Consider the following 51,844-nt stretch of genomic DNA (forward strand, 5'->3'; position numbering starts at 1 on the left):
CTCATAGTCCATCGATGCCCACATGGCCAGAGGTTATATAATATTGTCAAAACAAAGATGATATGAGATTGGACAATTCCAAAATAAATTTATTGGATTATAACATTAAGAGATATGGACGGGAGAACTGTTTTGTGATTCGCTGTACCCAAAGTCTACCACCCAGCCACCCATCCTCTCTCCACGCAAGCAGACATCTGGTTCAACAGGACATATGTAGTGTTTCACCACGAAAAGTGAAAGACAACAACTTAAAATGGTATACGACCTCTCTTGACTATACTAACATAACTTAAAAATACTACCGTGCTTCCTTTCCAACAACAAATTTAACTATTAACTTAAATTAATTTATGTGATGGACAGATTTAAGTATCTATGCACATCTAATACTTTCTGGAATTGTCTAGTTTGGTTTGAGTACTGGCGACAAAATTTAAGTTGATCAAAATGGATGGATCAGAATTGTCGAGCTCCCCGAAAACTACGTATTCCGATTTTTTAATTTGCATAATATGTAAAAATCACTGAGCTAATTTCTGAAGGGTTTAATACTGAAATTTCTCTATGATTGTAATCATATTATTTTTGATGGAAGTCATCATAACATAGTTTAATCGGGTTCAGAATTTATATACAATAAGCATAGTAATGTGCTACAATGCCCCTGTCTGTCCGGACGGATTAGTCGTTCGGATGGGACGAAAAACCGAGGTACCGTGTACACATTGGCGTGCACGTAAAAGATCCCTTGACAGTTGGAATTCGATATGAGAGTAGGCCGTAGTGCCGCTGTCCGGGCAAAATTTCCCTCATAGTCATAGCACACTGTATGGCGTATGCCCGTCTTCATTAGCCCATTTCGGAGCAGAACAGTAGGACGTTAAACCCCATTTCATTTCATTTCTGTCCGGACGGACGTCCACATTTTGTTTGTGCACAGTCTACAGGTCACAATTTTTATTCAATTTGGACGAAACTTAAAATATACATTAGGTCTATCTCCCAAAGATCTCGGTTCCTTACGATATTGACATATATCGGACCATAACCTCCTGGATTATGGCCCCTGATTGTACGAAAAATCACGTTTTTAGCTTGTGGACACTCTAGAGGTCACAATTTTCATCTGATTTTGATGAAACTTGAAATGCATGTTGATAACCCAAAGATCTTGGTTTCTGTCGATATTTGCATATATATCGGATCGTAACTTCCTGAATTATGACCCTGATTGTACGAAAAATCGCGTTTTTAGCATGTGGTTCCTCTAGAAGTCACAATTATCCGATTTAAAAAAAAGTTTGAAAATATCACCGTTACACTGTGTATTTGACGCTTGAGTTCGAATTTCGTGAAAATCGGACCAAAACTGCCGGACAAAACTGACGTACGTAAATAATGTAAAAATATGGTTTATCAAGGTTGTGGACCCTCTAGAGGCCACAATTTTGATCCGATTTTGATAAAACTTAAAATACATATTTATAACACAAAGACCGTGGTTCCCTTTGATATTCGCGCATATCGGATCATAACTTCCTGAATTATGGCTCTTGATTTTACGTAAAATCGCGTTTTTAGCTTGTGGTCCCTCTAGAGGTCACAATTATTATCCGATTTAAAAAAAAAACACATTTGTTTAGCTTGTTCTCCATCCATCTCTTGGAAAATGTGGCCGTGCTGGGACACTTGTCCATGGGGCCAGAGGTATGCCGAATAAGGATTATAATCGGATTCTTTTACTTCACTTTTTTGAAATAAAATGGTGAATCAAACAGTATAAGCCATCTGCTCGGGCCTTGAGGCCGCTGCCCGTCCTGTCCCGTTTGAGGTCCTCGTCACCGCCAAAGAATCCTGACCCCCTTTCGACTGAATCCAGTTCAACATGATTTTGGGTAGTTCACGCAATGAAAAAAATCATTTTCATATATTGGCGTCTGATGATCACGGTTCTTGTTTTTCCATTTGTTTGCTTGCTTAAAATTTCCTGTCAAAATCGTGTATATAATTTTTTTTATTATATATATTTGGTATGCCATAAGTTGTGTTAAATCTCAGTTTCTATGCTTTAGCAAAGTGACCTCCAGTTACTCCAGACATACTCCAAAATGACGCTAGAGGAGGCATGTATCTTTCAAAACATTTTCGAGCCAGAAGGGAGACCCCCCCCCCCCTTGCCGAGTTGCTCGTGGGCCCTTGAAAAGATAGCATAAGCACAATTATATGTGTGTATTTTATGTATATGAATATGTATAAACATGTATTATAAGTTCCATAGTATGAGCAGGTAAAAAAAGAACAATTTGGGGACCTTTTCTTACGATTTTTCCGAGAAAACACCAACGACAATGTGGACTAAAACGTGAAGTTTGTAACATGTAACATTTAAACAATTTGTGTTTCTCTGAATATTGTTCGTAGCGTAGTTTTGGTTTCTTGCCAATATGTGGAAACCCCTATAATGTAATATATATCTCAACTGGTCAAGCAAAAGTAGTATACAAGCACATTTAAACTTCTTTAAAGCACTGTATGTTTATTTCTGTAGAGGATCCGCCGAGCCGAACGATGCGAAAAAATTTTCTGAAAATAATAGTTACATTTTAATTTTTCAAAATGAACGCCCCTTACACCTTTTTCAGTCGTAGAGAGAGAGAGAAAGAAATGGGGTTTAACGTCCACTCGACACAAACTAGGTCAACTCGGGACTAAAATATGGTTTAATTTTATTTACATAATTCGCTTGCGCGTAGGGGTCTTTATCAGTGGGAGGAAACCGGAGGACCCGGAGAAAACGCACGAGGTTGGACAGGCGACCCTGCTCCTTGCCACGTACAACCGGGGATTCGAAACCACGCCAGTCGACTCAATGACAGACTTTATGATACAGCGCGCGCACGCTAACCATTCAGCCACCCAACCCCCCATTTTTCAGTCGTACTTAGAATCCCCCAAACCCGAAACGAAAACCAAGCCCTACTGATCCGACAGCCCAGAATAGTTGGTATGTCGAAAACCCTAAAAAGGATAAATAAATGAAGAATATATGGGATATTACAAGTTTATAGAGAATTGCCAATAAAATTATGAGGTTAATATCGTAAAACAGTGTTGACTCCAAGAATCATTTTTATTATAATGAAGCCATATTTTAAAAAAAAAGAATTGCCAATAAAAAGACTGGAGGGGGCGGAGGGGGGGGGGCATAATATAACATGGTTAACAATCACTATGTTATATACACAGGACGTTTCGACGAGTTTTCACTGGTCGTTATTAAGCATAGGCTAAAAAATAACAAATTTGTAAATGTGTATACCTGATAATGAAATCTTGTGGAAACGCCGTGTGCATATAATATAGTGATTGTTATCCACAGAACTGGGTTGTGTTATATAAATATTAATTAGTATTTTCTTTTTCACCTCGCTCCAATTGAGGTATAACTAGAAAGGTTCATCGCTGCAAGTGCTTCCTGTCAAAATTACAGCGCAACTCAAGATGCCACCACAGTCTCAACTGTAGCAAGTAATAAACGTACACCTCTGACCAAACGAGGTTTCATGAAATTATTAAAATGTTCAGAGCTTTCACAAAATCCCAAGTTTCACAACCTTAATCTAACATACAATGTACATTCGATCTTTTTCGTACCATACATTTTATAACATATTGATTTTCTTGTAGTTGACATTGTTCAACCATTAATGAAAGATGGAAAAAAAAGAATCGATCAAAATCTAACGAAAAACGATCTTAACCCAATAAAAGCTGTTGTCCCCATTGGACAAGCTCGTACCAAATTACGAAATCTTGCAAATAGAATGAAAGTATACTGTAAATGGAAAGAAACACATACATGCGGTACAATAATTATGTTCTATCTGGTACTGTTTCTGAAACCTCAGCGCTGTCTAAACGCTGAAAATTTTGAGTTGAAATTTGAATAAGTTTAGTAGCTTTCTATATAAAAGTCCTCAAAATTCATAAGGTACGCTTTAAACTGACTCTGAACTTTCATTGGTACCTCATAGTCCATCGATGCCCACATGGCCAGAGGTTATATAATATTGTCAAAACAAAGATGATATGAGATTGGACAATTCCAAAATAAATTTATTGGATTATAACATTAAGAGATATGGACGGGAGAACTGTTTTGTGATTCGCTGTACCCAAAGTCTACCACCCAGCCACCCATCCTCTCTCCACGCAAGCAGACATCTGGTTCAACAGGACATATGTAGTGTTTCACCACGAAAAGTGAAAGACAACAACTTAAAATGGTATACGACCTCTCTTGACTATACTAACATAACTTAAAAATACTACCGTGCTTCCTTTCCAACAACAAATTTAACTATTAACTTAAATTAATTTATGTGATGGACAGATTTAAGTATCTATGCACATCTAATACTTTCTGGAATTGTCTAGTTTGGTTTGAGTACTGGCGACAAAATTTAAGTTGATCAAAATGGATGGATCAGAATTGTCGAGCTCCCCGAAAACTACGTATTCCGATTTTTTAATTTGCATAATATGTAAAAATCACTGAGCTAATTTCTGAAGGGTTTAATACTGAAATTTCTCTATGATTGTAATCATATTATTTTTGATGGAAGTCATCATAACATAGTTTAATCGGGTTCAGAATTTATATACAATAAGCATAGTAATGTGCTACAATGCCTCTATGTTATTATAGTATGACTAAATAGCTTTTTCTAACATAAAATAATTCTTAAGAATGCATTAGTTTTCGTCGCCTTTCTGGCGCAAAGCTCCCGCTTAGAGGTGACAGCTCCGCCATATAGTCACGCCTTGTCTCTGTTTATCCTTTTAAATCTATTTTCCTTGCGATGTTTCATTGTATTCCAGTGATAGGCATATTACGTTTAGTCAAAAGGCGCGTTATATTCGTAAATACCTTTCTTAACTCCCCGTAAAATATGTGCTCTTCGTGGAAAATTACTTGACATTCTGCAAAGACCTTGCGAATTTAAGACACTACGCTCATTGTTGATATATTATTCACAATCCAATAGAGCTTCAGTATTTATATAAATTTCATTTCATGAGCATTTCGATATTAACTCGATTCTTTACACCAGGCGAATCATCTTAATTGCGGGTTCATTGATAAAAAACCGAAAAATAAAATGGCATGCTGTGACGCCGCACTAGAGTTTCTAAAGTCAGTTATATCCTTCCCAAGATCACAACTCGCTTCATGTTGACTCTTATTGTAAAAGTGGCACCGTGCTGAGACCGATTTTCCTTGGAATTAAGAAAGCGTAAACCGTTTTCAATTGGTATAAAGGGTGTTTCATTATTCTGAACAGATTAAATTTGAGGAGATCTTAACAACGATATATGAGCAATCTCTTTTTCTTTTCCATTATAATAAAGCGATGTGCTACGAATGAGGTAATTTGATTATAATTTAGATAAATCAAATTATAACAAAAATATGGAAATCTGTTCAAAATGTGTTCAACTTTTCGAAAGCAGAAGAAAAGGAGACATACTAGACTTGCTATTCACACGCTTTAACATTATAGCCTACACTTTTAGTATCAGTTAATTTTTAAAAATATATTTTTTATTCCTAAATAATAGACCGGTCGTTATAATTTGTCAAGTGCATGCTATGATAGTCTTCACGATATTTATCAACATAACTTTCAAGGTTTTAATACATGAAGAGCGAGAGGCGTAACGACGACTAATTCAATCAAATATGGTGTCAAAACGCGTGAATTGCATTTGTTGTAGCCTTAAGTGTTATAAAATTATGGAATTAATTCGACCATAGATAATCCATTAACTATATTCATAGCTTCCACTGAAGCGGATCACACATTTTTTTCAAATTGTTGATGAATCCAGTTAAAGATTGTACTACCTAAACACGTGACTTTAACACTCATCCAATCGCTCGGTTGGAAACCAATGGAGTTTTTACCGAAAAGAAAATTGACATTATGGCCAGCTAAATTTACTTATAAAGTTAAAGAATAAGCAAGTGTTCATGGTTGAAGAATATATCTTTACGTGAGGTGAAAGTAGAGCGAAAATGTTGAGTTCAATTTTACCATTCCCACTGTCAGAATTTGGATTATTGCATCCTATGCCATTAGAAGGTATTTTACATCATTATGATCTTAGATAGATTTCGCTAATGTTAACTTTGTTAAAGCTTTGAGTTGTAACTTCGATCTAAGAATTATTGCTTAACCCATCGTAATTGTTAACAGTGTTTAAAATGATTTGAGAACATGTATTTTAATATTTAAAAGATACTTAACCTGTGACATAAGCTTACACATAAATTTGAATTTGTATAAAATTGATAAAGTCTTTGGAACTTTGTCGCATCAACGATGTAGTACCAAAACCGAATTTAATGATGTTTTGAATATTGCATATAATTAATGACATGCACGTATAAACTATTGGTCTGGTTATCGTCTTTATTTTCAAACTACACAAAAAGCATAGGTTTGGAACGAGAACCCTGTGACACACCATATAATTAGAATTACGGCGAACTTACATGCACAACAAAACAAACAAGTGAAATAGAAGAAATGTCCTCTTTTATTTGCGATATGATGTTTGTTTAGTATTCATTTTCAACGGTGTTTAAATTTAATCACCGTAACTTCCGATGTGGTACCTAATTTAAGGGTGTTTTGAATATTGCATACTAATAATCAGTACTATGAAAGTGCATAATTTTGTGGTCTGGCTATAGTCATTGTTTAGTTGAATAAATCTATTTCACAAACTATCTTAAAAGCATTGGTTTGAAACGAGAATCCTATGCCGCACCTAAATTACAAATACATGTATACGGCGAACGCACACAACAAACATAAACACATTCAATACATGTCCTCTTTTGCTTCTAAAAATATGAGAGTTTTCCTTTGTATTCATATTAGATTAAAAATCATAAACAGGGTGACCTTTCTAGTAGTATAATAAGACTTAGTTAAATTTTGAAATGTGTTTAATTTTAATCACTGTAACTGTCATTCAAAATAAATTGAAAGCTTCATTAATGCAATTCTAAAACTTATGCTCTTAAGCGCAAATGTATACGTGTATAGATATCTCTAAGCGTGAGGCGAATGATTTAAATAAAAAGATAAGACATGTTCAAGTCATTATAAAGGTCGAAAGATGCCTTAACTCCATCCATTGCCTCACATCTTTTATCTACCTTTTATAATTCAAATTATGTTCTGTGAATAATTAATGTCACGCGCCTATTATTAAATCCTTTACGTTCGGTGTAAAATAAATTCATTTTAAAGGAAGCCTACTATTTTATGAGAAGACTGTATATGCATGGAGGGTGTAATGAAAGGTGTGTAGAGAATAGTAGCTCTAATATATAATAGTTGGTTTAATATTTATAACATGCATTAGTTTTCATTTTAGATCCTGTTTAGTCACTTTTTCAGAAACTTGAATTTAATTTATTTTATTATAATCAGATCCTTGGAAATGATATTTAACAAAAGTAAATTTCAGACCGGTTTTAAGATTAGTTGAATTAGACTAAATTAATGTTCTAGTCTCTCCTGATATAGATTAAAGATTTTGGATATTACACAAAACTTAAAAGCTTGTTGCGTGCAAAGCTTAGGGATGACATGCTATAGAATGTCGGTAAGTTATTTTTGGTAAAAATATGAACCGTTCTTTTCGACAAAATAAAATAGAGAAGTCGGCAGAGATATAAACTAGTCGGCCCATATCTTGGAGAAAAAGAATGGTGTCGTAATTTATGGAAATATCGCGCTACTGGTATAATATTCAGTGTTAGATATTTTGATGATAAAGAAATGATGTTTAAAATAAACGATGTCTTGAGCCAAAGACAAGTTCTTATAAAAGTTTCGCGAGTTAATTTTCTTGTTAAAAGTACCGTTTTTTTTTTATCTTTGTTAAATCACAGATGGTTTATAAAAATCCCCAAACTATAAATATAAAAAGGGACTTTTTTAAATCTAGCGACAGTCTAAATTTAAATAACACGTTTAAAAATCATAAAATAATTATAATAAAGAAATATTCAATGGATTTATTGAACGGAAAACATAGTATATTTGCTGTATTTATAATATTATACATAATGTTGGTGATGTAAAGCAAGAGAAAATCTAGTAAACTTCAACCGATCATAAGTTTTAAGTTGATCTTAAACTCTGTATTTGCGTTTATTCTAGCTTCTTGCAATTTCAAAGCTGAGTTATAATATGAATACGTTCGTGTTTTATTTTCTTTTGGGTGATAATTATTTATTTATCTATTCTGTTACCAGGACAAGGCAGAATAAATCAGTTGGGTGGTGTCTTCATCAATGGACGCCCACTTCCAAGTCACATACGACTCAAGATTGTGGAACTTGCGGCTCAAGGCGTGCGTCCATGCGTTATCAGTCGGCAACTTCGAGTATCGCATGGTTGTGTTTCCAAAATTCTGCAGCGGTACCAAGAAACTGGCACAATCCAACCTGGAATGATTGGAGGCAGTAAACCTAGGATAGCACCGTCGGATATAGAGCAGCGAATAGAAGAACTGAAGAGAGAAAATCCCAATATCTTTAGTTGGGAAATCAGAGATAAACTTTTAGAAGAACGGTTATGTGACAAACGAACTGTACCGACTGTTAGTTCCATTAGCCGTGTCGTACGAGCTAAACTACAAACTTCAGATTCAAGTGAACAGCAGCATGTATTTGTCGATGATAATGATGATGATGGTGATAATGATGAAGATGACGACGATAAGGATGGATATAATATGGGAAATTCTTCAGATAGAAATAACTTCAACACCCATCAAGGTAAATGTTTTATTATATATTATTATGTTTTTGTTAGTTATTTTAATGCAATCAGGATACGGACCATAAGATTATGTATTAAAATAGCCGATGCTGGTGGGCAGAATAAACAGGAGCCAAAAACCAACAACAGCAACAGTCCAGTAGTTGTTAAATACAAAAGTAAATAAGTTAACTAATTGAATTATAATAGAAAGTGGCATCGGGTGTTCTAGAAAGAGTAAAACTAACAGAATAAAAATGGAAAACATTGTAATATGTTGTTGTATCAAGAACCAGACTGAAAGTTATATTCGTAGGCACTAAATTACTATCAGCTTTTAATGGCGTCAATTGCCAAATTTCATTTTTTAAAACTATATGATTAATTTTATTTTCCAATGTTTTAAAACACACTATGAGTACCTATAACTGTCGTGAAGAGGTCCATTTCATGCTGTACTATCCTCATATCAACGTAATATTTTAGTTCTATGTTACACATCGGAAGGTTGAAAAAATGAAATGAAATGGGGGTTTAACGTCCTACTGTTCTGCTCCTAACCTGGGTTAATGAAGACGGATCGGAAGGTTGAAGTGATTTAAAATTTTAGCAATAGTTAGACAAAAAAAAAAAAAAGATAAAAAGAGAAAATTGAGGTTCCTTTGAATATATGTAAAATTGCTTGATCTTTCTTTTCTAAATTATCAAGCAGACAAGATATTTAGCTTTTTGTAATTAATAACGATTACTGTATTTTTGAAAAATTAGTTTGACTAATTCTTTTCAAAAATAAATTAAAAATATTGAAATAAAACTTAACTCACACATAGATTGAAACACCAATTAAGAAAATCCGTCATAGATATCATGTTAAAATTTAAAAAAAATAGAAACCTTTATTTTTAAAGGAGCTAAATCCGTATTCTTTGGCACCTAGAAATGGACACAAATGGGTCGCAATGCTTATAATAATGTAATATGAATGTATATAAACTGATTTACATTCAATCGTTTTTGTGTTTACTGTAATTGCTAATCAGTTATGTTCGGCGAAATACGCGAAGAGTCCAAATTGAATGACAGTTTTTGGCGTCTGGTTAGTCTACAGTCTACACTGGTAGTATTCTCTTGTGCGGTATAATATGCTTAGCCTCGTTCATCGAGTCGCTTCATTACAAATGACGCTCGAAATCATTCTGGCTCGCGATTCGTGTGCCCATTTTAAGATTTTCATTGTGTCTTAAATATTGGATATCAGAAGCCAATCTTTTCACGGTAAGATAACAACATCAATGTTGATTTAAATTGACCTATAAGTCTTGTTTGCAATGCCGAAGACTGGATGATATTGAGTTAAAGACTTGCCTCCCTTCAACTAGGGCTTAATAAGATTTATGCAAATCCCTATTTACTTTTGTTTATATTATATCTTCAGTTAGGGCGACATATTTAAAACCCCCATAATTTAATTGCAATTTAAAAAGGAACAAAAAAAAATAACTATTGATTTAATCCCTATTTTTTTCATCTGAAATATGCCATACGTGAAGTATATTTAGAGTATAGGCGCTTTCAACAAAATATCTAATAGCAATTTGTTTCGCATTTTGTTTTATTATAACAGATTCAACAAACACGACTACTACGGCAATATTACAGATAAAACGTAAAATGCGACGTAGTAGAACAACGTTTTCTGGACAACAATTAGAAGAATTGGAAAAAACTTTTGAAAAAACACACTATCCAGATATTTATACCCGGGAAGAACTTGCGCAAAGAACAAAACTAACAGAAGCTCGAGTTCAAGTGTGGTTCAGTAACCGACGTGCAAGATGGCGGAAACAAATAGGCAGCAACCAGATAATGGGTGTTAATTCTCTGAATATTGACACTAACCCTTCATATTCCTTACTGGATACTTGTGGTAAATATTTCTAAGATTATTAACAAATTATATACATATAAGTGATAGTTATCTCTAATTATGCCAGCAGCTTTTCAATATACATAATCGGGGCTATAGACTAACCATAAAACACGAAAGAGATGGTAAAGGTAAATCGATTATCCAGACACCGGATATCTCATAACGTCAACTTTTGTGTCCACCACAAATTACTTTGTTAAATGTAGCTGTACTGTCTGGCAATATTTATTTTAAAAAAAGAATCAATATACATACTATCGCAGAGTTATCTTATCTAAGATTGGTGCTAACCATTTGTTTTTTAGAAGCTTTGGTAAAACAACGCCAACACCTGGATTCATGTCTTCGTCAACAACCAATTTATTCTGGTTTAATGGGCACACATGTACCACAATCTTATCAGGTAAACACCTCTATACAACATTCTTATCAGGTAAAACAACCATATACCACAATCTTATCAGGTAAAACACCCATATACCACATTCATATCAGCTAAACACACATATATCACAATCGGATCCGGTAAAACACCCATATAAAACAATCTTATCAGGTAAAACATCCATATACCACAATCTTATCAGGTAAAAACACCCATATACTACAATCTCATAAGGTAAAACGCCCATCCCATACACCACATTCATACCAGGTAAACACCCATATACCACAATTGGATCAGGTAAAACACCCATATAAAACAATCTTATCAGGTAAAACACCAATATACCACAAACATACACCACAATCTTATCGGGTAAAACACCCATATACCACAATCTTATCAGGTAAAATACCCATATACTACAATCTTATCAGGTAAAAACACCCATATACCACAATCTTATCAGGTAAACACAGATATATACCACATTCTTATAAGGTAAAACACCCATATACCACTTTGATCAGGTAAACACACATATACCACCTTCTTATAAGGTAAAACACCCATGTACCAGAATCTTATCAGGTAAATCACTCATACACCATGGTGTTATCGTTTAAAACTTTCATATCACGCTTAAAACATTTACATCACGCTTAAAACCAATCTGATTAAAATACAGGGGCCCGTTTCACGAAATTTTAACTAAGATAAAATCCAAATTTTAACTAAGATAAAACCCAAATTTTAACTAAGATAAAACCCAAATTTTAACTAAGATAAAATCCAAATTTTAACTAAGATAAAATCCAAATTTTAGTAATTCGATTGGATAATATATATTAGATTGATTTTAGTGCTTAGCCAATCAAAATTGAAGTATCTACTAAAACTTGGATTTTATCTTTAGTTAAGATTTCGAGAAACAGGGCCTAGATCTATATTTCGTTTTGTTTTTTTATACTTTCGATGGCCTACACTACATGAGGACCTGATAAGTTGTACTGGGAGGTCACGTCAGGGGTCATACGAACGGCTTTTGACCCTATGACGCCAGAAATTGATTAATCAATCAACGTTGACATTTCTAGGGGTTTATCCACAGTTCCGTGCAGAGTACGCCAAGAACTCGCCGTAACAAACCGTTTCATTGGCTAATTCCTCACATGAGTAGAACGCCTGTTATATAACAACTCTTCTAGATCCTAGCCGTGTTGTGAAGACAATTAAAACGAAACGAAATAGGGGATGTCGTGTTTTAATTAGACTGAGTTAAAACACTCATATGCCACAGCAACGTACGGATACGCCACATTCGTATCTGGCAATAAAACACTTCTCATAGTTTTGTTGGGTAAACCACTAATATACCACAGTCTTATCTGGTAAACTACTCATTTTCCACAGTTTTATCAGCCAAACTACTCACCCGGCACAATATTGTCGACTAAACCACTAATTCATCCTTAATTGGCAATTATTAAGCCAGGAAAGGAGTATACATACAATACATATTATGGCAATTTAAACAGCATATAGACAAGTGCAAACATACCAATACAATATATTAGTGCAATCACTAAACACTATGGAACGGAATGCAAGATAAATACATATTATATCGTAAATTGACAATATCGCGACAGTATCGTGATGTCGGCTTATGAATAGGTCGAGATTTTACATGACCCCTAGTAGTCACAATATATAATACAAGACCGCTATTGTAAAATACATCTTTAAAGAGAAATATTTGTTACCTTTTAATTTTGTCTTTTTTATCCTGTCAAAATGTTTACGACTAAACAACTAGACTACAATCTAGTAATTTTGGAAACAGAACAAAATACAAATTACAATTACGATATGTAAGTAAGAAGTTACATGCATTGAAGTAAGCATATTTACACTACTAGATGAAGAGCTAGAGTTATGTCGTGCATTCCGCTCCATAAAAAACACAATCGAATATGTAAGATACTAAATGTCCTGATCCTCATCACCTGTAGCTACGAGTCCAGTACTGGTCACAATTTCAAATACACGTTTTCAAAGTGTGGTTGTTTTCTTTATTATTATAATTATGGATCTTCACGCCAATGGAAAATTTGTTCATTACAGGTTATCTCCCTTTAATAGTATTTCGCGAGCTAATTTATTTTCTGATGATGCTTGCAGTCGTCAGACGCCGACTATCTAGTTAATTACGAAAAGACTGCCTTAAATGCATGTTAATGGTCAACCTGTCTCTTTAAACTAATTCATTTTATTGCCAGCCCAAAATGGCGAATCCCGTATACACATGAAAATTTGGGCTATAATGATGTCCGAATACAGTCTGTGTGGGAAGTTCCTGCCCATTCATCGAATATTAAAACTGTGAGAGGTGTATCTTGCTTTGATAACATCTTTGAATTTATTGAGTGTTTTAGTTTATTCAGTTTTTGTACTGTTAATTTGATTTGTTTAAATGTAATATTGTCTTTCTGTTTTCATGTATCAGATGGTAATTAAAACACTGCAATGTGCCTCATTTTCATACATTTCTTTTTTTTTACTCTAGAGTCCTTTAAGAGGATTAAATATGAATGGTGTAATACCAGTTAGTACTGTAATGGCATCACAGATTAGTTCCAGACCTACCACTGTTAATTCTTTTCATCATCCTAATTTCCTACCATTGCCTACAAACTCTCTATTACCATCTAAATATTGGAATTATTCGTAAAATATCTAATTGTTCAATAAATATATATATTTTCGTTAAATCATAACTTGAGTTTGATTTGAAGAATAGGCATGAATACTGACGCTGTAATGCGGTAAAAGACTTCAAAGACAGAACATAGTTATGTATCCACGATAAGAAAATCTCCCCTGTACTCCAGCCCCTTCAGCTCAATAACATACAGAAGCTTAGATCAATAAAGTTTCTGAATTTCTTTTTAAAGACGCGTTTTGGTATAAAAACTGAACCGGTCGCAGAGGCGTGCTGGGGGCTCCGAAGGAGGGTAGGCAGATCAAACTTAGGGCACTTAAGGAAGCGGAGAGGCAGTGTCAGTAAAGTTTTGGTTCTGTGGCAGAATTGATTTGACATATTTCTGAGCCAGGACATACCATACACTGACAATTGGTTGAAGAATTAGTCCTGGAGATCTGAACATGAACATTGTTAGCAACAATCAGTATGTACTTAAGATCTGAACATGAACTTCCCCTTGTCAGTGGTGCAGAGCGGAGGGCTTGACAAGGACAGCTGTCTAGTCCTTCGGATGATACGAACAACCGAGGACCTGTGTATACATTGGAATGCACGCAAAAGATCCCTTGGCAGTTGGAATTCGATATAAGAGTAGGCGATAGTGCCGCTGTCCGGGCAAAATTTTCCTCATAGCACACTGTATGGCGTATGCCCGTCTTCATTAGCACAGTATAGGAGGCGGTGGTTGTTTTTGAGGGATCGATGCTTTATGGATGACAAACGTTATTTTATAAAGGACATGGGCTGTTTTATGAATGGCTGGGCACTTTGATGTGAGAAGTGATCGATGGTGCATGTAAGTACATTGAGCGCGATTGTTTTTTATTAGTGTCCCAGTATCTTGTTGGAACACGGGAAGGGCAGCAGGAAAAGAGGGCACAATATCGACATAAGGACAATTGGAATAGGATGACATTGACGTGGGCATTTCCATGAGTATTTGAGGTATCTCTAATTTTGAGGGTACTTTTTCAGAATGGAGGATACTATTTCAGAAGGTAGGGCACTATTTCAGAAGAGAGGGCACTTTTTAATAGGGGGTGGGGGGCACTTTTTCGGAAGGGAGGGCATACAGTCACCCCACCTCCTATATTCTGGTTGGAAATCACATTGGATTCGGGTTTCTATCAATTATCAAGCATTTGCGGTTACTTTTGTATCTTGCATTTAAGAGGTCTGTCGGTCTGCCGCATGTACGTGGTAAAGCTTTGTGTTGGGGTGCCTACTGTGTTCTTTCATTTTATTTTTACAGACTAACATACGCCCGCATTTAAATCTGATCGTATGTTGTAGCCAACCCTTGCCTGCCCAACTTCCTATGAGACCTGTATATCGAAACGCCGTCAGAGATACCTAATAATCTTTCACTGAACTCGTACACCAGTTATAAACAGATTAATATACAAGTCAGTATTTTGAGATAGAGATTAATTGTTCGCCTTTAGTTATAAGAATACATATGATGGAATTGATTTTGCGAAGCTTTTCCACACTTTATCGTGTGCGTAAGATTTTTAAAACATTGTATCTTGGTCCGGTACATCTAGGTGAAGCTCTGTGATTAATTTGGATTTCCACATTTTCATCAACGTTTACACCGTTGTCGTCTTCGCAACTTTAACTTGCTGTACTGTACTCCCTATACTTCTTATATCATAAACATTTATGATCTAATAAAACTTTGAATTTAAAAACTCGCCAAAATATATCTAAAACACAGTCGTGTGATTGTCACCATTTAAATCACTAAAAAATAATCAATATCTCTTACACTGAAAGATGGAATCTCTGTGTTTCTTTAAGTGTTATTAGAGTGAGAGGCCAAAGCATGGGATCGTGGTCAGGACGCCATGTTTACGTGACGGACACTTGGTGATATCGACAATAAGTGATCAGTTAAACCACCTGGCAAATAAACTTAATTCGAATATCTTCCAGGTAACATGTAATGGCTTCCGTAGATTAAACTACGACTGAGCCGAAAACAAATAATCATTCACTGCAATGTTTGTTCTCTTTACGCCGAGCTTTCGCTACGGTTTGTTTGACGATATCGACCGCAGTAATACAGTGACAGAAAGTTTCGTACTTTTAGCATGACGATACACCTGGAGGAAGCAATATGGCTTTATCTATTTTGTGGATATTATTAACAGTGTTCCTTTTAAATAATGACAATGGCATCGTTTGTGAGGATGTTTTAGGAGAAATTACTGATGATTTTGATTTCGATGGAATTCCCGGTGCGACACACGAATTTAAAGTCGAGATATTCAGTGGAGCAGAGGATTGCTTCTATCTAAAAATAGCAAGCGGGGCTAAACTACATGTGTCTTTTGAGGTATGTCATTCTAATATACTTTACACCAAACCCCCCAAAAAAACCCCCAAAAAACAAAACAAATCCAAACAATGTTCAAAACATTTAGACGAACATTGCCTTGTAAACCAGATTTATTTAGTTTGTCAAACAAGCAATGCAGCGTAACTGCTAAACCCAACACGCAACAAGCTATACATGAACACAAAACAACAAACAACTGATGGGGAATCAGGCCGGTAGTTGGGTAAAACTGCGTCTTCTCTATTCCGTGGAAGACCTGCATTTTTAGGACTCTGAAGCTTGAACTGTTATGGGGACACCTTTGTAACAACAGGGGAACATACATTCTGACGAGCTCAACGCGCCATACAGCTGCAGTTTCGAACGCTACAAGCTCCCAAGAAAGTTTTGAAATTTGATCAATTCCAGGGACATTTTAAGGAGATTAGGGGCCAAAGCTTCATTAGTTTCATAGTACACTGAAAAAAAACTTGTGTTGAAACAACACAAACTTGTGTTGTTTTCAACACAAGTTAGGTGTCTCTATTTAACAACACAAACTTGTGTTGAAACAACACAAACTTGTGTTAAATGTTGAAACAACACAAAACTTGTGTTAAATTGGATCAAATAACACAAGCTTGTGTTGAAACTTGTGTGAAAATCTACACATTACTTGTGTTGAAATTTCTGAAACTTGTGTTGAAATTTTTGAAACTTGTGTTGAAATTTTTGAAACTTGTGTTGAAATTTTTGAAACTTGTGTTGAAACTTGTGTGAAAATCTACACATTACTTGTGTTAAAATTTCTGAAACTTGTGTTTCATATAAACTTGTATTACGAACCAACAAATTTCCCCATGTAATAGCAACCCTCCTTTTGTTCTGTTCAGCTGTAATGTTTGATAAATAACATAATATATTTTTTTTTGGTTAAATTATGATTTATTCAAAAAAATATAGAAAAACCAATACAATGCCAATTCAATACTAAATATACTTAACTGCACTAAATATACGAAGTTTAATCAAAAAAGTAAAATACTTATATAATTTTATTGTACAATGACAACCGGCTCCCCCCCCCCCCCCCCGCCAATCATAAAATTAAAATAAAAATAAAACATATATAATAAGCACTGACAAGACTGAAATGCACAAATAAAGCACTAATAAGATAACTAATTATGAATTCAATTGAAATATGTTTGAAAAATAAAAAACAAACATGGAATATAATAGAATTTACAAAATATTTACAGAGTTTTAAGAAGTTATATATTGATATAGGACCCTCTCCAAATTCAAAAACAAATACAAAATGAAACTTATACATGAAAAGAGCACCCATAGAATAACAAATAAGTACAAGGATTAAAGGTTATTAAAAAAATAAATGAAACATAAATAAGGTAGAAAATTGCTAATATTTACATACAGGTCACACAACCTGTGGGACAGAGGACCTGGTAAGGCACAAGTAATCATTTACATAGAACGGAAAACCAAGGTCCTGTATACACACTGACATGCACTTAAAAGTAAAAGAATCTTTAACAATTGATACAAGAGTAGACAACAGCATTGCTGTTTGGGCAAAACTACTCTCATAGCAAACTGCATGTTAATGCCCATCTTCAATACCCCAGTTGGAGTATAAAAGTATTACGTAGATACCAATTTCATTTCAAAAGCAAGGTAAAGTCGCTCAATATTTTCCATAATGTACAAAATTAAAAAAATGAATTAGAATTCAATATTGGTCAATTTGAATCAATATCGATGTTGTTATGTTGAGGTGAAAATATAGGAATCTAATATCCAATATTTAAGACACAATTTATATTTCATAATGGTGATATTTTGTAATGAACAAGTAAAACAGATTATACATGACAATGTCGTAATAATTAGTAAAGGCGGATTCACAAACAACAAAATAATAATAAAAAAAGCATGAAGAATGGATTAAGCTTGCATAAACAAGTGCCGTTCAATTTAAACAGTTCATATATTTCATGAACATAATTAGAAAGTACAATAAGTTTTTCAAAAATTTAAGTCATATATTCATATTATATTATTAATTGTGCTTTTAAAACTATTTTCTTTTTTTTCAATATTCGAAATGAAGCTCAAGGTTTAAATTTGATCTACCGGTAAATGCGTGTTTAATATTTTACAATTTCGGACCAAATTCTGAGTGCTTTCGAGGTAACAGTGCAGTCAATGGTGTACATAAAATTCTGTATAGAATTAAAAGCTACTTGTGTTTGTGGAGGGTACTTAACATTAAAAACAAAAAAAGATTTAAATAAAAGGTCAAAAGCCACAGATAAAAATTTAGAATTCACAATGACAGCATTTTTTTCCATAATTATAAAAAAGTTTGAAGGTTTAATATTAAGTATATATGGCTGGGTTCGCTGATTGTTATCTGAACTTAAATATTCTTCTAATGATGTTCCTATCTGAAAAATAAAAAAAATAAACTTTCTATAATGCACAATGTTTAAATAAACAAACATTTTGCCATATATTGAGTGTTTATGTGGTTTCAATTCTGCATAACATTTTTGCTCAATTAGGTCAGAACCAGAACAAAAGTCTTGAAATTTGGGACTAAAAAAGAAATTTTTATTATGGTTGCGTAGGAATCTTTAACATTTACCACCGATTTGTACAAAAATGAAATTAGCTATAGGGAAGTACTGTTCAGCTCCGACTGGGCTAATGAAGCCATACAGCTAGCCAGCGTCCTACCATGTCCCCCCCCCCCCCCGCCCACACACACACCTATTTGTACACCATATTGCAACAGCAAACACCATCTTACCAACTAGTGGTTCAAACACTATTAAACAGACCAACTACCATTTGCATATAAGTCAGCCATAGCTTATGTTTTTGTCATTTCGATTAGAATACAGGCTTTTCATATTCGTGAATCAATGATCTTAATATGGATATTAAGCAATTCTTACCGGCACTTCTTCAATAATGCATTTCATTGCATCTGATGTTGACACTCTGTATCGTCCCATAGTTGGTAACAGAGTTACTATACATCGTATCATTTTCAGTGTTGCTTGGTCTGAAAGTTGAGATAAAGTATTAATGATTCATTTCCTAGTTTTATGAGTGCATAAATTTCACAATTCTCATGTCAGCATTAAGAAGTGATAGTCAAAATATTATGTCCCTATTTGAAGGCAAATGATCATCAAATATACTGTTCTGTTCTGACTGGGCTAATGAAGACAGACATACACCATACAGTGTGCTATGAGGGAAATGTTGCCCGGACAGCGGCACTAAGGCATACCCTTAAATCGAATTCCAAATGCCAAAGGATATTTTATGTGCACACCCAAGGCTCTACACAGCATTGTGCAAACATAAGTAAATTTTCAAAACCACTAGCCAAACAAAATTTTCAGTTGCCAAGTCTGAAGATTAGAATAATTTGTCGTATGATATAGCTAAATTATATTGTGAACATACATAACTCGTCGTCCTATAATAATAATAAAAAAAGATGTTTTAAACATTTTTTTCCGACTGGGACTCACTGCGAGACTAAGAGGGCGGTCAGCGAAGCTTGTAATTTTGCTTGTTTGGGTGGTGTAGCGTCAGTAGCATGACTATCATCATTTTTCCCCAACTGAGACTCACTGCGAGACGAAGTTACTTTACTAGTAAAGTAAGACGATATAGGTTTGATTCGTCTGCTAGCCATGCTGTCAGCTGTCTCGCAAACTTCTGATAAATACAGCGCATTCGCAATGAGAATTTCCTCGCAGAGGACAATGAGATTGACCCAATTTCAAACCAGGAAAGTAACAAGAGTGACATTTGACTGGGATCATTGCCGATTACGTTATCTTTACGGAGTAAAGTTCAGATAGCTATAGTGTTAATTGGGGACTTCAAGATATATGTTCACTCGCCAGAAACCTAGCATTTATAAATATCTGGTCGCCATTGTCAAAATTCACAGGACCTTGGTTTTTCATCCCAGCCAAAGAACTAGACTGCTGTCGTTGTCAGGCCCTCCGTCATGCACCACTGACAAGCAAAAATCATGCCAAAAAGTCACTATGAACTTTGTCTGCCAACACCGGGAGCTCACAACAAATAGCTACTCTTAATCATAAGAAAAATGCATGAAAATAGGTCATCTACTCACTTGGATCATATTGTGTCTCCAAATCAAGATTGCCTACTACATCAGGGCAGCGTCCATTTGTTTGGCAATATGTTATTATTTTTTTGGCCCATTCATTTTCAATTTCTACAGAAGTCTGACAGCAATCAGGATACAATCTTTTAAAATCTATTGAAATCTGAAAAAAATTTGAAAGGTAAAAATATTTCCATCATACTCCTAATTTACTGTAAAAATACACACATAAATGTATTTTGTTGTTCCCCGTCCATTTGAAGAAAGCAGGGGACTATTAAAATGGGTTCGTCCGCCTGTCTGTCGGTCCGTCACAAAATAACTATCTAATTGAGCTAGAGTGTTTATTAGGTCAATGCCTTGATGGAGTTCAAAGATGAGCATTTTCTGCTTAGGGTAAGTAGAGATAAGCAATTTGATTGGTTGATGATTTGGGACACGATAACTTTTAGTTCTAATTAAGTGAGAGTGAAGAAACTTGGTGTATAGCTTTATTACACCAATACCTTGACTAAGTTCGATAATGAACGTTTTTTGCTCAGGGTAAGCAGAGCGATAAGCAATTTGATTGGTCGAGACTTGTTGGCTTGTTTTCTTACAAGCAATGACATTAATCTTATTTATCTCATAAATCCTTTGTTTCATTTTAATTTCATATGCCTAGTGACTTGTATTGAACTTTCTTGACTATCCAAATACTTACCAAATCTGGTGTATCAACATATCTGGGATAATCGGAAAGAATCTCTCTCAGAGACGGAGAGCCTTTCTTAATCCATTTCTGTCGGTTATTAAACGTCGCTGCCATGGCATCAGCGATTTCCTTGAAATTTCTTTCCGTTGAAACGGTATGACTTGCTTTAACTTTTAAACGTTGTACCTCATCATCATTAATGTCATCTTCTTGATCTTCTGTAATAACTAGAAAATAACTTTTTTTTTATGACACTTGTTCTCAGTGTATGGAATTGATCAATGTAAATGTTAATTTATGAATACTTATTATAGTCGGCACATTAACAATACCATTATATCAGCCAAATGTAGGGTAAAATTGATGTAGTCATAACTTAATCAAGCCAGTAGTATATTTTAGTTAATACAGGTAAAAACACATACCAAGTGTTCTGGCTTTGTATTTTTTCTGGCTTTTATCATATCGTCTGTAAATTTCTCTCATCCGGTTAGTAATGAAGCCTTTCCCTGCCCCAGGACAATAATATAATTCCTGAAAAAAGGACAACACTAATTGAAAATCTAATTATTTGCAATTGTGAATACGGTATAGAAAACTGTTTTGTAATATGATGTTATTTATACTTGCCACTTTTGGGGCCTTTAATATTTGAACAAGTAAAGCGATCTATATGAACAGGTAATCACCAACTACATGAACAGGAAACGTCATTGCATCTATGCAAATGCGATGTCGTAATATATAAATACTAAAATAAAATCAAATGTGATTGTCTAAAAAAACAGCATGCTAAGTTTCATGAAAATCATACTTGAATTGGCAGACCTGGGCATTGCCCCATGAAGAGGAAGAAGAACAAGATTACTAAGTGTATAGAACCAGTTCCTTATTCAAAAAGAAATATACAGATAGTACTTACATAGCCTTTGCCTGATTGACAAGCTCTGTGAGGGAAAGTTTCGACAATGTCTATTGCCATTTCCAACTGTCTCTTAGGAGGTGGGTAACTGAATAAAATATTATATGTATTAATTGGCTAAAATTGACTAGACAGTTTTGATTGGGTTAAAATAATGTTAATTTAATAAATTTACTTTAAATGTTTGATGTATTGGTTTGCTTTGTCACAGATGAGCAGTCATATCTAGCCACACCTAGACAAAAGTAAGATTCCGTCAGTGCCCATTCAGGTACAGTATTACTATAGTAATCAGAATTTTAGACTCCAAAATACCTTAACAATAGAGAGGTTTTGCAACTAAACAGTTACACTAACATTTAGATAAGTGTAAATGGAAACTGTACATTATGACGTTTGGTAAATTCACTCTTACAGTTACACGTAGTAGGTGGCGACACAAACTTGGTCCACGATCTCGATAAGCCTTCATCACAGATACATTGTCTCGGCCTTTTCTTATTTTGTCTACATGAAGGTCTTCTCTGTGGATTTAGTTCTTGAAAACCACGATTCAGAGAAAAGTTATGGACTGGATTATATAAATTAAACAAGGTATAGGCTGCTATCCATCGGAAACACTTTCATGATGTGCGCCTCACGTCATATGTCACTAAAACTGATTACATTTAACCGTGTAAGTGTAAATGTAAAGTTGCGAAACCTCTCTGATAATCTTTTCCAGTGGAATTGAACACTTACCTTCCAAAATTGTCTATCAGAAAGCTACAAGCTGCTCTTATCATTAATTTTTCTGCTCTTTCATCTTCCAGTTTTTCTTTATTCATTTCTTTTATAATATGTTCTTTTTCTGGGTGGTTTTTTATGGCATCCAATACTGAAACTGAAAAAATAAACACATGATATGTATTTAACAATATATACAAACTTTGTGATATGAAATGAAGTTTGTTTCAAATCCTCTATAAAGATTAAAATCCCAAGGTACTACCCCAAGCAGTAAAAATCTAAAGCATCCTTGTTTGTCATTTGATTTGTCTATCAGCAAATACAGTAAGGTTATTATCTTACATGTAAGTAAATTATTGGATCATTTTTTTGTTCGCTTGTTTCTACGAAGAGTAAGCTGCAAATATTACTGTTGCCACATGCAATCAACAATACCAATTGATCACTGTGGGTGCTACATGTACATCCCTTCAGCAGACAACACGCTGACAGTCTGTCAGTTTGTGATATGCTTATATTTTTGTTCTGTAGTAATATGGAGTGTCTATTTATTTATTTATATATGCAAAATAGGACATACTTTTATTGGATAACTACCCTATAAATACTCTTCGTGGGACTATATCTTTACATACAGTAATAATAGAACATTGTTCCAAACAATTAAAAAAAGATGAAATTGTTACCAGTTTTTCTGTGTGGCGTACTGGGTAAATTCCGTGATAACGGTCTTAAAACATCATCATCTTCGGACCTGCATGGCTTGCTTATAACCGGAAGAGCCATATGTACATCATTTACTGAAAAAAATAACTTAACTTTAGAGAGAGAAATTTCTGCAAATCAGTACCAGAACAGAAATATTATTTTGTCCAGTTTAATTTAATTTATCTTTTCCTTTATATGTAGTCTGGCCTACATGTATTCTGTATATCTCAACAGGTAATGATAATCCATCAAATATAGATACAGACTTTTTCTGTTCTTGTTGAAACTTACCCAAGTCTGAGTTTTCTGCTTCACACTTGAGCAAGTGTATGAGCTTTCTTCTCTTTATTGGTGGTAGAATGGTAATATCCTTCTCAACATCTAAATGTAACAGGGTCATATTTTGGGACTCTGTCAATTAATGTTGGTGAAGAATGTCCTGATCAGTGTCTTGATTGTTGGAAGTTTTTAATAAGTGAGTTTATAGTTTTGGTTGTGAGATAATGTAAATTCATTAAAATGTTTTGGGGGATGGATTTTCAGTTGTATGGGTCTGGAATTGTATTGTCCGGATTATGGTGTTTTATTTTAGTGGTTGAAATGTCTTAGTTCTTATATGGGTTTACTTTTAATATTTTTTTGGTATAGTTGAAAGGATAACTCGTTGGACTCTTTATAGTTCTGAAGGTGGTCTCTTTCTGAAATATTGTTTATCAGGTGATTAGTAATTCTTTGTCCTGGTTGGTTATTCAGAAGTTTAGCTGGGATAAAACTAAATTACACGCATGCATCAGTACCACATGTTACAGATTTAGTGAAGGTCAATACCGGCTCTTTTCCACAAATGGGTAAGCTATTTAATTTAACTTTCTTGTAATAGATGACTGCAAGTGGACTGTGAGTTTCATGAGTGTTTGATATATAATTATATATGTAATTCAAATACTGTAAGGTAAAAATTGTAGGATGTGTAGCCAATAGAACTGTTGGTTACGAATATATGGATAATGGCAACTATTGTATTTTCAGGGCCAACTTGTCGAGCATAAATGTATTTTGTGTTATAGTTATGTGTAGTACCAACAGAAATGGTGTTTAATGGTTATGGTGAATTGAAATACATCTAGATCGACCAACATCGACTACGCGCTTACGCGTTTCATTTAATTGTTTTAAACTGTATCATGTGTCGTTTGTGGATTATATAAACTTATTTAAACCTTATCGTGTTGTCAATCAAGAAATCTATTTTCCCGAACTAAGCAGGTTCAATCTATCAACTTTACCACACCATTGCAGGTGATGGAAAGGGTAGGTCTGCAATAATGGAGCCCCCAGGGAGGAGTAGATTTTCTTGGTTGTACCAGTAACAAGTTGAACTGTTTAGTTTTCAATTAACTTATCGTTAGACTTTAAAGTGAATCCGATGGCGTTTAATTACTGACATTCAAATTTATATGCACATTATCATCAAGCTTGAATTCTCGTGACTTTGTGACAGTGTTTAACCACTGGAACTGAAATTATAACAGATTCTGGATGAAGATTGGAACTGTGTAACAGTGAATATTGAACATTAATATTATGAACTATTGATTAATTTAGTGTTAATTTGATTAATTTAGTGTTAATTTGTTTGTTTTCATTTATTTTTAGTGTCGGTAAACCTGGTATGTATGGTTGTAAGTATGGATGTTGACAGCACTAATAAATAAATAGGTCAAGTTTAAATAAGTTAGGGCATAAAATTCCGTAACTATTGATAATCTTAGAACATCATTCAATACACATTGCATTATACTAAAATATATAACAGTTATCCCAGTAACACTATAACTTGTATTGTCTTTATTTTATCAACAGTGGAGTTTTTTTTATGTAGAGTTTAGAGTAGTTTGGTCAGTTGATTGGTTTGAATATGTCGGAGGAAGAAGTTGTGGTCTTGGGTAACACACTAAGAAAGTTGGGTCTTTTTCCAAAGCGTATAGGTAAGACTGAAGATGACGTTGCTGAGTGGATGGAAGATGTTTTGAAATCTAAAGGTAAGTGGCCGGTTAAATCGGATGATGAAACAGAGTCGTCTACTAAATCAAGACCACCAGTTAATCCGATGCCGAAGTTGTCAATGTTTTATGGTGAACCAGGAAAAGGTGAAGTTAGTTACGACCTTTGGAGATACGAAGTAGATTGTTTAATTTCAGAAGGTGTATATGATAACCATGTAATACTGTTGGCTATTCGCCGATCACTTAAAGGGGAGGCCGGTAAGGTTATAATGCGGTTAGGTCCGCATGTTGATGTTAAAACTGTCTTAGCCAAATTGCATAGTGTTTACGGTACATGTGAAGAAGCAGAATCTTTAATCGGACTCTTTTACAGTGCTAAACAATATCCATCTGAAACGGTTACAGATTGGGCATGCCGGTTAGAAGATATACTCGCAAGAGTAACTCGAGAGGGTAGTCCAGATCCTAAAGAATCCGATGAGACATTAAGGAATGTATTTTGGCGTGGATTGTTGCCACACTTACGTGATTTGTCTGCTCACAAATATGATAAATCAACAAGTTTCGACACACTACGTGTTCAACTTCGCCGTATAGAGCATGATGTTAACCAACGAAACTTATCAGCGAGTACCGCTACTTCGAAGCCAAATCCTTTTAACATGATACATACAAAGTCTTCTAATTCTGAATTTCAGGAACTTAAAGGGATAGTTCACAGTATTTCTTCACAAGTTAGTGGATTGAAGGATCAAGTTTCGCAATTAGCTTATAAAGTTGACAGACCTAAGGTTCCACGATGGCAGTCACAAGGAAATGATTCAAGAGGTGAGATGTCAAATAATTTTAGTAGTAATAACCGGGATAATCGGCGTAGTAGTCAAGGACCGGGACCCAAGTGTTGGGCTTGTGGTCAGTACGGTCATATTAGGTTGGGTTGCAGAGCAGCATTTAACCAGAATCGTTCTTTAAACGTTCACAACCTCAGGCCAAGGGAAGCGCCCTGGGGTACTCCACGCAGAGACTTCCCAGAGCGACGTTGAAATCGAATTTTGTAGTTGGTGAACCTAATGAAGCCAATGTTAAAGTTGAGGGAAATTGTTGTACTGCACTTTTAGATACTGGATCAACTGTGTCTACTGTAAGTGAAGAGTTATATAATTCTAAATTAAAACATTTACCTTTACAACCGCTTAAAACTATGTTGGATATAGAATGTGCTGATGGTAAACCATTGCCGTATAAAGGATATATTGAAGCAGATTTACAGTTTTCAGAATTGACAGATGAAACAATAACTTGTATTTTATTAGTAGTTCCGGTGAGTAGATATAATTCATTGGTTCCGGTTTTACTTGGAACAAATGTATTGACTCTTCTGATGAAACAATGTAAAGATGAACATGGGAAATCTTTTCTCCAAAAAGCGAAATTAACCACTTCTTGGTATTTATCTTTTCGTAGTATGGATTTATCAGAAAAAGAATTAGTCAAACGAGATTTCAGTTTAGGAATAGTGAAAAGTGCCTCAGTCAATAGGATACTAGTTCGTCCAAATTCTCGTATAACGTTACCATGTTATGTTGATAAAAAGTTACGATACCCGAAGGTGTCGGTGATGGTACACCCATGTCAACGTTCCAGTATTTCATCTGATTTAGATGTTTCTCCATCCATAATGATGTATGATTACAATAATACAGATTATATTTCAGTTAACGTTTCAAATGTGTCTACAAATACTATTGTTATTTCACCCAAAGCTATTGTGTGTGAACTACAGCCGGTAAATATTGAAGATAACGAAGTTACTTCAGATGGATCCAATGCCTCGGTCTTAAATAAAGTAGAAATTGACGAAAGCGATTTATCAGAGGAAGAGATAATTCAAGGTAAGAACCTGTTGTTAAGTTTTGACGATATTTTCGCACATAATGATCTGGACTTGGGACATACATCCAGAGTACAACACAGAATTGAACTTATAGATGAACAACCGTTTAAGCAACGGCACCGCCGTATACCTCCATCGATGTTTACTGAAGTAAAAGATCATTTAAAGCAGTTGTTAGCATGTGGTGTTATAAGAAATTCACATAGTCCATGGGCATCAAACGTGGTACTTTGTCGTAGAAAGAACGGTAAATTACGCATGTGCACTGATTTCAGACAATTGAATAATAGAACGATCAAGGATTCGTACGCTCTTCCCAGAATTGATGAGTTATTGGATCATTTAGCAGGTAACAAATTTTATTCAAAGTTAGATATGAAGTCCGGATATTACCAGGTCGAAGTTGCCGAAGAACATAAGGAGCGTACCGCTTTCACAATTGGTCCGCTTGGTTTTTATGAGTATAACAGACTTCCTTTTGGTCTTTGTAATTCTCCCGCGACGTTTCAGAGGCTTTTAGAAGATTGCTTAGGAGATCTTCATTTGACGATATGTGTAGTGTATATTGATGATTTGATTATTTTTGCAGATTCATTCGAGGAGCATCTACAGCGCTTAAATAAGGTTTTAGAGCGTTTACGTCAGTGTAATTTAAAATTAGCACCTGATAAATGTAGTTTCTTTAAAAGACGTGTAAACTATGTTGGACATGTTATCTCCGAAGCGGGTATTGAACCAGATCCAGAGAAAATTGAGGTGATCCAAAAATGGCCACGCCCATTGAATTCTGTCGAGGTAAGAAAATTTCTTGGATTTGCTGGTTATTATCGTCGTTTTGTGAAAGATTTTTCGAAAATATCAAAACCTTTATCTATTTTGATGCCCACAACGGGTAAGAAAAATAAAAGTAATGTTTCCGTCAAGTGGAAGTGGGATATTGAGCAGGAAAATGCATTCTGTGAATTAAAGGATCATTTGTGTAGTTCTCCAATTCTTACAAGCTGTGACTATACGTTACCATTCGTTTTACATATTGACGCTTGTCAAACTGGTCTGGGTGCAGTTCTTTATCAGAAACGAGATAATTTATTGAAAGTTGTGGCTTACGCGAGCAGAAGTGTGAATAAATCGGAACAAAATTATTCTGCTCATAAATTGGAATTTTTAGGGTTAAAATGGGCCGTTACAGAAAAGTTTCATGATTATTTGTATGGGAACAAGTTTGTGGTGTATACCGACAATAATCCATTAACCTATATTTTGACTTCCGCTAAATTAGATGCAACAGGTCATAGATGGCTCGCCGCTCTTTCTGCGTATGATTTTGAAATAAAATACAGACCCGGGAAAAATAATTTGGACGCCGATTTATTGTCAAGATTACATAAAGAATCGGAATATATTTCACATGAACAGGTACATGTAATTTGTAATTCTATTCAGCCGAGTAATTATGCCGAATGTTTAAGTATATCACCAGAATTAGTGCCGGAGGTAAATTTAGGTCTAAATGGTATGACACCACGTGATTGGAGAAAGGAACAAGCAAAAGATGCCTCTATATTGTCTATTCTTAAATATTTAAGGTCGGGAATAAAGCCATTTGACAAGGAGTTCAACAAAGAGGTCCAAGTATTATGTCGTCGTTTAGAACACTTAAAGCTGAAACAGGGAGTTTTATATCGATCTGTGGAACATGAAGGGGAGATAATTGAACAACTCGTACTTCCAGGTCATTATAGGAAATTAGCATTTCAGGCTCTTCACGATGATCTTGGTCACATGGGTAGAGATAGAACTATGGTATTAATGAGGGAACGATTTTATTGGCCTGGTATGGCAAGTGATGTTGAACTTTGGATCAAGAATTGTGAACGTTGTTTGAGACGAAAATCTCCTACAAATATGCGAGCCCCTTTGGTGAATATAGAAACTACTCACCCCCTTGAAGTTGTTGCGATGGATTTTCTAACACTAGAACCATCTAAAGGTAATTATCAGTATATTCTAGTTATTACAGATCTGTTCACAAAATATGCTCAAGCAATACCTACACGGAATATGACAGCTCGCACAACGGCTGAAGTATTTTTCAATAATTTTATAGTTCATTATGGTTTACCAAGTCGGATACATTCTGATCAAGGAGCTAATTTTGAGAGTAAAATTATTAAAGAATTATGTAGTTTAGTAGGTATGGATAAATCCCGCACCACAGCTTATCACCCGATGGGTAATGGGCAGTGTGAAAGATTTAATCGGACACTTTTGAATATGCTGGGTACACTTACGCCGGAGAAGAAAAATGATTGGAAAATACAAGTAGCACCTCTTGTACATGCATATAATTGCACACGACATGAAACCACTGGATTTTCACCTTTCTATTTAATGTTTGGACGCCACCCTCGTCTTCCAATAGATTTAGCGTTTGGAGTGAGTCGAGAAGTGTCTAATGTGTCATTACATTCGTATGTAAAAGCGTTAAAGGAACGGTTACAACGTTCTTATGAATTAGCGATTAAATCATCAGAGAATTGTAAAGAAAAACAGAAGACAAAATATGATCGGAAAGTTAAAGGTATTCGTCTTGATATTGGTGATCGTGTTTTAGTACGTACTTTAGCGTTTCAGGGAAAACACAAATTAGCTGATCGATGGGAACCTGGCGTTTACATTGTTGAGGATCAACCTAATTTGGAAATTCCTGTTTTTGTGGTCAGACCAGAGTCTGGGCGTGGACGATCGCGTACTTTACATCGAAATAATTTGTTATCAATCAATAGCGTTGAACCCGTGTATTTTCCGACTCCAAAACCGAGAAAGCGAAAAATAGTAATTGAGTCTAAAGTAGCTGCGGAAAAATGTGTTGAATTAGATTCAAGTTCTGATGAAGAATTTAGTTATGTGGAAGCCAATGATCCTGTAAATGAGAATTACCCGGAGGTTATTCTTACGGGAGGAGGGGAAGGTGATCATGAAATTATCGAGGATATTGTTGAGGGGGATCACAATACCGAGATATTTCATGGGGCATCTAATGACGCATCTGTAAGTAATGAAAATACTGAGGTAAAATCAATTGAAGTTAATGTTTCAGGTGACGCCGTAGATAATAATCCAAGTCCTCTACCGGCAGATGTATCTATTGAAACAAGACCTCGCCGAACATGTAACCAACCTCAATGGATGCAGAGTGGTGATTTTGTTATGGCTCAAATTAATAATCCGTCAGATTGGTATGAGAAAGCTAACTATATTCATTCATTACATCTTTCAGGTTCTTTAAGCAAAATGGCTCCAGAGGTTAGTACGGCATTGTTGTCGTTAATTACTGGTAAGTAAATGACGGGACGTCATTTTTACGGTGGGGGGAAGTATGTAACAGGGTCATATTTTGGGACTCTGTCAATTAATGTTGGTGAAGAATGTCCTGATCAGTGTCTTGATTGTTGGAAGTTTTTAATAAGTGAGTTTATAGTTTTGGTTGTGAGATAATGTAAATTCATTAAAATGTTTTGGGGGATGGATTTTCAGTTGTATGGGTCTGGAATTGTATTGTCCGGATTATGGTGTTTTATTTTAGTGGTTGAAATGTCTTAGTTCTTATATGGGTTTACTTTTAATATTTTTTTGGTATAGTTGAAAGGATAACTCGTTGGACTCTTTATAGTTCTGAAGGTGGTCTCTTTCTGAAATATTGTTTATCAGGTGATTAGTAATTCTTTGTCCTGGTTGGTTATTCAGAAGTTTAGCTGGGATAAAACTAAATTACACGCATGCATCAGTACCACATGTTACAGATTTAGTGAAGGTCAATACCGGCTCTTTTCCACAAATGGGTAAGCTATTTAATTTAACTTTCTTGTAATAGATGACTGCAAGTGGACTGTGAGTTTCATGAGTGTTTGATATATAATTATATATGTAATTCAAATACTGTAAGGTAAAAATTGTAGGATGTGTAGCCAATAGAACTGTTGGTTACGAATATATGGATAATGGCAACTATTGTATTTTCAGGGCCAACTTGTCGAGCATAAATGTATTTTGTGTTATAGTTATGTGTAGTACCAACAGAAATGGTGTTTAATGGTTATGGTGAATTGAAATACATCTAGATCGACCAACATCGACTACGCGCTTACGCGTTTCATTTAATTGTTTTAAACTGTATCATGTGTCGTTTGTGGATTATATAAACTTATTTAAACCTTATCGTGTTGTCAATCAAGAAATCTATTTTCCCGAACTAAGCAGGTTCAATCTATCAACTTTACCACACCATTGCAGGTGATGGAAAGGGTAGGTCTGCAATATAAATACTTGAGATCATCAACAGTTTCTGCACCAAGATCTAAAATGTGCTTGATGACTGGATCTTCTTCAGGGACATTCAATTTTCTCTTTAAAAAACTAGCAATATTCTCATCCTGAAAATAATTTAATTGAAGAATATTAACAATTTTTGTCTACAAATACATAGGTCATACAGCTACAAAAATTGATAAATTATTTCCATACATTGAACATGAAATGTTTTATTGAATTTTATTTTCAGTCAGTGCTTTTCATTAGGGACTTTACGAGTAGCAATTTACCTGAAATTTAATGGTCTATGTATGTACATGTGTGTAGTAGTAAAGAAATAGGCATCAAAACAAGAATTCAAGTGTATTAATTACAAAGTTAGAGCATAAGTCCTTATGTATACTCAGAGATAAAAATGAATACTAAGATAAGAAGCAATCGGAAAAATATCACTGGCCTAGGCTGCGGTTGTCTGTTAATGACATTACGTAAAGGTGGTAGTTTGCCACTAGATGTATGTATATTTAATGGAAATTAGAGTTACGCAGTTTCATAATTAATATCCTACAGTCCTACATGTACATCAATTTTTACTGTTTTAGATTATATTGCATGTTTTAGCATTACAAGGATATTTACATAGAGCTAAATGTATGCAATCCAGATATCAGGGATTGCAACTGAACATGCACTCAACATTTTATGCATGATACAAACAGTCTACATGTATGTACATGTACTTACGTCAATAACAACTATCCAATAATGCATACTTCATGACAATATAAGTTTTTTCACAATTATCTTCAAATGATGAGTGCAATCCAAGTGGATGACAATCATGTAATTTGCATGGTTCTGCAATGGTGTATTCATCTTTAAAAGTAACTTCATATGAGTGATAGTGGTTATTAAATTGGTAGGTATGTAGCATTTGAATGATAAGTCGAGCTACATTTTCCACTATTAATATATTTTTCACTTGTCCTAATTGAGGTTCGCCATTATTCATGCCCAATACAACTATCATATTTGGCTTGTATTTCACGCCATTGTAATTTAAATAATTTGCCATAAAGACTTCTTCATTGGGAGAAATGCTGTGCTCATTGAGTAACCCTGTTGGGATTTTGAGCGATACTGGTAAAATAACTTGACCTGTTCCTACATCAACTGTTAGTTTTACTTTGGGTGTAATCCAGTCAACAGCTAAACGTATTTGCTCTTTCCACGCCACACTTTTGCATATATTTTTGAAGCATCTAATAATGTGGCACAAGTCCTTTGATGGGGCATGTTTAGCTTCGTATCTCATACACCAGTACTGAGAAGCTGGACCAAGTTGACGCAGCTTAGAAGGGTAATGTACAAGAAAATGTTGTTTCGGTATAATAGTGTCATCAGGGAAAAGCGTCTTAAAAAGACAGTGATGGCGATATATAATTTCTTCTAAATAGACGGTAATTTCAACAGTTATAGCTGGAGCCAAAATAATATCGGTTATTTCCATTAGAAGCTGAAGTAGAAGTAAATGTTTATCATCTGTTGGTATAAGGTCTCCAATTAGTAAAAAAATGTATCTTCCCAGACACCAGGACTGTGATGCATTCAAACCCAGCTTTTTATCTTTCGATGCCAATTTCTCTGGTTTAATCTGTGTTGGCTTATTTTTACAATCAACTAAGAAATCAAACATCTGTAGTCTTGCATTTAGTCCTTGTACACTGAAAAGTTTGAGATTTACAAAATGTTTTAAAACACGCTTTATTTCATACTGCAAGCACCCTTCTAAAATGTCATGCATTGGATCTGGACATATATTGTTTGGTATTGAAAAGTACTTTAGCTGACTAAGGCAGCAACGTGAATAAACTCCAGATATTTTACTCGTATTGGGATCATTTTCAACATCCTGAACATCAATTTCATGTTGTTCTTCTGATCTTAGTCTGAAGTCACTCTCTCTAAATCTATGTTGGAAATCATCTTTAGAACCATAACAAAAATGGCACGGAAGGTTGGAATTGAAACTCTGGCTAAATCCAAAAAGTTGGTGAATTCCCAAATTGTCACCAGACCACATTGTTAAAGCCCCCACAATAAACTTAACTTCTCCATTTATTTTAACATCTAAACCAGACTCCAATAACTTGAGGTCATACAAAAGAGGTTCGAGTATCTTAGTAAATCCATACTTCTTTACATCTTCAGCAAAACAATAAGCAACCGGGAATATATGGTTTAATTTTGAATTATATTGTTGTGGGATGTTGTGGATTGTCATATATAACGCACCGACTTTATGCACACTTGTTTTCGATCCTAGTGGGTTTACCGATTCAAATTCATCAAAGTACATATGTAATTGAATTGCTTCTGGATGCTGTTTGAAAAATGGTTCCTTTATATATATTTCCCCATCCGAATACTCCCGTAATGTATGGCGCCCAAACTCTTCATCAAAAGCCACTTGTTCTACTTTGTCATGTTGATCTTCATAATTAATGAAATTGTTGGTGTCTGACATGACCTTCGTAATCGTCTCTATGATCGGTACATATTGCATGCTATCATTTACATATTTCATAACAGATTCACCATCTGACGTTGACTCGGTTCTGTTTCCTATAGCTATCTCTACTGGCTGAACCATTCCTTTTTCTTCTATGAGGTACTTTTTTTGAAGATAGTCTGATCTTATTTCTTCAGCATTTTCTACAAGGTCTTCGATTTCTGACAGCATTTGAAGTATGTCCGTCAGTTGTCCATTAAAACCATCTGGAATGCTTGATGATATAACTTGTACTACAGCCTTAAGTATGCTATCAACACTCTTCAGTGTGTAGTCAATAACTGTTTGGTTTATTTTTTTTACACGAAGTTGGAGAATAAAGTCAATAATATGATCTTTTATGAACGACACGGGCAGTGGAGCAAATTCATTAGAAATATCTTCAGTGGAATGATTTAGTTCATCATCACTGGAAAAGTCCATATCTTCGTTTATCTGAAGATCACCATCTGGGTATCCATAATTTCTTTCAATTTGTTGTAAAGTTTCTGGTGGGTGACATCTCTTCAAATGCATCCTCAAAGAATTCACTGTGTCAAAAGTTCTGCAACAATTCCCTTGTTGACACTGTAAGGAAGACTTTTGAATACCTGTACTACACAGGCCATGTCGAGAATAAAGATGAACCATGTACTTTGAAACAGTAGTTGCATTTCCAATCACACGGTCACAAATATAACAATTATAACCCATGTCACTTCAAAGTTCAAATCACTTATAGTAAAAAATATTGCACAGAAACTTCAATCCATCGTGATAATCTGATAAATAAAAGAATTACACTGTAAGTACATGGTCAGCCAATTCATACATGTACATGGAGATAGAAGTGTGATAACTGACACAATACTTCACTTAAATTATATAACATACTTTTACAAAGAAGCAGCTGACTAGCATTATTAGGGCGTATCGGTGATATAGTTGAAAAGTTTTTTAAAATCTGATAAAAATTGTGACGTCGAGTAGAGGGACCACTAGCTAAAACATGTTTTTTCGTACAATCAGGGGCCCTAATCCAGGAAGCTACTGTTCAGTGTCAATAAATATAGTGTGAACAGGTAACAACATTACACATCTACATGAAAATATCTGTGTATAAAAATTGTGTAATTTTGCGGCTGAATCAACTCATTGATATTGAATTAATTGAACCTTACATGTACATTAGTTGTATTTTGTAGAATTTGGTTAGAAAGTTAAAGTTTTGATAATATTCAGATTCTCAATATGTGCAAGTTTTTGCTATACTGGTAAAGTACCATGTTGATGAACATCAATATAAATGATAGAAATGGTTAACCGCATTCCAAACATAATCTTATCACACAACTGGGGGTTTAATGCCATACTGTGCTACTTGTACTTGGACAGGGCTAATGAAAATAGAGAATATATACAGAGAAATGAAATGAAATGGAGTTTAACGTCCTACTGTTCTGCTCCTAACCTGGCCTAATGAAGACGGGCATACGCCATACAGTGTGCTATGAGGGAAATTTTGCCCGGACAGCGGCACTACGGCCTACTCTTATATCGAATTCCAACTACCAATGTGTACACGGGACCTCGGTTTTTCGTCCCATCCGAACGACTAGACAGCTTTCCTTGTCAGCCCCTCCGTCCTGCATCACTGACAAGGGAGAACCACGCCGGAAAATCTGGATGAACTTTCTCGGCCAATGCAGGGATCGAACACCCGACCTCCAGGCTAGCGAGCTAGCGTCTTACCCACTTAGCCACGTGATCCCCAATATATACAGAGACTTCAAGAATTGGAAAGATGCAAAAAGGAGAAACCTGATTTATTCTTATTGACTGATAATCCAGTTGAATCAAAATGCACTATTCCAAAAAAAAAGAAAATCGACTGTCATGAGAAAGAAAGAAAGTCTTTGCATTACTTTTTTTGATTATTTATCTACTTCAATTTTTAAGTGATAATTTATTTCATTAGTTCTAAAAATATAGTCATACATGTACTTTTATTACTTTATCTAAAAAGTTTCTACCTTCTCCGTCCTAAGGATCACAAATTAAGCATCTGTTTTTAATGATTTCTATCCATGAACTTTGAATAATATTAATAGTCAGTTGAGAAAGGAATAAATGCAGTACCGGACACTGGTATTTTATAAATAGAGATTGTCTAAATCTTGCGGTTTAAGAGCACAGGCATAATTGCAATTTGTCATCCAGTGTGGAGATAGAAGTAACTGTCAAAAAAAATATAAAAATAATATGTAAGTAGAGAGTTTCTCCGATCTTTTTGACAGTCAATTTTTTTTTATGAATAGTTTGTTTCAACTGATATCCTCTCATAATTTTGTATAAAAACTCTTCCTTATTACAGAATTACAACATTTGCAAACATGTCTTTGAAGTACATTCAGAATGTACATGTATTTAACCAGTTCTTTCACATAAAATGTATGTACTACTGATGGACACCAACAATTTCAGTAAATAATTTATATAGGCCTACTCAGGTAGTATGTTATAAGTTCATGTTCATTTTAGTAAGAAATGAAAATAATCATGGTTAACGTACTGGAAAATGCTTCAATTTATGTAGGCCTATTATCTCTTTAATCATACTCAGAAAGTATATAAGTTTTATTCCAATTAACATGTAACATTAGCAATGAAAAAGCTCGGTAGGGGCGCACTGATACTATTTTTATCAGAATTAAAAAATTTGACCGTAAAACTAGCTATTTTTGTTCCACGACTTATGAATGAATACAAACATCGCAAAGGGGAGAAATTGGAGTTTGTGTCAATGATGGTTTGGACATCTAGAAGGTATTTACGACTTATCTTTTACTTTTTGAAAAATTAAAATTATCAGGAAAAGGTAAAAACGGCCCTCGTCACTGAAAGTAAATGTATTTTCGGGTGCATGCTGTTTCGTAACCTGGCTGTTCCATACTTAGTGCATTCGTACCTCACTTCGTACCTCAAATTGATTCGTACATTTTCCTATGTTGTTGAAATCAGTTGGATTTGGTCAAATCGTTTAATATGTTTCATCTTTATTTCAATTTCTTTAAAACACATTTAGGAAAACAAACTAAACAATTTGAGGTACAAATCTCGTGCATATTCTAATTATGGCTCGACAGCCACTTTTATAAATTTGATCAAATTGTTTCACCTTTATTTCAATTTCTTGTAACTGATTTCAACAACATAGGAAAAGGTACGAATCAATTTGAGGTACGAAGTGAAGTACGAAATGGCTCATGTGAGGTACGAATGAACTAAGTACAAAACAGCCAGGTTAAGAAAGACCCTATATCAAAACAAATTATGTAGCCCAAATTTAAAACTTCCAATAGATAGTCAATGTCGGAAGGATATTTCCTGAAAATTTGATGCAAATATCTTCAATAGTTTCTGAGAAATGGTCTTCAGTCACTTTTTGGCAAATTTTTAAAAAGGTGTATAATCATAATGACATTTATCAATTTTTTGGGGTTTTAAAAGTGCAATAACTTACTTATTTCTTAATTAATTTTGATTTGTTGGGGGGGGGGGGGGTGTCTTAAATTGGAGGGGGGTGGAATGCTAGTAAGTTTTAGTCAGTTTCAAAATTTTAAAAAAGTTTTTGCATTGCTAGTGACATGTTTTGCCATTGATCTGAAGCAAACTTTTGATAGATAATTTAGTTTGGATTTTATGTTTGAATACATCATCAAATCACAGTTTGTACACGGGAAGGCACCTTTAAACATAACAAATTGCCAATATAAAACAACAATAACACACAAATAGATCTACGATAAGTATCGTATAATAAATTTGTGGTAGCTTTACGTCTAAGCAGTCTAACAAGGCCTGTGGCAGTGTGGCTGAAGTAATTTTTTTGTTACGGTACACATTGTAATTGTTCGTACAATAGATCTACGTACATGGCATTATCGTGCTTATCTTTTTTTTTTTTTGTTAACAGAATTCAGATTTCAACCGATCAACTAACACAAAAATGCAAGTAGTTATTATCTGGTCCGTACTGGGTTTTCTATTTTTGCCAGAATGTCAAAAAAAAATTACTAAGAAAGATGGCGACCATGTTTATAGTATTTATACCGAGCTGTAGATCTAGGCTTTCTGGTAATTCTAAGTACCGTATAAGAACAACTAATGAGAATAACGCACAATTTCAAACAAAAAATAAATTGATCCATAAGATTTTTGAATTATCGTAAGGCTTTTGTAACCTCCATTAAAATAACATTAACATACCGTATATATTTCTTGTTACCCGCCATTAAAAAAAATAACCACCACACTCCCACTTCCGGTGAAACCGGATTGGGTTAACTGAGGCTAGCCTACTTTTTTTTAAACGGAACGAATTATTAATGAATCATTAATACATAGAATCAATATCGATGCTAAATAAATGTTACAAATACATGGCATGAATTATGTAAATATTTACAAACCTGCGGTCTTACATTCTCTGTTTCCATTTTATTTTTCAAAGTCGGCCTGTCACTGTCGGGACGCTGTTGATACTAGGTTAATTCACTCCCAATAATAAAGCAGTCTCGCCGTTTCAGGGTATCTGACTGAACGTTGCTAATACGATAATACAATAATGCCACACAGTTAAAATATCCTAAGCTTAAAAAACAATATAAGGTTTCCGAACAAATAAATCGATTATGAGACACGCTTAATAATGTTTTCCAATTTATGTAAGATTAATTAAATTTGATTGGTTTTTTCAGTTAACCAATAATGTACGATTTCGATTTTACAACCAATTAAATTAAATAAGAGTTTAACTAATTTGTTTCCCACGCACATTGAGTCAACTTTTAAAAACACCCATGTGCTAAAATTCACATGTACATTATGTATTTCTTTGATCTACCAGATTATTGGGCCAATAAAAGTCAGAAACTTCCAGACATTGTATAAACTGCAGACATCTTAACAACAATTAACATGCTAATCTGTCTGGTTATTTGTCTCAGAAAAGCAGTGGATATTGCCATAATAATATTTTGTTAAGTAACTAAAACATTTATTAATTGAAAAAAAAAAGAAGTAATAATTAACTACGTTGTCAATTCGACATTTTCTTTTCAGTTTACTGTTATAATGCGGTACTTTTCAGTCGAAAATCTAACGGTAGATTATGCTTTATTATAAAATGAACATGAATCTGTAAGTTTGCTATGCATACAAACAATACCTACCAAATGCATGTTTATACTTGTTGAAGACGTGTATCCTTTGGTGGGTGCCCGAATTGTCAAGTTAAAGGTCCTACTTTTGCCTAATTTGCTTACAGGACCACAAAGTAATTGTGTAATATATTACTTACATAAAGTATGGAAATAAATTAAGAATTTATTTAAGGAGCAATAATTTGGATTTTTAAATTTAAAACATGGAAATAATGCTGTACGTTGTTTTTATTTATGCAAGATACTCACCCTTTATATAAAATAATATGCATGTTATTTTAATGACAAAACGATTCAAACTGATAAAGTAATGATTTAATCGATTAAATGCCCCCTCTCCTTTGTTTAAACCATTTTAATGACTGGGATTACTGTTTCTCTTAAATTAACGTCCTACTTTTCTGCACCGACTGGGTTAATGAAGACGGGCATATATACGCCATAGGGTATATGAGGAAAATTTTATCTGGATTAATGGATTAAACATACATATGAAATTCATAACGGAATAATTTGTGTCGTAAATAGCTTTATTTGAACGTTCGCTTCCAGCGAAGTGATATCGCAGACAAGTGGGATAATGTGTGTGTGTGAGTTAGTTGTATTTTACGTCCGCTTCCACCGAGGTGATATCGCAGACAATAACATGTTATGTGTACATGGTGTAATATTTTACAATGTGATTAGCGAAAAAAAGGGATTAAAGAATTAGTTATTTATATATATTTACAGCGGACAATAAAATGGACGAAACGTTTCATGACAAGTGCAAAATGAGATGAGTGCTAGTGGGGAAAGACATACAAAACGAATATCGGACAAAACAGAGATGAACGTGGAGGGATAATGTTTAGTCTACCTTGATTTATTGGGCATGGATACGGTTTCAAGGCTTCTATTATTTAACATGTTGTATAAGCTGATCATGAATTCTTGTGTTTGTGGCTTAATTAACCAGTTGATTAATTAGTACTCAAACCCGTCTTGTAAAGAATTTAACAGCATGTAATTTAGCTTTTCAATTCATTGTTTTGATTAATTGAAACCAAATCAAATGATTATTAGTCACTTGATATTTTATCAAATGATAAACACCTCAGTTATAAAAAAAAGTCAATGTGTTATAAAAATGTATATAACATATAATTTTGCAATTATTAATATTTTTGGCCGTGTTGACAAAACTATGATCTATATAGGTTCTTAAACATGTGGACTCCTGAATTCAGAACAAAAAAAAAACAAAAACAAAAAATTCTTGACGATACACATTACTTGTGTTAATTATATGAAAAAAACACAAGATTTTATCTATCTACACAAGTTTGTGTTAAAACAATGCAAAACAACACAAGTTATGTGTTGAATAATTTTAACACAAGTCCTTGTGTTGAGATCCAACACAAGTTTTTTTTCAGTGTAGACCCATCATTGACTCTCTTAACGTTGAGTCAAGTATAAAATTTTTACATTAATTTGTATAAATTATATGTGGTCTGATATAGGCGATCGAGTTTTATAGATAGGCGTTTTTATCTTGCATGTGCAGCAAACATACACAATCACGTCACTCGCCTATAGAACCTAACCGTTGACGTTTTCAATAATAAGGTCAATCTAGGGTTATCTGGATTTCGATAAGAAATTTTCTGTTCACAAGGTTCTGGGAAGCCCATTTATAAACCATTTGCGATATCAGTACGTGGAAAAACGTGATGAGATATTAGCCATCTGCGTCAAACCAGCACGGAAATTAATCAAAAATTATTTATGAATTGACGGAAAATTTTATGCTGATAGTGGGTGATAAAATGAAGAACGTTTAATATTGAAAGTTTGAAATAATAAAATCGATATAATTGTATGAATATTATATACCATCTGGCACAACTACTACAATATATTAATATGTTCAGTATAAACACACTAGTACATAATTATTCGTGTAATGATTTATTAGTAAGTGTGTAGTCTATTAACTCGATAATTGTGTGATCGTTTATGTGATAAATATTATTAGCTTCTCTGTGTGACTTCGTATTAGCTCTAACCGGGCACAATTTAATGCCATGCATAAAATTAATTGAGCGGACTTTCTTGTTACTAAAACAAATGAAATAAAATTAAATGGGGTTTAACGTCCTACTGTTCTGCTCCTACTGGACTAATGAAGACGGGTATACGCCATACAGTGTGCTATGAGGGAAATTTTGCCCGGACAGCGGCACTACAGCCTACTCTTATATCGAATTCCAACTGTCAAGGGATCTTTTACGTGCACGCCAATGTGTAAACAGGACCTCGGTTTTTCGTTCTATCTGAATGACTAGACAGCTGTCCTTGTCTGGCCCTCCGCCCTGCATCACTAACAAGGTGGGGACCACGCCGGGAAATCTGGATGAGTTTTCTCGGCCAATGCAGGGATCGAACACCCGATCTCCAGGCTAGCAAGCCAGCGTCTTACCCACGTAGCTACCGTGACCCCCTGTTACTAAAACAATATTGTGTGCAGTATAAAGCGAAATATTGCCAGTTTCAAACACATCCTTACAAGAGGTGTTGGGGGGGGGGGGTATGTGACGAAGAGTAGGATCGACTGACCAGTCTTATGGGTTTTTTCTGGGTTCTCTGACCCCCCCCCCCCCATTGCTAAAGACCCCCACGCACAAGCTAATTATTTAAATAGAATTGTAACATGTTAGTCCCGGAATGACTTTGTTTATATCCGAGCAAAATGATCCACCCCAGCGTGCAAACGGGTTAAACTACTTTACGTATTTTGGATGAATTAATAAATTATGTTTTACTTTTCTTGAAATGTCAGACATCTACCTGTTTCTACATGTATGTATTTTAATACTATAAATATACTAAATTCATAATACACTTTTATACCATGCTAAGTGGGTAAGACGCTAGCTCGCTAGCCTGGAGGTCGGGTGTTCGATTCCTGCATTGGCCGAGAAAGTTCATCCAGATTTTCCGGCGTGGTTCTCCCTTGTCAGTGATGCAGGACGGAGGGGCTGAAAAGCAGAGATGTCTAGTCGTTCGGATGGGACGAAAAACCGAGGTCCCGTGTACACATTGGCGTGCACGTAAAAGATCCCTTGGCAGTTGGAATTCGATATAAGAGTAGGCCGTAGTGCCGCTGTCCGGGCAAAATTTCCCTCATAGCACACTGTCTGGCGTATGCCCGTCTTCATTAGCCCAGGTTAGGAGCAGAACAGTAGGACGTTAAACCCCATTTCATTTCATTTCATTTATACCATCAGAAATCAGACACATATATAGGTATATTTCAATTTTAACCTTGTCGAATGACATTACCAAATGTTTCACATACAATTCATACCCCTAAACCAAGTTGCATCGTTTCGTCGTATAATTGCCACAAATCTCATACTTTTAACACAATATACAATGGGATAAATAAGAAACAAAAGTTTATTTTAGATGCGCAGACAAATGTCAGCCAGTATTATTTATACTAACAGTTAGAAATGCAAGTTTTGTTTGTTTCGGGCGGGTTTTAGAGATGAGATTTGTGTGTGAAATATTTGGTAATGTCATTTGAAACAGTAAGTCATAATATATACATTTTGCAAAAGATTTCGCTATTATATGCTCTCATATGTATTTCACAAGTCCAAACATGCAGTATTTTTTAATATAACGACGGTTGTCACCTTTCAGTGTAATTAGGCAAGTATGCGTATAATAAGACTGTTTTCTAATAGGGAAAATATTAAATAATACATTATCCTTATATTTCTCTCGTTTTTAAAACTATAACGTATTCGAAACTGGAATTATCCCAAAACTGTGCGCAAAAGGATAATGTAAAAGTGAACCCGAAGTCGTTAGCTACGTAAGAAAATACTTCAAGCCCACCATTTGTTATTTTAATAGGGTACACTGATACACATTGTTTACCAATAAAGTTAATAGCAGTCGTTTACTGAAGTCCACTTAAACTGTATTTAAAAGACGTTCCATACAATAAAACAGTCCATGTATTTGATTTATGACATAACATATATTATTAATAAATCTTCATATCACGAAGAATCCTTTCAAGTTGTTGATCTTAACAATGCACCGCAATGATAAAGTCACATAGTTTAAACAGATTATGAGGCGTGATAAAGATTGTTTTTGATCAATAAAAAAAATTTTAATAGAAAAACCTGTATGCATTTGAAATAAATTACGATGCGTTAAAAGTATGTGGATAGAAATAAAGCGAGAAAGTTTCAGTGGTATTTTAAAAAAGTAAATCAAAGTGTTAACGTAATGTACATATTTGTCTTCCGTACTTTCCTTTAGTAATTCCATAAGTAAAATGACGGCACTAATATGCTATTGGGGGTGGGGGTGGGGTGGGAAGATCCCTACATGATGGCGAAAATTGTGCGAAATGACTTAGTGTTTGTTTTAAGTGTACACTAACACCCACTCTCCACCCACCCACTCTCTCTCTCTCTCTTTCTCTCTCTCTCTCTCTCTCTCTCTCTCTCTCAACGGGTGCCATGCATTAATTAAGTAAACCGTGTTACCACCACGTCAAGGAATTGTTTCACTTCACAAGCAACACTGAAAAGAAATATTGAATTTCGTAAGATGAGCAATATACATGGTACATTGTTGTTAAAGGGCGTTACCTTAAAATAGACGAGAGAGAGAGAGAGAAATGGGGTTTAACGTCCACTCGACACAAACTAGGTCATTTCGAGACTAACATATGGTTTTAATTTTATTTCAATAATTCGCTTGCGCGTAGGGGTCTTTAGCAGTGGGAGGAAACCGGAGGACCCGGAGAAAACCCACGAGGTTGGACAGGCGACCCTACTCCTTGTCACGTACAACCGGGGATTCGAAACCACACCAGTCGACTCAATGACAGACTTTATGATACAGCGCGCGCACGATAACCATTCAGCCATCCAACCCCCCTAAAATAGACGAATATGATCTGATAGCACATATTAATGTCATATGAATGTATATAAAGCGATTTATATTCTATTTTTAAAAAAGGAATTATTGTAATTTATAAACAATTATGTTCGGTGGAATACATGACAATCCAAATTGAACGACAATCGTTTACGCCTGTTAAGTCCATTCAGCAGTTTTTTTTAAATAAAATTTTGTCGTATGTGAATCAAAAATTACTTTGTTTATTGCAAATGACGCCCGAACAATAGAATATACGAATCGTGTACCGATTAAAAAAAAATGTTTATTGTGTTTTAGATATTGGATATTAGGATCCCATATTTCCATGGCACGATAGCAACATCAATTTTGATTGAAATGGACCAATATTGAATTGTAATTTGTGTTTTGAATTTGGAATATTATGAAAAATATTGAGTTAGAGGTTTAGCTCCTTTAAACAGGTGACTCAGTGAGTAAGACGTTGGTTCTCTAACCTGGAGGTCCAGTGTTCGATCCCTGCGTTGGCCGAGAAAGTTCATCGGCAATTTTCCGGCGTGGTTCCTCCTGCTCAGTGGTGCAAAACAGAGGGCCTGGCAAGGGACAACGTATAGTCACTCGGATGGGACGAGAACCGCGGTCCCGCGTACAGATTGACGTGCACGCAAAAGATCCCTTGACAGTTGGAATTCGATACAAAAGTAGGGCGTAGTTCCGATGTTCGGGCAAATATATGACGTTTGCCCGTCTTCATTAGCCCCGTCGGAGCAAAACAGTAGGACGTTAAACTCCATTTCATTTCAATTCCTTTAACCAAGTGTGGATATGTACATTTAAAATCGTATATTTATTGTTGCAAAAACGATTGCTTTGTAAATAAATATGGTACAGTCTGTGCTATTCTCACAAAACTGATATTTTTTGTTATCTTCTTAAAGTACAGCTGTTATATTTCACAGGCTGCTTTATACAGATAGTAGGTTTTGAGTATGTCACTTATTGTATATTCAACAAAGAAATGGGATTCCCTGGTGAGATATATAGCTTATATGACTCAGTCGCATGTTTAGTGGGTGCGGGGGCTACGGGCCATTTGGAAAAATGAAGAACAATAAATCTCCGAATAATGATGGGTATACCATACAACTTTACAATTTTTACAAGTATGATAAAAAGTGTTACCCTTAAATGAGAAGGAAATGAAATGGAAGGAAATGGGTTTTAACGTCCTACTGTTCTGCTCCTAAACTGGGCTAATGAAGACGGGCATACGCCATACAGTGTGTTATGAGGGAAATTTTGCCCGGGCAGCGGCGCTACGGCCTACTCTTATATCGAATTCCAACTGCCAATGGATCCTTTACGTGCACGCAAATGTGTACAGTGGACCTCGGTTTTTCGTCCCATCCGAACGACTAGACAGCTGTCCTTGTCAGGCTAAATGAGAAGGTGTATCAGTTGTTCTAGGAAGAGAAAAGACACAATATCACGTACATGGCAGTCGTCTTATTATGATGGACAAACCATACAACTGTACACTGTTTCAAAGTATGATAGAAATTGCTACCCTTAAATGAGAAGGGGTATCAGGTGTTCTAGAAGGAGTAAGCATATCATGCCACGTGCGTGACAACCATCTTATTATGGCTAAATTGGGGCAATGGTTAGGACGTGATTTAAGAAGCCGAATATATAGCTGCGGCCGAAACCAAACGGTTAAACATAGAGTACAAAACGAACACCGGGGACCACCTCTCATTTAAGGAGTTTAAATATTTAACATTTTAGCATACTTTTTTCCAATTAATGAAGTGTATAAATTGTTACACTAATGAAATGAAATGGGTTTTAATGTCCTATAGTTCCGCACCATCCAGGCTAATGAAGATGAGCCTACGCCGTCTTGAAATTTTGCCCCTCAAGAGGCTCCTCGGCTTACTTATTTTTCGAATTCCAACCGTTAAGTGTTCTTTTAAGTGAACCTCAAAGGGTTCTCAGTTTTTCGTACCATCCGAATGATTAGACACCTTTCCTTGCCAGGCCTTCTGTTTTGTGCCACTGACAAAGCAAACCACACCGGAAGATCTGTAGGAACTTTCTGGGCCAACACCAAGAGTGAAACCCGGATCTCCGGTTAGTTGTGCCAATGTCTCTTACACTCACGGTGCCATCAATGTTCCTGAAGCAACGGCTGCGAGTTTTACAACATCTGGACGTTGCTAGATTACTTCACAATTCCGAACTTATAGCTACTTTATCTACAAACACTTGAACAGTAGCACCCAATCAGAGGTTGTGACATCGCGACCTCCACGGAAACCTTGACATTGATCGAACCTTGAACTTTGCAACTCGATTATCACAGGTTAACATTTTAGCTTGAAAGCGCGAGACTTGGTATTCGCGGCGACCGAGGAATCTGATAGGCTCACAGACTGGGCTTGTACCCAATCAAAATTAGTTCCGAAATATTATGCAGGGTATTACATGAAGGCCTTGATAAGATGTACGTAGTTAAAGCGAGATCAAGCCAATCTATTGAAGATGGGTGCCACCGTAGCTCCAATTACACTTCTGACCAATGTAACGTTGTTGTTTCACATGTTAAGTTTCTTATTAATTTGTAATGGTTGTTATTTCAGGTTTTAACTCCACATGAAATTATAGATTTTTATTTTAAAGATCCGTATAATATGATTGTAGAATCACTGTTATATAAAGGTAATGGTGGAATAGAACATGATATCAATGTGGAAGGTATTAATTTATCATTTAAAAATAACACGAAATAAATGATAACACGAATTGGTCGAACGAATTAAAGATGCGTTGCGTAAACTTTAGATAAAGGGTTGGTGATTCTCGCTGTAATAGTTCAAAAATAGATAACGAAAAATGAAAATTTTGGAATTTTCTGTCAAATTACTTTTGACAAGAAATACCTCGAATAGTCTCGATTGTCCAGTAACATTGCTACGATAATAAACGACATCTTGATTAACCATTTTAAAGTATTGAAGAATGCAAGGAATGCAATAATAATACATGTGATTAAAGGGTATGCGAATAAGAAATCTAATTTGTACCCAACGATTTTGTTCATAATTTTATAATTGAAACCCAATTGGAATCTAATAATGACATGGAACTAATGGGTTTATTTTACGTTATGTCTACGCTTTGGAACCAATAGATATCATTACCAAATTGTGCCCTTGGTAACACGCAATCTAATGTTATCTACGGTAACACATAATCTGGTTACCTGCACGGTAATTAAATGGTCAAGAATATATATTATATATATTTTATTTTACAGGTATATATTCCATATGTTTAGACAACACTTTTACTAGTTATACCTCTAAAATTGTGTATTTATACATTGTAACATTTATACCTGAAGAGTGGGCGAAATACGTCAATGAAATCGGCGAACTTCATGGTTTAGCTGAAAATTATACGGTAAGAATATTAAATAGTAACCATTGAATGGTGAATTACGTCAGTTTGAATACGGCAGTTTGGCGAGTTTTGGGAAAGTCATAAAAACTGTCGCCAAAGACCCATAAAATTTATGGGCCAAGTAACTAAACAAAAAATGAGGTGAGAATGAGATGAATATCATCCTTGTAGGTACGGTGCATTTAATGGAGGTCTTGTGTTAAAATGGAATTTTTAATTATTGCACGAAATCAAATTTTAAAAAAAGGTATAGAAGTAATTTTTAAAAAGGTATAGAATTAATTTTTAAAAATGGTTTCAAATATTTTTAAAATGGTTTCAAATTATTTTTAAAAATGGTTTCAAATTATTTTTAAAAATGGTTTCAAATTATTTTTTAAAATGGATTAAAATTATTTTTAAAAATGGTACTTTCCTAACAGCGCTATGTTAAATGACATAAACTATAGAATATTATGGTATTTTTTCAGGAACTTTTAAGTGATGTCCAGCTATCTATAACAGAGATGAAAAGATTACAAGCCCAGAGTCGTTTTAATGTAGTGAAGGACTGGTATCTTATTAAATCAAACAATGAATACATAAAAACTTGGTCTATTGCTCAAAGTATTATTATTGTAGCAACTTCGTTATTTACAGTGTTTTTTGTGCGAAGGCTTTTTAAAACAGAGGCGGTAACACCGACTAGTAAACCACGTGCCTAATTATAAGTTCAATAAATAAATAATTATTTTGCATAATGTGTTTTACTTCATCTTGGTTTTACCCTAAATTCTACATTTAATGTCAAGTTTAGAAGTACAGTATAGTCACCCGGACCAATATTATTACCGAGTAGGATGGGATAATAATAACGAAATAAATCAGTCTATAAGGAGGTAAACGGCAACCCTTTTTACCGTTCGGTAAATGTATCACCTCCATCATTATGGACATAAAGGCCCACTGATGCGTCTGTTTTAGGCTCGGTTATTCATAATATCTTGAAATATTTCTTTTTCTTTTTGTGGAGTTACATGTATCTCTACTGTCCTTTGATTTAAGCTTGCTTGTGGGTGGTGGACCTATGTTTCGTTAGAGGTAGGGTTTTGAAAACTGACTCTATGGACGTCCATGGACTTCATAAATTTACCGAACGGTAAAAACGGGGCGCCGTTTACCTCCATATAGGCGGTAATTATATTGCATCGTGTGGTTTAGTTAGGTCATACACAATTTCTCCCATTACCAAAATGGTGATTTTCAAGTAAACGCCTGCGTACACATTTAAAAATAATAAGGTAGTTTACACCAATTCGGGTGGAAACTAGTTGCCACCTAAATAGGAGTAACTCCTAGCCTTTAGTGGTGTAAACCGATAACGCCCTACTAGTGTAGAACATTACATCAATTCAGGTGGAAACTAATTGCCATTTCCAGTAGTTCCAGTAGTGTAACCTGCCTGATGCACTCAGACAGTGTAATGTTACACTTAAATATATAGTTGACACCCGTGGGTGTAGATTAAGCATTACCCTTCAAGGATGTTTTGTAAATTAAACTTCCATTTTGATTATTAAACCAACGCGGGTGTAATTTGTTTTGTTGGATATTTATTTCAATCCAATTCAGAAAACTTGAAATTGGCTATCGGTCTCTATGATAATTAGTATAGGGCGCATAGCCCGACCCAGATTACATATAGATCGTCGGCTACTTAGCTTCATTTTACAACGACATTAAATTGACAAATACCCATCAGACTGATTCAAATTAGAGAATCTGTATCAATTTACAATGAATATAAGAATATAAATCACGAGGAAAAATCAATACAATACCCTTACAACTTAGCTGAATAATGTGGTTTATTCATTTATGCACCTCACCTGAATTAAGAATTATTAATAAAGATATTGTACTTGGTAAAATTTTGAAACATTTACACGTCTTTAAGTGTATACAAGCTAAAATAATGCATACTTTACTCGTTATGAGTTATAGCTGTGTTACTGGTGCAATTAGCGCTATATTTTACCCCCCCCCCCCCAAAAAAAAGAACCCACTCAAATTGGAGTACACAAAAACTTTTGTAACGCAAGATACGGTGTTAATTTGACACCTTATTCGGAGGAATGTTTCCCTAAAATAATTACACCTGTTGGTGTAAATGCAATAGAAGTCTTGTAGAGCTGTAGCTCATCCCAAATACCCTTTAGCGGTTACAATTACACCTATCTTGGTGTTCAGTACTTACGAATATCGATTACACTTTTTGCATCCCAATAAACGCTGTAAAATTAACGCTGTTCTATGATTTATTCCCCAGTAACAGTTACACCCTTTGGTGTAAATGCAGTATAACACTGGTATTGGCGCAGCTTATCCAAAACACCCCACAATTACACCTTTTCAGGTGTTCAGTAGTCATGAATATCGGTTACACTGGTTAGGTGTAGTTCTTTTAGTTGGTTACCCTTGGAAAGGTATTACATTAAAAAAAACAAAAACACGCTAGCTGTGGGGTAAAGTTTACACTTAATTAACACTGCTTATAGTTTCTAGGGGGGTTGGATGGCTGAATGGTTAGCCATAAAGTCTGTCATTGAGTCGACTGGCGTGGTTTCGAATCCCCGGTTGTACGTGGCAAGGAGTAGGGTCGCCTGTCCAACCTCGTGGGTTTTCTCCGGGTCCTCCGGTTTCCTCCCACTGCTAAAGACCCCAACGCGCAAGCGAATTATGTAAATAAAATTAAACCATATGTTAGTCCCGAAATGACCTAGTTTGTGTCGAGTGGACGTTAAACCCCATTTCTCTCTCTCTCTCTCTCTCACTCTCTCACTCCCTCTCTCTCTCTCTCTCTCTCTCTCTCTATAGTTTCTAATTACACCCAGTTTTAACAGTGTATTCAACTTTTTCTACTCCGTTCTTCATTCCATGTTGAGATTGATTTGACCAATTATATATATTATATCAAACTTGTTTCAAAGAGTTTAGGCCTGTGCATACAAATGATTATACCAGGTTGAAAACCTAAGTTCCTGTGGGCCACTCAACTTCCACCACAGCGATTTCTTTTCGCCGGTTTGAATCGACACATCAAATCAGAAAGTCACGCGTTTGAGGCGCCAGCTTGAGATTTGAGTTCTGTTCCCCTAAGTTAGCGCCATAGCAAACCATCAGTGAGGCTGGTGTAGCCCGCTTCAACCCCGAAAATAGAATATTACCCTTACCACTACGATGGCCGAGCCACCAGAGCTAGTTTAGAAGTTATTGTGTACGCAGTGAGCTTACCCTAGGAAAATTCCTTCATATTTTAGTTTGTTTACGGTAATATATCTCAATACGCCAGCATAGGAGGCTACTGGAATTTTGCAGTCTAGTAGTTTATTTATCCCTGGATTCTGTAAAACAAACAAAAAATTGTCACCAAGGCTGGTTCGGGTGCTATAACTCGATACGCTAACATAGAAAGTTAATGAAATTTGGCATGTTCATACCCTATGCATCTGTCAAGTTAGTGAAATAAAGATCTTGGAGCCATCAAAGCTAGTTTAGAAGTTATTATGTGCGCAGTAAGCCTACCCTAACCCGATTCCACCTTATTTTTAGTATGTATACGGTAATATATCTCGAAAAGCCAGCATATGTGGCTTCTGGAATTTTGCAGCTTGCTAACGTCATTTCCAATGAGGTGCGGGAATACGGGTGAGAGATTCCGCTCGGTGTTTGTTCGAGATCTGCGACCGCTTAGTCGTTGCTTGTCACTGACCCCGTTCATGAAAATGCTTTTCGGAAAAGCCCCACACCTCTTTTCTCCTGTCTGAAACTGCTTCTGGTGGTCCTTTATGCATTTTCCAATTTTTAAGGCAATATTTTCCACATGAAAATGCGAGAACAAAACCTCGAGGGGAAATGAGGGGAGGTAACTACTGTGGCATTAAAAGAAATTCTACCACAGTTCTATTTGTTAGTGTTATTTGTC

The 51,844-nt window shown here is 35.1% G+C and overlaps 2 protein-coding genes and 1 long non-coding RNA gene across 4 annotated transcripts; 2 read left to right on the forward strand and 1 right to left on the reverse strand.

Annotated features, from left to right (window-relative positions):
* The first annotated feature begins 5,959 nt into the window (after positions 1-5,959).
* On the forward strand, positions 5,960-13,938 carry LOC126828263 (paired box protein Pax-3). Of its 2 annotated transcripts, none has more exons than XM_050557947.2 (5): positions 5,960-6,149; positions 8,342-8,866; positions 10,474-10,776; positions 11,085-11,182; positions 13,734-13,938. In XM_050557947.2, the coding sequence occupies exons 1-5, from the start codon at positions 6,083-6,085 to the stop codon at positions 13,896-13,898; spliced, it is 1,158 nt and encodes a 385-aa protein (XP_050413904.1). In that variant the 5' UTR covers positions 5,960-6,082; the 3' UTR covers positions 13,899-13,938. The 2 variants fall into 2 exon arrangements, with proteins under 2 accessions (XP_050413904.1, XP_050413905.1); XM_050557948.2 differs by lacking the exon at positions 5,960-6,149 and adding an exon at positions 7,351-7,381.
* A 1,997-nt stretch (positions 13,939-15,935) lies between these two features.
* On the forward strand, positions 15,936-48,620 carry LOC130013548 (uncharacterized). Its single transcript, XR_008788738.1, has 4 exons — positions 15,936-16,272; positions 47,058-47,172; positions 47,735-47,880; positions 48,351-48,620. It is a non-coding gene; the product is annotated as an uncharacterized LOC130013548 (long non-coding RNA).
* Positions 18,324-23,871, reverse strand: LOC126828024 (uncharacterized). Its single transcript, XM_050557605.2, has 9 exons — positions 23,782-23,871; positions 23,469-23,582; positions 22,795-22,936; positions 22,054-22,141; positions 21,557-21,665; positions 21,141-21,358; positions 20,444-20,600; positions 19,239-19,348; positions 18,324-18,725 (listed from the first exon to the last, which is right to left on the reverse strand). The coding sequence occupies exons 2-9, from the start codon at positions 23,566-23,568 to the stop codon at positions 18,426-18,428; spliced, it is 1,224 nt and encodes a 407-aa protein (XP_050413562.2). The 5' UTR covers positions 23,569-23,582; positions 23,782-23,871; the 3' UTR covers positions 18,324-18,425.
* Positions 48,621-51,844: the final 3,224 nt, after the last annotated feature.

This window comes from Patella vulgata, chromosome 7 (genome assembly GCF_932274485.2).
Source record: "Patella vulgata chromosome 7, xgPatVulg1.2, whole genome shotgun sequence".
Classification (NCBI taxonomy): domain Eukaryota; kingdom Metazoa; phylum Mollusca; class Gastropoda; family Patellidae; genus Patella; species Patella vulgata.

What these genes read in the sequence shown, in the direction of transcription:
- LOC126828263 (XM_050557947.2), top strand. Translation starts at nt 6,083, where the DNA reads ATGTTGAGTTCAATTTTACCATTCCCACTGTCAGAATTTGGATTATTG. An exon ending in GCATCCTATGCCATTAGAAG is followed by an intron (nt 6,150 to 8,341) that starts GTATTTTACATC and finishes TTCTGTTACCAG; the next exon opens with GACAAGGCAGAATAAATCAG. An exon ending in ATGTACCACAATCTTATCAG is followed by an intron (nt 11,183 to 13,733) that starts GTAAACACCTCT and finishes TTTTTACTCTAG; the next exon opens with AGTCCTTTAAGAGGATTAAA.
- LOC126828024 (XM_050557605.2), bottom strand. Translation starts at nt 23,568, where the DNA reads ATGGCTCTTCCGGTTATAAGCAAGCCATGCAGGTCCGAAGATGATGAT. An exon ending in CTGATAGACAATTTTGGAAG is followed by an intron (nt 22,142 to 22,794) that starts GTAAGTGTTCAA and finishes TATTTTATTCAG; the next exon opens with TTACCCACCTCCTAAGAGAC. An exon ending in GGAGACACAATATGATCCAA is followed by an intron (nt 19,349 to 20,443) that starts GTGAGTAGATGA and finishes CTCAACTTTCAG; the next exon opens with ACCAAGCAACACTGAAAATG.